This window comes from Diadema antillarum, unplaced genomic scaffold (assembly GCF_040938485.1).
Source record: "Diadema antillarum isolate AM-2024a unplaced genomic scaffold, OU_Dant_1.0 seq00000696_RagTag, whole genome shotgun sequence".
Taxonomy (NCBI): domain Eukaryota; kingdom Metazoa; phylum Echinodermata; class Echinoidea; order Diadematoida; family Diadematidae; genus Diadema; species Diadema antillarum.
The window spans coordinates 2,391,564-2,463,652 of record NW_027271601.1 but is presented as its reverse complement, the minus strand read 5'-3'; the positions used below and the strand labels follow the sequence as shown (position 1 = coordinate 2,463,652).

Sequence of the window (72,089 nt, the reverse complement as noted above, 5' to 3'; positions counted from 1 at the left end):
TACAGTGTGTTACAGATTCAACGGTACAAGAGTGTGGTAGATTTGACGTAAAATGCATTACTCAGTAAGCCAGTTCATGCTGTGCAGTGGGAGTGAGAGTATATTGCAGGTTGTGTCCATCATGATCATTGATGGGGACAGAAGTAGACAGAAAGATCCGTCTGTCCGGAGGACTCTTTTATATTTTGCCATTAACGCTGTCCTGACGGAGGGGATCCGTGAAGCCAGGAGCAGTCTCCGCGGAACATTCCCCGACGGACAGATACAGACCGATCTTTCGGTCAAGGACAGAAGCAGCAGCTGTTGATTGTAAGGCTGGTCTGACTGAGCATGCTGGGCTGGTCTGAACGAACTGGTGGTGATGCCTATATGGACTTCAAAATTTAAAAATCTAGCTCTCTCACTGGCTTAGAAGGGCATCGATGCTGAAGTGAAGAGTCCAGATGGACCATGTCAAGTCATAACCTCTAACATCAAAGAGAGTGCATATGAAGGCAAGCGTAGTAGAATCTATTCTGTGTATTCATCACAGTCTTCTCACTGTGAATTTGCCCAACCAATGAAACCATTGCACACACCAGGGCAGAGGTACATGTACATTTGTGTTTACGTCAATACATGTAACTATTACACCCATGCATCCGCTGCACCCATTTTATCTCGTGTGGTCATTGCTCAACATTGAAGCTTATCTTGTGCGATGATCTGGGATGACAATAACTTCGACCAGCAGCCCCATAGTTTGTGTAAAAACCAGTAGAGGAATAAATAAATCAGAAATTATGCAGGAAATTGGTATCGACATCCAACATGCAATTGCTCACATGACTATGATGTATGATTAGGGACATTTAAAAGCAATACTACTTCACGACTTTGTTAAAAAATGGTAAGAAGATATACCAGTAAGCATCTTTAACAACCACTTCCTGTATCAGACTTCATTGTTACAACAAGTGAAAATGATGATTCCATCAATTTCCAAACTTGTAGTTGTGTTTAACATTAAGAAGTGGAAATTACATTATGTATTTTCATAGTCTTTCTGATCATTTCTGTTTTCTGTGTTCAGACAGGAGATGGCATACTTTGACAGAATGACATCAACTGCCATGACGGAAGGAAAACAGAATGCAGTCATCATGGGAAGGAAGACATGGTTTTCAATACCAGAGAAATTCAGGCCCCTGAAAAACAGAATTAATGTTGTTCTCAGTAATTCCCTCCAGTAAGTATTTTTGTCAACCAAGGTCAGTGCTTCAGCCAGTCTCGGTTCCTCTATCCATCTCACCTTTTCTGCTTTTGTGTCATTTTTTTTCTCGTAACTGAACCTTATATTTTGCTGTGTTAACTGAGACAGTTGCAAACTCACTTGAGTGAACATGAGGCATCAGATATTAAATCTAGTTCCATACAATGTACAATTAACCCATTGAGGACAAGCTGATTTTGCTAAAGAATTTATTTCCCAATAGACACCTGCCTGAGTATACTCGGGACTAGTCTTTAACAGGTTAAATACAACTGTATGAAAAGCCTTGCCATATGCATCTTCTATGGTGTCCACAGTTCTACCAGATCACTGGGCTGTTCTCCTAGATGGAATGAAGCTTCTCTTCCTGAAAATACATATTATGATGTGACATGAAACAAAAATGATATAATCTTGGTCTCGAATATAATAGAAAATTATACATATTTAGAGTAAAATCTTTGATGAATGATAAGAAAGATGTGAAAATAGTCATACCGGTAACGGTAATTGTGGTGCTGTGCAATAGCATGCAGATGTATTTCCCATGGAGTGGCAGTTTGTGGTGAATTATACTCAGTGTTTAATTTTCCCTAGGTGCAGAAGATGAGGACTGATTTTAATTCAAGGCACCCTATCTATATGAGTGATACCAGTAAAGATCCAATTTTAGTTGGCAAGAGAAGATGTGCTGATTTTAAAAAAAGAATGACTGGCCCAGAATGAGCAGTTACATGTCAGTCATTGTAAAGCTCTTGAACTTAGGCATTGAGTGTTTTATGCAATCTTCTTTCAGGGAGTGTCCGACTGGTGCAGACCACCTGTGCCCTTCACTCTCTGAAGCTGTGAAGCTCCTCTCATCTCCTCCAGAAGTCGAGTCAGTTGACATGGTCTGGGTCATTGGAGGTTCGAGTGTCTACAAGGTAAAGGAGATCTTTATGCATTAAATTGGCAACTCTTGATTTCTCCGCACATCCTGTATTCAAGATACTACATGTAAGCACTCACCCAGTTGCCTGGGGCAAGTGAAAATCAAAGTCGGGCAAGTGTTTTAGAACAATGAGAAAAAATGCCCAAATTGGGCAGGGAATCAGGGAATCATATCAGGGAATGTTCTGCTGTCTGATAGATTTAATATTCTGTTGTAAAAAGTGTGAGAGTTAACCAAGATAAAGGATGAATTGCCCACTACCTATCTAAAGCAATCATTACCCTGATTTTGGCTGAACTTTATAGTTCAAACATGAAATGATGAAAGTAATTTACTAAGAACTTAGCAGTATTGATTTTCATTTTCATGAAGGTTGGCATTTCTGGTGAAATTTAAGATGCTACATGGGTCAATATTACCAAACCAAACATGGAACGTCACCTTAAGGTCAAAGGTCATAGGTCATAGGCGGGGTCAATGAACTTCCAGGAATTAGAAAAACAGCAATTTCTTCTACGCGAATGGACAAGACACACTTTGGCACTCGCCTTGTTTTTTTTGTTTGGGTTTTTTTTTTTTTCTTGCATATGATTGTGTTACATTGAATTAAATGACACATGACAGAATATTCTTCCAGAGTTTTAGTTTTGTAGTGCTTTGAAACAAACTCATTTTGGTTTGGTGTGACACCACATACACTTGTGGAACAGTATTGTTTACAGTGCACTCCCGTTATAACAAACAGGGTTACAATGAAAATCTTGTTACAACAACGTACAATTCCAGGTCCCACAATCATCAACTATATTCTTATATACTTGATTGTTCAGCTATAACAAAATTTCATTATGACAAAAGAAAACTGCCATTCCAGAGGACTTCATTATAACAGGAGTCACCTGTTTACTGTATATTACATCAAAAGATGAGGAGGAACAACTGTATATGCCACATATTTAGATAGGTTTTTATTTTCATGAAATTTGCGAGTCGGGTGCTATTCGCAAATTTAACAACGCATGGAATTATTAACTCTGATCTAGATATTTATATGACATTTTAACATTATAACAGGAGTCACCTGTTTACTGTATATTGCATCAAAAGATGAGATGGAACATACACTGTATGTTATACGTCATATATTTCATGAGGTTTTTATTTTTGCGAGTCTGGTGCTATTAGTGAATTTAGCAACACACAAAATTATTTACACTGATCTTGCAATGAATGCGACTTGCACAAATATTTTGCTCCAGTCATAACTGTACTCCATCATCACGAATTTGACCACTTGCAAAATTGCTGGGAAGTCCTGATTAGTGAAAAATTAGGCTCGCTAAATATGTGGCATACACAGTATGACATGATGACACACATTAATGATGACATTTGTTTTGATCCATGCAGGATGCGATGGAGTCCCCCCTCTGCCATCGGATCTACCTCACCAGGGTGATGAAAGAGATTGAGTGTGATACCTTCTTCCCCGAGTTCGACCTGAACAGATTCAAGCTAGTCACGTAAGTCTGTGTCTCTGAGCTACAGACATACAAGAGAAAAAGAGAGACATTGCTTTCTTGATGTTGCTGTTAGCAAATCTTGTACTCAATGTAATAAACATATGTTCCTTTGTACAGTTTGTTATTTTATTCATATCGTAGGAAGAGCATAATACTGTATACACCAAATATTTTGTGAGACTTAACCCTATTCTAACTGGGCTATTTGAGACCAAGTTTTTATGTCAGTTTGACCCCCTTCAGATCTCGGCCGCCAATCGCGCAATTGCCGCAAAATTTTGCTGAAACATAGAGCTGGATGTCAACAATAAGATTATATAGTGATGCAACAGAAAAATATTAATAATTTTTTGTCGAGCCCACCGGAGGTGAGGGGAGACTAAGGGATCGCCTGTGGCGTCTGTCCGTCCGTCGTCCATCTGTCCATCCGTCCGTCGTCTGTCCGCAACGCTACAAAAACTTCAATAACTCTTTACTCTGGGCTTTAATTGCAATCAAACTTCGAGGGAAGAGGGGTCATACAAAGTTTCACATTTTACCATATATGAAGGTCACCTCAAAGTCAAAGCTCACAGGCAGGGGTCAATGAACTTTAGGGCCCAATGTTAAGTTTTTATGGCGCGTTTCTATTATGGGTCATAACTTTTGATCCATAATTTCATTTGTGACCAAACTTGGATGGTAGATGTCCCTTGGGGAGTGGATGGTCACCACAAGGTCAATGGTCACAAGCATGGGTCAACAAACTTTTAGAGCCCAATGTTAAGTTTTTATGGCGCGTTTTTATTATAGGTCATAACTTTTGATCCATAGGTCCGTTTGTGACGAAACTTAGATGGTAGATGTCCCTTGGGGAGTGGATGATCACCACAAGGTCAAAGGTCACAAGCAGGGGTCAACAAACTTTTAGAACAGAATGTTAAGTTTTTATGGCGCGTTTCTATTATGGGTCATAACTTTTGATCCATAACTCCATTTGTGACTAAACTTGAATGGTAGATGTCCCTTGGGGAGTGGATGGTCACCACAAGGTCAATGGTCACAAGCATGGGTCAATGAACTGTTAGAGCCCAATGTTAATTTTTTATGGCACGTTTCTATTATGGGTCATAACTTTTGATCCATAGGTCCGGTCCGTTTGTGACCAATCTTGGATGGTAGATGTCCCTAGGGGAGTGAATGGTCACCACAAGGTCAAAGGTCACAGGCAGGGGTCAACAAACTTTAAGGGCCCAAAGTTAATTTTTTATGGCATGTTTCTTTTTTGCTATAAATTTTTACCCTTTTATATCTCTTTTTATCTGTTATATCTCTTTTTTTTTTATCTGTCATATCCATTCACGTACAATTTCTTGTACACGAGTGGGCAAGACACATTATGGCACTTGCCTTGTCTATTTTTAGCTCACCTGAGCCGAAGGCTCAAGTGAGCTATTGCGATCGCTCTTCGTCCGGCGTGCGTCGTCCGTCGTGTGTAAACTTTTACATTTTCATCTTCTTTTTGAGAACCCCTGGACCGATTTTCACCAAACTTGGCAGGTAGCATCCCTAGGGGAATAGGATCTCAATTTGTTTAAGTGGGCACCATACCCCACCTAGGGGGCCCCCAGAGGGGCCCAAACCCCCCAAAATTAAGGAATCTTAAAAAATCTTCTTCTCTAGAACCAGAAGTGATAGAGCTAAGTTAATACTATAAATTAGTACATTGATGACTGTAGTTTCAAGTTTGTTCATGGCGGAATCAGGGATGCCCCCCTTGGAACCCAGGGGAGGGGGATGGGGAGGGGTCCTAATGGGGCCCAAATTGTACATTTTCATCTTTTCTTTGAAAATGCCATTATGAATTTTCACCAAAGTTGGCATGTAGCATCCCTAGGGGGAAAGAATCTCATTCCCATCAAATGGGCACCATGCCCCACCTTAACCATAAGTTTAACCATAAGTTTCCAATGTTCTCAGGTAAGAGTCTGCAAGAATGCGTGGAAGGTGAACTTGCGATACTCAGGTGAGCGCGTGACCCCCGGGTCTCTTGTTAGTAAATTAATTATGCAACTTTATGCATTAATCAATTTTTTGCCAGTAACTCCATTAAAAAGGCTGAAGGATTGCTAAATTTTTGTATCAGAATTCCTGAAGACACATCAAACAATTTTCTTGCAAAAACAGAAGTACAATCAAATTTGCTATCTCTTGTTTTTTATTGTTTTTTTGAATTTCTAACGTATTTTATTTTTTTACGACCTTTTTGTTGTCTATTGTTTTTTGCCAAGGTTTGTTGCAAACACTTTTTCGCGCTTATTTACATAGGAATTGATTAATTACAATTGTTAAAAATTGAAATAATGTAATTTGTATCAATTGAAAAAAAAACACACAATTTGCATTGGATTTGCACACAATATCAAGAATTTGAACTGTTTTGGTGTTGACATGCATTGCAAAACACGATGTAACTTCATAACGGTGTACCTGGACGTTGCAAATTTGGTCTCAAAATATGTGGGAGACTTCAAGGGAAAAAGTCGTAAAATGGCGCAGCAAAATCTTTGCGTGTTGCAGAATTTTGGGGGGAAATGTGGGGGGGGGGGTTAATTTGACCAGTTACTGATTATTTGAAGAATTGTTGGCCATGGGGTCAAAGGGCAAGGATCAATGGTCCAGTGAAAATGCAAATATTCCCAAATACTTGCTCTCTTAAACAATTTAGCCATCAGTCCAAAGAAACCAAGTTCAAGGAAAGTAAACAGTTAAAACATTTGTTACAGACATATCATTTCCATTTTTTGCCAGTTATGTGAAACTGTCGTCTCACATTGTCAAGACATAGTCTGTATTAGGAGAACCATGCAATGTGACGGAGGCATACCGCCATAGTGACATTTCTAGTTAAAAGCTTGTAAGGCCTGTGAACAGGAAGAAGACCCCTGAAGTGTGAGTCTCACACCTAATACATGAGACTTGATAGGTGTACAACATCTCGTTACACCCAGTCTCAATATACTGAGCTTCCTCATGTATTACATAGAACACTGTGGTGCCATTGTTCTCTGTAACATACTTCCATTTATCCCCAGCTATTGTTAAATCCAGATTTGGGGAAACAGTCTTTTTTTCAATTCAATTCAATGTTTTATTTCATTTTTTGACAAGAACATATAAACATCACTTCTTTTTTTTTTAGAGTCTTAGCTCTAAGAAGGCAATCGTGACTTTAATGCTGAAGGGGGAAAAATCAGAAGAGAGAAGAATTATTTCATTCACTTTCATTTGATGACACAGCCTCCTCCAACCCTTTCCCACCCTGAAGAAAGAAAGAAAATTGTATTGTTGTGGTATTTATATCATGATGGAATTAATGTTTGCTGTAGGACTCAATTTGAAACTCATCAGATGAAAGGATGCACTGTCACATCAGGTTTTCAGAGGACCCATGAGTAAGATTAAAATTTTTCATTCCTCACTTTTATTTTTCCAGGGACCCTACCGTCACCACTGAAGAACAGGAAGAGAAGGGTATCAAATTCAAATATGAAATATATGAGAGTGCGTAAAAGGTATTACAATTGCGGGTTTACCTAATGCAGCAATTGCACAAAGATCACAAAATCTTAGCATGTTATCTTGTGTATTCTTTGAGCTGAGCATGAAGTGTTTTCTGTCCTACAGCTAAACAAGTAAACAAGACCGATAACAGAAAATTTTTTCCTTTTCTGAAGTACAATGCTCTTCTGGCATCCCACAAAGTTATGTAGCATTCAGAATGTAAAACTGCAGTGAGACATTACAGACTTAAAGACTTACAGCTACATTGCAAGTGTTCAAGGATGGAATGATGCAAAAAAGTTAAAAAAAAACCCAACAACAACCCAACAAGTCCTTTCCTGCAGAACATCTTAACATATAATGATGAGATCAGAGAGCAAGGGAACTAATCGCTTTTCAATTGTATGATTTAAAGGGGATGGCTAGTAACCGATCAGTGGGAATCAGTGGGAATGCTGAGGGATGATTGTTCCAATCCTTGTGGGATTCATTTAAGAGTACATTATATATCTACTGTAGTGTGAAAATTATTTGCTTCAGAACGGTCTCATATTCAAGTAATGTGCAGCTTAATGCCCCGTCACTGACCAGGGACGCTAACCTGGAAACATTAAACTGCACATTACTTGAATATGAGACCATTCTGAAGCAAATAATTTTCACTCAACAATAGATATATAACGTACTCTTAAATGAATCCCAAAAGGATTGCAACAATCGTCCTCCAGCATTCCCACTGATTCCCACTGATCAGTTACTAGCCATCCCCTTTAAGTCATAAGTGCGCAGAGAAGAGGGTGATTGATCTATTACTGCAATTTTATAAATTCGTATTGTAAGAGGCTGGTCACCCATTTCTATCTCTGCAGCATACAGACTTTAACACCCCACTAAAGCAGGTCTCCCCTTTTCCACAGAAGGCTCCATGAAAATAGACAGCATATGTACTGCCATGTTTTTATTTTTGTAAATTTCATGAGTCAGGTGCTGTTTTTAAATTCAAAACATGAAAATATTGATTCTGATCCTGACAGTGCCTGTGACGTGCATGTGTACATTCTCTGTCTACTGCTGTACGCCACAATCACATTCAACCACTGAATATGAATCTACACAAGCACATTCGTTAAACCAAATCTGTTATTTGAATCTAAAGCTACTGTAAAATCGTTTATTGTTAGCACAGATAATTAATTGCACTTTGTAGAGGACATTAACTCCTAGCTGTGAAAAAAAGGCAGCTCTCCAATTTGATCTGCACAAAGAACTGACCATTTACCATGCTGACCATTCAGATTTTGGGAGGGAAATAATGCATATGAGAGATATAATGTTATGTCTAGACCTTAATATTACCTAGAGGGCATGTTGTTCTTTGAGCATTTGAATTGACTGAGAAAATCATTGCACCTTGTTTTTTGTATTGAAAGTGACAAGCAATTGCCCCTGTTATGTGATGTAAGTACACAATTTATAACTTAATGGAAAATTTGCCAAAACAATGTTTCACTGTTCCTGTCTTTTATATAATGTATATATGTATTTCATATTGTTTCTATTACCACAACAGGCATTATTATGTTGTGCTGATCATACACTGTCCAAACTGACAGTCTAAAGTTGTCCTCCTTGTCAGGTTATTTAAGGAGACATGCGCTGTGATAATCAAAGAATGTGCATGAAATTCTTTTGTGAACATTTCAGAATGAGATCGGAAATCTGATTTGTGTTTTTGAGTGTTGTGGGAACGTTTTTGTGTCTGTTGTTGCCAGGAATAGTATGGCAGTGCTAGGCCATGCTAGGAGGGATTGCTCCCGATGAGTAGAATGATTTTCTGCACCTGTTTCAAGGAGAATGGATCTGAAATAGCTGATTTGAGGAGTAATAGGAATACCGTGGAACCTCATTATAGCAAGGTCAGATATATAGCGAGATACCTGATATAGTAAGGTAATTTTGCATGTTCCGTTCCCTTAATATTCCAATTTCATCCCTGATAAAATGAGATACCCATTATAATACAAAGACATTTCAGTATGAAAAACACACTACAATGTACCTGCTGCTTTGCAGTGATAGCTATAGTATCGACCAAATATATGAGCTTTGTCGTTGGCACTGGAGATAACAGAAGTTGGACTTGCAGTGCAAAGACTCTGTGCAATGGACTCCCAGCAAGGTGTAGTGTTGAAATGTCGTGTTACACAGTAGGTGTTTCTACAAAGCCCATTTCTTTTTTTTTTTTTTTGTGTAGTGATACATACTTTGTGTCATTAAGGTACCCTTTTTGAGGGACGATGAAAATCTGTAAAAGAAATTTGATATCAAAAGTTGTATTAACAGTTATTCTTATTTGCTAACACAAAAGCAGCATCCTTTCTTGTGTGTCATTTTCTGGAACATAACATGTATTTCTTTTTGTTTAGTATTTGTCCTATGTAATTGAGAGCATTTGAGAGTAATTGCCTGGGATTAAGTTCAGTTGAGTAGGGTATGTGTTCAGAGATTTGGTGTTCACATCATGCATATACACCTGTACGGGACCTTGTGCAGCAGTTTTCAATGTAAAAATTGCAAATACTGGTACAAGTGTATTTGTAGCCTCAGTGCAGTGTTGGTAGTGCAGGTTGATTTAGAGAATTACTGGCTGAATTCTGTGCATGTTGATTCAGTTCTGTAATTGCTGAGTTTAATCTTCATCTGCAGTGTGGTTGAGTTGAAACATACTTACAAGATTGCTGATGCAGGTGTCCATAAAAAGACTCTTGGATGTTAGGCATGTAACTCTTCTAGTATTTATTATATCAGTGCGGCAGTATTTTCCATGACCAATTGTATTTCCACTGCTCACCACATCATGTCTTTCAAGGTCTTGAAAGGAAAAGCATAGTATGACAACATTTTTCAGTGATAATCTCTTTGGTTGAGCATTAACAAATTCATGGTCTCAAAAAGGAATTCTACACTCAGCAAAAAAAGAAGAAAGTGAACACATTTTCAAGTTCATATTTCTCAGTCATAGAATATTTGACTAAACATTAGTGTATTATATTTTATATACCATATTGAAGGCAATTTAATTGGCTATCAATCTTGGAGGTCACTGAAAAGGGAAATTCTATGCATGAGTGAATATGTTCATTTTTCTCTTCCACGGCACAGAAGTAAAAATTGCAAAAAATAAACAAGTTGTAATTCTTGCATAAGTGCTCTTCCATATAACAATGAGAACAACAGTCAAAATTAACACAATAAGAAACATGAATTAATATGCAAAAGTAAACCTATGATCTCTATGTCTTTGTAATCCCAAAGATAAGGAAAGGCTAAAAATGATGGAGGGGAATGAAGAATCTTTTCTCAAATACATTGTATAAATTCAATGACATTAGAGAAGAAGCAATGGTATCAAAAATGGTAGAAATTTGAATTGTTATTTCAAATTAGAAAAATCAAAAATAACATTTGATTCTTGAATTTGTTTCATGAATTCTTATTTTCCTAAATTAAAAGAATGAAATAAAGAATTTCTGTCTATTTAATCACCTTTGTGACTTACTCCCAATGTCATTAGAAGTTGGAACTGATAGAACATTCTTATTTTCTCTCTCTAGTTTCCCACTTCGTTTTTGTTTGAGGCTATAAAGAGATACAAGAGAATGAAAGCTTATTTTTGCTATTTCATTCATGTCTCTCATTGTGTTAAATTGGTCTTTTGTTATCGTTATTATCTTGAAGGGCATTTGGAAATGAATGGCAACCTGTCAATTTTTGCAATATTTACTCCCGTGCCATGGAGGACAAAAACAAATGTGTTCACTCATGCATGAAGTTTTTCTTTGTATTGACCTACCAGGTTGATAGCAAATCAAGTTACCTTTGATGTGATCATAAAACATTGATTTCATCAAAATCCATAAAAATGTGAACTAGAAAAAGTGTTTATTTTCTCTCTTTTTTTTGACTGAGTATATTTGTAATGCATATTATGATAACTGCTTCCATTCCATGTGTAAAGGTTTAGCAGTGCCTGAAGCCTATTAGATTTTTGCTCTATGTATTCTTAATGAATAGATTTGCAACGAAAGGAAAGACAAATAAAATCAAAATGGTATGTTTACAGCATTTTTCATGTCATGTGGTCAGTTTCATGACTAATGAACCTAGAGGTAGCATACCAATAGGGGTTGTATGTATATGTGAGGGTTATTTTGTATTTTACTATAATACATATGTGCATGCATGCTGTTGTATTATCCACCTCTCGATTGTCTGTATGCCTCCGCCCCCCATATAATAGGGAGGTAGTAAGTAGGTAGCAGTAACTACAGCTCTGAATGTCCATGGGTAATATTCTCTGGTAAGAAGGATAGTAGTATATTGACAATTAATGGCCTTAAAGGGCAGGTAAATTGTCAAGGTAAAAGGTCACCAAAGTTTAGATGAAATGTCCTTTTTTTGTGGTCATGAGTTCCCGGCTTAGGGGTCAATCCTCGGTCAGTAGTCAAGATCAGTTAACTTCATCTACAGCCCTATGTTCTTATGACATGTGTGATTGCATGAGAAGCACTGTGCACAACATTCAATGTGTTTGTGATAAATGCCTACAGTGTCAAATCTCTAAGTGTAAACTTTTTTTTACTCACCCTGTATATATATATATATATATATATATATATATATATATATATATATATGTATATATATATATACAGGGTGAGTAAAAAAAAGTTTGCACTTAGATATATGTATACAGGGTGAGTAAAAAAAAAGTTTACACTGAGAGATTTGACATTTATTTTCAAAATCAGCCATGGACGAAAGGTTATCATGCATGTTTTGAAAGAGTGTTTTGTTCCAAATCATTTGGTATCATTTTTGTGTGATGTGAGTTCACGCGTGGATGAACAGGAGGAATTGTTTACATGAGTATAAAAATCGACTTGCACAAGAGAATGAATAGCATGTATCAAATGAGATGCATTGCTTGTGCTTTTTTTTTAGAAACAAAATCGCACACACATAATTATACACACACACACACACACACACACAAGGAACACAACTTCTGACACTCACGCACATCTAAAGTCCACGCTAACACACACGCACATTAAATTCGCTCACGCATCACGTAACAAATTCACGATGCAGACAGATCGAGTCGTCTGGAAGAAACGATTCTTGTATTAATGCAATACACTTCCGTCATAGCATTATGGTTGAATTTAAATGCCACATTTATATTAAATGGGAAAATCATCATTTTACAGAAATGTTTATTTCATAATGATGACTTGGTTTCAAACAACAGCTGTAGTAACCACAAGAATGATATGTAGTAGTGCACCATCTCAAAACAAGACAGTGAAAGAGGATAATCAATGGTTGTTCTACCTGCAATGTGATGTGAGTGTGATACTGTGTGTTGCGTACGGGTGTCAATGTGGGTGTTCCTTATCTGCGTTTGTTCGTGTGTCGTTCAGTCTTTGTGTTCCTTGTGTGCGTGTTTGTGTGTGCGACTTTATTTCTGAAAAAATCATGTGCAGTGTCTCTCATTGATTTGATAGATTCACATTCTCTCACTTATGCTATTGCGCAAGTCAAATTTTGTACTCTCTTAAACAGTGTCACATGTTTTTATCAATGCGTAAACATACACCACGCAAAAATGATACCAAATGAGTCAGAATGAAACACTTTCAAAACATGTAGGCCTATGATAACCTTTCGCTCATGGCTGATTTTTAAAAGTGAATGGCGATTTTTCTTAGTGTAAACTTTTTTTTATACACCCTGTAAGTTATATATATATATATATATATATATATATATTATACATACATACATACCACTGTAATGTTATCTGTCTTGTTGGCTAGTGTTAAATGTTTTCGGGTTATCCATCCGTCTGCCTTCCGTCCGTTCTGTCGTCCTTCCGTCTTTCGGTCCGTTCTTGATCGATTTCGTTGACGACCTAACTTAAGAACCATTTGAGATATCCATATGAAACTTAGTATTATGTATGAATTGATGAAGCTGAGTATATCAACTTTTAGGGTGCCCACGCTCAAGGTCAAGGGCAAGGTCAGATTCTTAAAATTTCATCATATCCCCGTATCTCTGCAGTGCCTGAAGGTATTATCATGAAACTTAGTGAAAAGATGTATTACCAGATAAAGATTCTCTTAAAATAGTTTTGGCTCATGCGGTCAAAGGTCAAGTGAAAATGCTAAAATTTCACTATTTTCTCTCCATATCTGGATGGCTCAAGGTATCTTCATGAAACTTAGTACTTATGCATGTACTTCTGCCTGACAATGATTCTCTTGGGAATTTTAGGGTTAAAAGCGTCGAAGGTCAGGTAAAACTGTTAAAATTCTACTATTGAATGCTGAATTTACACTATATTCTCCTTACCTTGTCTATTGGGTCAAAGGTCAAATGAGAATTGTCACTATCATTTCCCCATATTTTGAAAATAGCTCGAAGTATTGTGAAAAATTGGATAGTGCTGCATGATTAGTAATTATTTTAAGACAGTTGTGGGCCATGGGGTCAAAGGGCAAGGGCCAAAGGTCGAGTGAAAACACTCAAATTACCAAATACTTGCTCTCTGAAACAATATTGTTTCAGAGAGCAAGTGTTTGGTAATTTGAGTGTTTTCACTCGACCTCATAATTATGTCCAAATAAAATCTGGTTCAAGGAATGTATAAACACTAAACACATTTGGGGTTGTGCCATCAAATTTTCAAACATTCCATTTCAATTTTTTATCAATATTGTGAAACTGTCGTCTCGCATTGTCAAGATGTACTGCAGACCTATTGGAGAATAACGCGATATGACGGAGGCATTTCAGTCGCCATACATTTCCAGTTATGACTAACAGAATGCGCATAATACAGTCAGTCATACATTTATACAACACACACACGATCCCACCAGTGCACTTAGTAGTACATGTATTATACCAATTACACACTTATTGAGCTTAACTCTATCCAAAAGTTGAATGAAGTTTGTCTTCATCATTCAAAACATTAACCAATAAAGATGAAAAGTATTCATGCTATATACTTCTAACTATACATTGCCATTTAGTAGGCCTAAATGTGTTACTTTAGCACCTTGCGATAATGACAACTTGTTAAGGCCACCGCACACTACACGATCCGACTGGTCTTAAAGTCTTAAGCCAAGCTGGGTCTTAAGACCAGTCGTACGACCGCACACCGCACACTATACGACCCGACTGTAAAGCGCGCGCAGTGCGCACTGCGTGCGCTTGCATTTTACTGCATTGTGAATGGCTGAAAGCTCACGACTGGTCGTAGGAATTCAACATGTCAAATCTCTACGACTGGCGCTAAGACCCAGTCGTACGACTAGAAAATGGCTAGACTGTGACGTCACACTTCTAGTCTTAAGGTCTTAAGACCGGTGAATCGGGGCAAAATCGTGTAGTGTGCGGCGGGCTTAACTTGTATAGTCTTTGTGCATATTTTCATCCTCCTTTTCGTTTCTTATGTGCTTCGGAATCAAAACACACACATATTAACACATACACATGATATATCAACACATTCACATTGTCATGACTATTCCTCTTGCAATATCACATATTCATATTTATTATTAATAAGTGATACTTATATATATAGTTGATTATCCACTCTTTGTGCAATATTGCTGTTCCGAAGGCCAGACCTAAATTTCTTTTTTATTTTACTGTATTATAATTATACTTAAGTGTATTTAGATTTTTGTATTTCAATGTTCCGATTATGATTTTAATTGGTGTGTTATGTACTTCGGGGGTGGAGACAAGCATGAGTATTAGTACCTTTTTTGCACCCCTAGACATGTTTAATTTGTCTGAATAAATACAACACACACACACACACACACACACACACACACACAGTGGATACTGGTAGCTTTCTTCCACAAGTACAATGTATAGGTATCTCATTGACACGTTTAGGTGTCACTGTGCACAAAGATTGCAAATGATGAACAGAACATTCAAAACACCATTTTCGTTTATATTTTTATTGTGGTCAGCTGTCACATGTCGCTCATTGAAAATTTGCTCCACATTAATTTTGTTGTGCTGCCATAAATTGCCGGTGCATATTGCGTTGTATACTTTGTCGAAATTTAATTCAATTAGTTGTTGATATTTCGTGGTCAAAGTAATCATACGCATGTATGATCTATATATATCTGTCTATATATCTAAGTCACGGCGATGACCCGTGCCCTATTAACTTGAACAGATTTTGCTCTTCTCTAAAGTTCGACGTTGTTTTACTCCAGAAAGATTCGATTTGTAGTTTGTTAGCAGTTTACTTTGTTTTTATTATACTCTCAATTTAGGTATACATTTTTTTCGATTGAAAGTATATAAGCATTTTAGAGGGTTGCCACCCCGTCAGCAGGAAATCAATTTACGGATTTGACATTGCCAAATATAGCACAGTGGTTAGGTGTAACATAACCTGTATTGAAATTGGGAGTGAGATAACATGAATGATATTGCCTTGATGCTTTACCAACATGATTAAGGCCGAGATGCAACTACATATTGTATTGGTGACAGCTGCCAGAGATTCTGTAGAGTGAGCTGCTCTGTACTACAAGTTGTCAATCTGGCAGTCTCCGCTCCCGAAGGAAAATACGTTGAGGTAACCGCAGCGCGCGAAATGATTTCCGGAGGAATAGAGCTTCTCCCCTCCAGCTGAACCGCCGCATTGCGATGCTTGACTGATGTCACTCTCCCAGTTTCCATTCACCACACTCTTCAGCTCAAACCATCCTTGCTCCGTCTCGCTGCAGTCCATCTGTATGTCCAGCATCCAGTAGTGTTCTCCCCACTGATTGAGAGGCGTGTATCCATAGCCATGTGTGTCCACGGTGGCAAAGTAGTTGGCATCATTGGTGGTCCAGACCATCGGGGAGCCATTTGCTGCCTGTCCGTTGTACGTCCCCTGTTCATCCTCAGCACCGTACCAGTCGAGGTAGCGATCATTAATACTCCAGTAACTGAACTTTTCGTTGCTGCTTCCTTCGATCAGGTGATAGATAGGAATGGCACAGGCACTTGTTTCCGCGTTAGTCGTACAGCCACTTCGGCGCGCGTCGTCTATACCCCCACGCAGGAAAAGATCTTCACCGTTGACTGTTTGCTTTTGGATGAAGATGACAGTGCGCTCCAATTGGGGATTGGGGTTGGAAGTTTTGGGTTCGGATGTCGTGGTTGTGGATGTTACTCCCGGTTTCGGTGTGGTTGTCTGGATAGGGCCATTCTTTGTCGCACCGACGTGAATGAGCAACAAGGAATCCTCGTCATTATTGTCGACATAGATATCGGCATAGCCACTGCCATCTACGACGACTGTCTCATCTCCAGTGCAGGTGTTTTGATTTGGATCATAGTCTACACGGGCCAGGTTGCAGTACTCGCCAGTCGGTAAACCGGTTTGTAGTCTATTGTTTATGGGCGACCAGTCTCGATTGATTGCTATGAAGGCGCGATTCCCCCGAGAAAAGGCAGCCTTTTGGTAATCGCCCCACCAATTTTGTACTGGTTCATTGCCTGCCTGATTCCGCCACTCAACCATGTTCTTGATAGGTCTCCAGCGATGTTCACATACCCAGTCTCCATTGCAGTTTCCATCGGAGTCAAATGAGGGTCCCTGAATGCTCCAGTCGCTGTCACTGACGTGTGGTGGTCCTTCCCAGTCCTGATCAAAATAGTAGCTACTCATGATACGAGGGAATCCATGAGGCCAAGCCAACATGAAGGCAACGGCCAAGGTATAATACCTTCCATTTTTATGAGTGACCAGAAAACCACCGCCGCCGTGTCCACGTTGATTGTCATGATTATCGATGAATACCAGGCCATCATTGTCGCTGAGCTTGACGCCCCAGGTACCAAAGCTTTGGAAGTTACTGATCTGGTTACTCCCGCCGTCGCGGAAAGCTTCACTGACCGTCTTGCCATAGATGAAGTCGGTCACCCTAGCCACGCCACTGTATTCTCCCGCTGTCACGGCTTCTCCGCTATCCTGGTCAATCACCTCTTGGTAGAAGAAAGGGCGCGTGGAAGCAGGAAAGTATGCCGTGTTTAGATCGTTGGTCATGTCGAAGATTGCGATGAGGTCGTCTGGCCACATGTGCTTAGCAGCATCTATGCGGAATCCGGCAACCCCAATATCGATCAGGTCATTTAGGTACGCGGTTATTCTTCCCCGGACATGATCAAGGGAAGTATCCAAGTCCAACAGGCCAACCAAGTTGCAGTTGCGCACCTGCGAAATGCAGTGAAATTAGGGAACGTGATCAGATTGAAAAAAAAAAAAAATACTTCCAAATGAAATATTAAAAGTCGTGACAGCGTTCTTTTTTTTTTTAATCTTAATCTTTCGTGGACGGGGACGAATAAACTTAAGTATCATGTTCGTGACAGTATTTTTTTTTCAAAATGTCTCAATGAAACATAGGGAAGACATATTGACTCGTCTGTCTTAATTCCTATGATATACATGTGCAGTGCATGGTTGCCCTCTTACTATATATACGTAAAAGTCACGTAAGATGAAACAGTCATTAATTTTAGGCTAGGCCGTATACACGAAATTTTCTGTGTAGGAGCAAAAGTATCCCCCTTCCCACCCCCTTAATATTCCGATTGAATAAAGTTTTGAATTCAAAATAATTTTTGTTTTTAGAACATCCTTATGCCAAACTTATTTTATTTCTTTTTTAACGTGTATTTATCCCCAAATCATACAGAATTAGACTAACTTTAAGTTTGGAGCAACTGTTCCTGTTGCGTACTACCCTGAAGTAAGGAGAATTTAAAAAATATGGTGGTAAAAGATTTGAAGAGGGAGTGTGTGGTACTACCAGTGGGTGGCAACATTAAAACAGTGAGGAATAATGGGAACGAATAGGGATTCGTTCGGTGATTCTTGTGGGTTACAAACTCCCATTATTCGCATCATTACTAGCGTCACTTATACTCTAGAGAGGACAAATAACCAGTTCTTTAATTTGTACTCACTATTTCCGCGTCGTTGTAAGTGTTGATGTTGCCACCGGTCTTACAATTCCCACATGGAACGTTGAAATGTGCTGACGTGTAGGACGCGTCAGGGAAGTCGTAAGTATCGGTATCGAAAGGCGAGTTTGCACTGCCGTAATCTTGACCTGTGTACATCGGGTACGAAAAGCATTTATTCTTCAGCCACCGGCTTTCTCAATTTTTCATGGCCCCGTTATAAAACAGCGACCTCATCGTCCCTTGCCAAGAACTGTCTAGAAGTATTCTGGCCTGAGGTTTGATAGATAATATCTCATAATCGTATTATTATTTGAATTAAAAAAAAAAGGAAATGAACTCACTTGTTGCGACTTTTCATTTCCAGCTCTTATATTGAAAAAAATTAAAAAATTACATCAGTCTATAGTAACTCACACTCTACAATCAAAGAGTAACTTTACACGAACTTATGTGCGATGGAAACCATTCAATATCCTCAATCTGTAATAACTTTAGTGTAATGTTCATTTATTTCAAAAGTAAACTCTTTGTAAACTCAAGATCCATGCCGTTTTACGTATAAATTCTGTCACAAGCAATGACGAACTTTCTCCAACCTACGATAAAAAGAATACACGAAATGAATGGTTGGTTATAAATTATATTACAAATAGCAGGGGTAATCGTGTTTGTTCAATCTCCAAATTATATAGGTTTACTCTTAATCTTTGTTTCATTTCTTAAGCTGGCGTGCCCCTGCTAGAACGGCTTTGTGGAAAGTGTGTAATGGAGAATCGATCTGTTTGTTCCAAAGAATTGCACTAACACGAGTATGTCAACTATGTCTTGTTGTTTTTATGTGCGTTTATCTGTTTGTTGTGGGTTTTTTTTTTGTGGGGGCATAAGTTCTGACTGCTTGCACATTGAAACCAAGCTTAAAACTGTATTACTTTACCCATTCAAGGTTTAATGTTCACATGAGTCATTTCATTTCTGGAGTCTTAAAAAAATTCTTAAGTACTGAAATAATTCAAGTAAAAACATCAAATTTTCACATTAGATGTAAAAACTTAAAGCACAAGTTCACCTTGCTATGCATGTGGATTGAGTGAATGCAACAATGTCAGTAGAACATATCAGTGAAAATTTGACGAAAATCGGACAATCCGTTCAAAAACAAAATTGATTTTATAAGTTTCAGTGCAGTCACTGCTGGATGAGACAACCACAGTTTGTGATGTTTCATGCGTATAGAACGACATAAGAAAATATAAAGAGAATTCCACATTTTATTTTTATTTTTTTTTTTGGGGGGGGGGGAGGGGAGGAGTAGGACCTACACATTCCCTCGGCTTGTTACTGACATACAGATGTGAATGTATATGCTAAGGTTAATATCATTACCCAAAAGGAGCAAGTCAAGTGTTCTTGTATTGTGCGAAACTGAAGTAGCCTTCTCATCCAGCAATGGCAGCACTGAAACCCCGAAAATTCATAGCTTTTTAACATACAACGTGTATTGTTAGATTTTCCTCAAACTTTCACTGATATGTTCTAATAATATTGATGCATTAATGATTTGTTCACTCAATCCTTTTATATGTTAAGGTGAACTTGTCCTTTAATATGAGACATGAGAATGAATTTTAGATAACTTCATACACTGATGTATAAATGTAAGTACATACGTATTATGTGTGTAGGTCCTATCATGTTTATGAGCGCAATTAAAATCTATTCATTGTCATATTCTATAACACAAAGTATTCCAAACATCAAACCACCATGAAAAACTAAAAAAGCCAATATTGACGAGTTGCACTCTATGTATAATATACATTAATAGCGAACAAACTGCAGGCACAGCTGCAAACACATTGTTTCACTGAAATGACATGAAAGTTCTTCGTACAGAACGATTTATTCTTACCAGCATCTTCTCCGCACATGTGGTTGACTACCCCATCGACGTAGATCCGGACCTTGGCGGCGTTACATCGCTGCACCATGTCGATCAAATCTTCCCGCGAACCTCGTCGGCTACCTAGCTTGTAGCTCACCGGCTGATAGCTCTCATACCAGGGACGCTTGACGTTCGGGTCCCAAGAAGGTTCGTAGATAACCCGATGTTCATGGGGTGGTGAGATCTGGACCCCGCCGAATCCGTTAGGTCCCAAGAAACTGGAAGCATGATATAAATCCGAGAAAAAATATAAGCCCAATAGAGCACAGAGAGAATAATGTGAAAGGAAGAGGTAGATGGAGAGAGAGTGAGAGAGAAAGGGAGAGAAAGAAAGATAGAGAGGGGGAGAGCTGGACGCCATCCACATACACACAAAGTCATCTACGAACGTGGGATCTCGTATCATACTACAAAGTGGTTGGACTCGTTGAAAGTCCATTCGTTAGTAGGTCCATGGTGATACACACACTCAAAATGATTGAACAGGACAGTATCCAGGTATAACAGACTACACTCTTTCATACCACAAAATTTATGCAGGGGGCGGCGGTTCGACGGTGGGGGGGGGGGGGGGGCGGGGTGGGGGGGGGGGACTACTGCACTAAGAACTGCCTGATGGAAGTTCATTCTCATATACATGTACACAAAAACAAATCTGTGAAGATCTGAGCAAAATCAGAACGTTACGCTAATTTGAAGTGTTGGTATTATCTTTGGTACCTCGCTGATACCACATATATGCTGTTGTAGTTGTTGTTTTTACCAGCTTACTTCGTATAAAATGGTAAATTTGCTTATATATCGCATCAAGTATCACCTGAGGTATATGCATCAGTAACCCGATTGGTTTGTCTACAAATAATGAATGTATAGGACCCTGTGTCTTCACTGTGAAGGAGAGGCAAATTAGATACATTCTATCAAGGACAAGAACTTGATCATGGCGGATAGTGACACCCAGTGTTATTGACGCTTACCTGAACTGGCATTCTATAAATTTCCAGATTCTACCAGAGGTTCTCATTCAGCTGTCATTTTTTTTTTCCTTCACTACAGTCACGTGAAACTGCAAAATCTTGAAGTTAGCTCTATGAATATTATCCCCACATTCAGTCTCATCAAAATGTGCGTAATAGTCTCTCAGCACTCATAATCAGGGGCGGCGCAGCCGTGGGGGCCGTGGGGGCTTGGGCCCCCACACTTTTTGTGCACCATACAAAGGAATACATAAGGTGTCATCACTTTGGGCCCCCACACTTTAGTGGGCCCCCACACTTTTGAAAACACCGCGCCGGCCCTGATAATGACTGGTGAAGCTCGGCAACGTGAGTCTTAAAAGTCAAAGTCACTCTGGTGGTCCATTGTAAGACGACTGAGCAAACGGTCTCAGCATGTACAAACGATCTGTGAACTGCAAGGATTGTAACAAAATGCTTTAGCTCATAGTGTTGAGGCGAAGTAACTTTGATCGTGACTTATAGTAGAGCGGCATAGCTTGAAAAATTAGAGGAATTGTGCATTTTATGATAAAAGCACCAAATTTCGCACACATGTTGACAATTACATTTGAAATAAGTTCATATATTGGGCCATCGTAAATAGCGCCCTCAACGGCCATGGCAGCCATTTTTCAAAATGGCCGCCATAAATGCCAGTTTTCGTATAAATTTACAAATTTCAGAAGGGAAAATCAATGAGATTTTGCAAACGGGTGGGAAATAACATTCAAAATAAATTTGGATATTGGGCCACCGCAAATTGCGCCCTCAACGGCCTTGGCAGCCATTTTTCAAAATGGCCGCCATAAATGCCATTTTTCACCAAAAAATAAAAATTTCAGAAGGAAAATCAGTAAGATTTTGCAAGCGAGTGGTAAATAACATAAAAAAAAAATACAGATATTGACCCATCGTAAATAGCGCCCTCAACGCCCATAGCAGCCATTTTTCAAAATGGCCGCCATAAATGCCATTTTTCTAAAAAATTTACAAATATCAGAAGGGAAAATCAATAAAATTTTGCAAACGTGTCGGAAATAGCATTCAAAATAAATTCAGATATTGGGCCATCGCAAATTGCGCCCTCAACGGCCATGGCAGGGATTTTTCAAAATGGCCACCATAAATGCCAGTTTTCGTAAAATTTTACAAATTTCAGAAGGGAAAATCAATTAGATTTTGCAAACTAGTGGGAAATAACATTCAAAATAAATTTAGATATTGGGCCATCGCAAATTGCGCCCTCAACGGCCATGGCAGCCATTTTTTTTTTAAATGGTCGCCATAAATGCAATATTTCGCAAAAAATTTAAAATTTCAGAAGGGAAAATCAACAAGATTTTGCAAACGAGTGGGAAATAAAATTCAAAATTAATATAGATGTTGGGCCATCGCAAATTGCGCCCTCAACGCCAATGGTGGCCATGTTTAAAAATGGCTGCCATAAATATCACCTTTTTCTCTGAAATTACTTATTCCAGAAGGAAAAGTCAATAAACTCTTGCACTCAATTTAAAAATTTCGTTTGAAATTTATCTTGCGCTTATGTATTACATTATTGTAAATAGCGCCCTCAATGGCCATTGGAGCCATTTTTCGAAATGGCCACCATGGATTCCATTATTTTTTATTTCCTGATTTCATAAAAAGTCAATAAGATTTTGCACACAATTTTAAAATTATGTTTGAAATAAATATTTGTATTAGATTATTATAATACTGCCCTCAACGGCCATGGCCGCCATACTCCAAAGTGGCTGTCATTGTCATAATCATTTTGTTTTAAAAAAATGGTAATTTCAGAAAGAATAATCAACAAATGTTTATATAAATTGAAAGTCATGTTTAAAATCAAACAATATATCTAGATTGCATTAACTCTAGAAATTGTTCCTTCGCAAATTTTCAAGAAGAAAACGAAATTGCTAATAACGGTAATTGCAGCCATTTCCAAAATGGCTGTCATAGGTGCCATTTTTCTTTTATGAAGATGTCCTAATGCCGGAAGAAGACAATAAACATTTTTTTTTTTTTGCGCAAGTTCACAATTACATACAAAGAAGTTTAGACATTGAGCCATCATAAGCTGTGTTCTCAATTGCTATTTTAGCTATTTGTCAAAATGGCTACAATGCACTCTTCTTTTTTGTCTTGAAATTTACTTAACTTCAGAAGGAGAAGACAGTAGAATATCCACAGAGACATTAATCTGAAATATGGTGTTAAAGAAATCATTTGAGGAACACCTAAAATAAACAAGGCAAATGCTTAGCGATTATATCTCACCAATGATGAATGCATATTTTAGGTGGCAAACATGAAAAATTTCTGAAAAAGAATAATATGAATATCCAGGAATAATGGCGCCATGTATTAACTTTGAGAGTAACACCATATCATTGAATATATGGGACTATATGGCGTGTATCAATTCTAAAATGTAACTTCCTAAATATTCTTAAAGGGATGGTACAGTATTGGCGAAGATGAGAATTGGGCTTTTAACTTTTTTGCGAGATACGAAGAAAACACATATGATATAGTACAGAGCATACCATTTTAAGAGGAATTCAAAGTTTATTTGATGAAAATTTGGTTTGGAATGACAGAAACATCCAAAAACAAAGTAAAACAAAGCGATCGTCATAAAGTGTGGATCCCACACTTTTCAGAATCGCTCTTTTTTGGATATCTCAGCAATTTCAAAACCAACTTTCATGAAATAAACGTTCAATTCCTCAAAGAATTACATGCTCTTTCATATTTCATAAGAGGTTTCTCATATCTCACCATGTTAGAAACCTGAAATTAGGTCTCAACCAAAAGAGTACGATCCCTTTAAGACAGATACGAAAAAATGGGCATTCATTTTACGAAAAAAGTTAATTTACTTGCTGTGCTTCCATAAAAACATATACTTTTGATATCCATACTGTTAGCCGTCACACGCGAAATACTGCAATTAGAACTAAAATGAAAACATGAATTTAGAACTAACCCATCAATGAAACCTATTTTAAAATCTAAATTTCTTTGAACACCAGAGTGCATTTGTTTAGATATAATGGCTGTTTAGCAGTATTCTATTGCTTTCTCCTTCTGGAATAAGCAAATAAAAAAAGGAGTGTGTGGAAGCCATTTTGACAAAGAGCTACCGTAGCCGTTGGAGACGATGTTTAAATGGTGGCTCAATATCTTCATTTCAAATTCAAATTCAAATTCAAACTTGAATTTATTTGAATGTCTTTTGTCAATATGCACAAGAAATTGTATTGTCTTCATCTGGCATTATTATATTTTCAAGAAACAAATAGCATCTATAGTGGCCATTTGGAAAATGGCTGCCATGGTCGTTGATGGTGCCATTTGTAATGACCTCATATATTATTTTCTTTTGAATATGATTTCCAACATATGTACAAATTTCATTGATTTTCTCTCTGAAATTAGCAAATCTTTCAAAAAAACAAAAGAAAAAAGAACCAGACATCCATGTTGATCAGCATGGCCCTTAAGGGCGCCTTCTAAGAAGACCTTATACTTACATTTATTTTTTAGCATAATTTTCAACTTGTTTGCAACGTCTTATTGACTTTTCCTTCTGACATCAGCAAATTTATGCCAAAAAAGGGGGGCATTCATGGCAGCTGTTTTGAAACTTGGCTGCTATGGCTGTTGAGGGTGTACTTTTGGATGGCCTATTATCAAATTCAGTTTGAATGTAATTTTCCACCTTTGTGGAAATTCTGATTGACGTCTGCAACACGAAAAAAAAGACATTCATGGTGGCCATTTTGAAAAATGGCTTGAATGGCTATTGAGGGGGCAATTTGCAATGGCCCAATAAGTTTACTTTGGAATGTAATTTCCCACCTGTTTGCAAAATCTCATTGGCTTTCTCTTCTGATTTTAGTAAATCTTTTCGAAAATATAGCATTTATGGCGGCCATTTTGAAAAATGGCTGTCATGTCCGTTGAGGGCGCAATTTCAGATGGCCCAATATCGAGATTTATTTTAAATGTCATTTCCCATTTAGGCCTACTACCAAAATTTCATTGACTTTTCCTTTTGGAATTAGCATTCTTCTTAATGAAAAAGTGGCACCTATGGTGCCCATTTAAAAAAGAGATGTCTGCCATAGCCATTGAGAGCGCAATTTTCAATTGCCCAATATCTGGATTTATTTTGGATGTAATATCCCGCTTGTTTGCAAAAAAGGAAAAAAATAATTGGCTTTCCCTTCTGAAATTTGCATTTCTTAACAAAAAAATATGGCATTTATGGCGGCCAATTTGCAAAAATGGCTACCATGGCCGTTGAGGGCGCAATTTTTGATGGCCCAACATCTAGATATATTTTGAATGAATTACAATTTATGGGCAAAATCGTATCAACTTTTCCCTTCTGAAATTTGCAAAATCATCGAAGAAGTGGCACATTAGACAGCCATTTTGAAAAATGGCTGTCTTGGACGTTGAGGGCGCAATTAAGAATGGCCAAATATCTAAATTCATTTTGAATGTAATTTCCTACTTGTTTGCAATATCTTACTGGCTTTTCCTTCTGAAGTTAGCAAATATAAATGAAAAAATGGCATTTATGGCGGCCATTTTGAAAAATGGCTGCCATGGCCGTTGAGGGCGCTATTTCCGACGGCCCGATATCGAGATTTATTTTGAATGTAATTTCCCATTTGTAACCAAAATCTTATTGACTTTTCTCTCCTAGAATTAGCAACGTTTACGAAAACATGGCATTTATGGCAGCTATTTTTCAAAATGGCTGCCATGGACGTTGAGGGCGCTATTTACGATGGCCCAATATCTAAATTTAATCTGAACGTGATTGTCAACCTGTGTACGAAATTTGGTGCTTTTATCACAAAATGCACAATTGTTCGGCTATGCCGCTCCACTATTATAAGAAACATGAACTTAAAGCAAACACCCGTGTCCCCAGACAGAAGATTGCGTAAGATGGATTCAGACGGGTGTCCTTGCCATCGGTTCATTCTCTTTCCCTATTTGGACTACCTGAAATACTCTTGCATTATAAGTCTTCTTGTGTGTGTTTTCTTTGTTGTTGTTGTTGTTGTTGTTGCTTTTTATTAGACTTTTCCCCCTTATAGTGGCTATAGTATACTGGAGTAAATAATATTGTGAAGTATTACATGTATTAGAAGAAATGGAAATATACCGATACATAATAGCTTCATGGCTCATACAACTCAACATAGCACTACGCTGTTCCAGTCATTTACTTACATAATTGGTATAGAGCTATCTGTTCATTCTATGTCAATCAGATATGAATTCAACAGAAGAGCTTGACTTTAAGTAAGAAAAACAACAACACAAAATATGCTAAACCATACCGCTTTTATATGAATTTTGTTTAATGGCTCTACAAACAAATCCTTCGCATTTACTACGTGGCATTTACAAATACTCAGATATCTAAGATTAACTGTGCGATCATGTAGGGTCACAAAGGAGATAAAGTTGCCAAGTCAACAATATAATGCTTTGAGTGGTTCAAAGTTTATCAATCTGTATACTCTTCTATTCTGAAACTCAAACGCACGGTCGCACTTGCATTTGAACGGTCAAAATCATATCGTCGAAACATTTTGTTACCACGGTACATACTAATGATTCAGCGGGGCCTCGGGTGATTTAATGCGGGTATAAAGGTTGCCTCTCTTTCTTCTGATAATTTTCAGTCGATTGTCTCACTTCCCTGGGACTCGCCATTTCAATATTTCTTGGACCCACTAGGCAAGAACTCTCTTGCATAGCCACATTTACCTAAAAGCGCGTCATTACTTAATCTCGATTAACCTTTTCCTTTTTAAGTTGCAGAAAATAATCTTGAGATAATTTATAATTCAAGTTGCAGCATGAAGGAAGGGGATAGGAAATTTGACGACGTTCTTTACGAATTAGGTGAATTTGGTCGCTATCAGATAGTGATATTCAACTTGCTATGTCTTCTGATATTCATAGCACCATGGCAGACTCTTGGAGCAGTGTTCATTTCTAGCGACACGGATCACTGGTGTAAGGTAAGTTGGTTTTAGTGTGGTTTGTATTTGGTATAAAAGTACAGTTATCTACTAGTATTTGACAAGCAACTCATGTAGACATGGCATTAACAGTGTCAGTAGAAATATCTTACAGTTTATATGATCCTTTCTCATTAGTTTTCTTTGAAAAAAAATTCTCCACCGTACCTATCTATATACAAACATTAGACAAAACTTTCTATCCGATTTTTCTGGGTGACACTCTACACATGCACACACATTATTATGGTCTTTATCTCTATTCGGGATAGTCTCGTCAGCGTTGCCACAATTCTATCCTACCAGGGGGGCCTGTCTTTGTTATTAGCCGACATAGCATTGTCAGGTACCAATTTATACACCTGGGTCGACAGGGACGTGGTGGGTAAAAAAAAATCTTGCACTTGGCAGGATTCGAACTTGGGACCGCCGACTGAGAGTCAGGAATCTTACCACTATGCCACAGCGCCCCACACAATCAAGAAATCATTCTTTCCGAGAATAATCATTTAGATTATAGACCTTATCAAATTCAATGAGAGTCTTGGTCTTCGTTTTCAGCTATGTCCAACAATTACGATAAAAACCTAGAGTAAAAAGACAAACGGAAATCATCGATATTAATATCTCTAAATGATGAAGAATTATAAGCTTCAAGGAATCCCATGTCAGTAGCACAATGTTGCCTTGTGGTTGAAGAGTTAAATGCCATTATTCAAACTACTCAATGCTGTCAGTAAGATATCTGTATCGTCCTTTACCTACCAATAAAAGCCCATTATTCATCATGTAAAAATGCTTGATTTTTTTTAATGCTATCAAGTTATGTGCTCCTGCTCAAACAATCCGCTCAAGACTTTCAGATAAATGGATTGTTCTCAATAAATCTTTTTTTTTCATACAAAAAAATATCAATTTTCACTTATGGAGAGCGGGTTCTTTGTGTTTCAAGATGGAGATATCAACAACATTCGGGAGAACTTGACAATGGTGACTGGAGTTTGTCTACTCCGGCGTTTTGAAGATTTTTTTTTTTCTCAAATATTGAACATTCCTAATTAGCTAGAAAAAGCGCTTTGGGATGACTTAAAATGCAGTCCGTTGGTATACACTGTGAGTTTGCAAACAATTTCGACGAAAGCAAAATATGTAATAAGAGTATCAGAATCGTTTTGTGAACTCTTCTTTGCTTTAAAAATTTACCGCTTCACGGCATTCATTTTACAGCTTGAATGAAAAATGGTTGAGCACCTGGTGAGATTTAGTCACAATAAGAGATGGATTCGCAGTGAACCAATTTCTCGCCATCGCACAGATACCGGAATGGGATTCCGTGGACTGCGACGCTCACGGCTTCAACACCACATGGGAGTGCAGCCTGGCCAAGAGAGACGTGGGCATCCCGTGGAACTACAGCGCCAAAAATGAGAAGGTCTACGATCGCTGCCACAGATACAACGTCACGGGCATTGAGTTCTCGCCGGATCTCAATCCGAAGGGTCTTCAGACAATTGGCTGCAATGGCGGCTGGATGTACTACAACGAGGACCCCTTGACCACCACAATGAATCAAGATGTGAGTTCTGGAACGACATGCCCCCCCCCCCCCAAAAAAAAAAGTAAAACAAAGCAAACAAACAACAAACACAAAAATCCCACAAGCAAATTCTTAAGAACGGTTAAAAACGGTATTCGGTATTTGGTTTAATCAGAAGCCACGTTTTAACAGGGCCCTTCAAACATGTCAAACTAGAGTTACCGCGACAGCTTTTTTTTTCCTTCTTCTTTTTTACCCTGCCTACGGTCCCCGCAAAATGTTGTCAAACGTTGTCGCGGTAACTTTCACCAAATTCTACCCCAGCCAGCCAAGGTAATTACCTCGACGTTAAAAAGACTCTACTGTTAATAATGCTGCATGACAGCGCCTTTCCATTTCATTAGAGAGCCACGTACTGAGAGCCACAGGAGGGAAGGTATGTCTCTTCGTATTCAACTACAGTCATGTCCCTTGTCACTTGTCTTCGTTGTTTAGTAAAGATTGCCTTCATGTCTCATGAACTGAACCCAGTTTATTAAGATATCAATTAAAGCATGTTCCACTTCCATCAATTGGCCTATTTCGTATGTCGTGTCCCCAAACTCAGTTCGATCTGGTTTGCGGAGGAGAACACTTCATCACCTTACAACAATCCCTGTTCTTTGCTGGCAATGCAATCGGAGCGATAGTAGGAGGAACGCTATCTGACAAGTAAGATTTATATCTTGCAGGCATAGGTCTATGTTCTAGGTAAGGCTCGACACTTAGGCTACTTATTGTGGTTAAAAAAAAAACCAGGAAGAAAAACACTGAAAGAAAGTCATTTAATAAAACAATGAAATAATACAATAAACCATGATAACTATATGTAAAATTATCAGGTACGATTAAAGGAGATTTCCGGATGATTTTCAGACTTGAGCATTTGAACATCTATAAATTGCTTATACAGAAGTAGGTACAGAGTTTTAGAATTTATAGTGATTTGGATGAGGGATAGGAATGTTTCCAAAATTCATTACAAAATCACAAAAAAACGAGGATGATGATGCAGTAGCGTCACGGAAGAATGCATGTAAGTGATCAAGGAAGCAGAACAAAAGAAGAAAGTATGCATAAGTTCTATACATTTGAAGTCGTTGAGCAAGTGGCACTGTAATGGAATAACATTGCTACATTACTGTAGAATATGTAATATTCCTTTATCATCATCCTTGTTCAGTGTATTTTGTTTCTTTTTTTATGTATTGGTTTATCAGCTAAACCAATCCACGAATAATGTGTACATGGCAGTATCGATTTATGTATCACGTGATGTGAAATTACAACAATCGTCTGGAATGTCTCTGTTAGTGCTTCAAATACCACGCACTGCATTGTGACTGAGCTTATCTTATACAGCACACTACAGCTTTTTAACACGTTTCGAGTGCATTGGATGATCGTTTCAACTATAGTCCGTATCCAGAGGGTTAATAGAACTGATTTCTGAAGTATATTTTAGAGGGCCCTCTTCCGCTGTGTATTTGCACTGCAGTCTGATAGGCTCGAGTAGAGTTAGACTCAATTCCCCAAACTCGCATGTTACAATTCACATACTCATTTTACTCTTTTGGGCTACCTGAGAGCATTGACATTTGTACACGAAAATGGGTATACCGATAGGCCTACATTTTGTATGTTCAGATAGATAAAACTTGGCAGTGAAATTTGACTGAGAATATATATATACATATATATACACTGTTAGAAAAAAATCAACAAGGTTGTTTAAAATTTTAAACAACCACAAGTTAACCGGTGAATCGCTCAACTGTTGTTTAAAAATTAAACAACACGTAGTTGTTTAAACTTTTAACCCTTTGTTGTTTAAAAATTCTAAACAACTGTTGTTTAAAAGAAATTTAAACAACTGGGTTGTTTAAAAAAGTTGTTTAAAAATTTAAACAACTGTTGTTTAAAAGTCATTTTATACAACTGGGTTGTTTAAAAAAAGTTGTTTAAAAGTCTAAACAACTGTTGTTTAAATGTAATTTTATACAACTGAGTTGTTTAAAAAAAGTTGTTTAAAACTCTAAACAACTGTTGTTTAAAAGTCATTTTATACAACCGGGTTGTTTAAAAGTAAATTTATACAACTGGGTTGTTTAAAGCAAATATTGAATATTCATGTTTAGAATTTAAACAGTTCTTAATCCCATACTACTGTACAACTCACTTGTATATAAGCACAATAACACAAATGTTTATCTTTTTGGCCAATTATATATTTCAGCACATTTTCACTGTCTATATCACTGACAACGTATCATTAGAAAACCTTCAATTGGTCAATCTGTCCATCGATGTGCAAACTTATTACAAATAACAAATTGAGCCAATCAAGAATTGTCTCATCCATTTTCAGAATATATACAGAGTAACAATTCTTCTTACACAGGTAACCTTTGATAAGTCGAAGTTCTCGAGAACCGAGAAAAATGTGTCGACTTGCGCGGATTTAGTAAAAATATGCAGTTTGACTGCAGAGGAAAAATCACGAGCTTTTGTTATGCTTGAGTTAAGTGATTTCCCAGCTGAATTGACCTCGACTCATCTAAACCTTAGTGTATTGTCAAATGTACATTTTGATTCCACTTACATACAAATGGGGCGCTTAACGCCGTAAAAATCACATTTCACAATATTTCAACTAAACTGCAATGGCAAATTGAATTTGAAACATGCAATAATTAAAGAATTAATTATTATGCATAACATGGATGTGTTCAGCTTGAGATTATCTATACCTGTGCCACATTGAATATTTTGTTGCTTCATTTCTCATATTGTGTGGGTGCATGGGGACCATCAGTTGTCCTCAGATGGGTCCAAAAGGGCTAACTGAATGAACAGTACACAGAGAATGTAATTTTTTAGAATGCTTTTACAGTCCAATGCACACCGTACAGACACATTATCCAGTTTTATAGTGATCATACCCTGACAAGACAAGATAAATCTTGAATGAGTCTTATTTCCTGGAATAATTATCTGATTTTCTTAGAACCACTGACTTTGTTCTTGAAGTGTTTGTCACTATAACATGCGCTTGGAAATCTCATAAGCGAAGCATACGGGAATGGCCCTCTAAGGATTTGCTTTTCTGTCCCAATACTGTACTTTGTTGCCCCACTAAGAAAAAATTACTGAAGGTATTGCACTACACAGCTTCTCTATTAACTAGATCATTTTTAACAATGTTCAATTTGATGTAACAACATTTTGAATCATTTCAGTTGCAATGCTTTTGGGGAACATTTGCAATAGTAAGTCAGGGGTTATTAGATTATATTTCCTTGACAGTACAATGATGACTATAAATATACTGCAGATGGAGAAACCATTCACATTAAGAAATAAGTTTTATCTCTTGTGAAAATTCTACTCCATACCTACAATATTCAGCATATCTCAACAGACCAAATAACATATACAGTACATTGTAATTATAATGAAACTTACTCCTGTTTAGTCATACCTGCTACCATGAACACATACAGTTTTTTTTTCCATAACTGGGATGTGCCAAGTACAGCACATCTGTCCAGCAAAGATCATCTCTGTCACTCCTGTGATAGAGATGGCAGTAATGAAGATTACTCTATATACAATGCAATAAATTCATAATGGAAATATACATTCTACGAAACAGTTCATCTTGAATTTTATGAAGGCCACATTCAGTACAGAGTGTCACCTCCATTATGCTCAACAGATATGAGGTTTTAATTTCGCAATTGCTATATTTCTGAAAATTGACTGTCATGCTTCAGTATAAACCTGTGAAGATCTTGCCCAATATTTCATTAAGTCACTACTATGCAAAATACCCTTTTAAATTCATTTCTAGCCCATCTTTATCACAAGTTTTCAAGGGCCAACATTACCCACTAATAGAACAATCTTCTCATGACCTTTGATCTTTCCATGTGACATGTATCCATTACTAATTGAGTTATAAACAAATAAAACATAGATACCAAACCTTTGCTTTGACGAATGACCTAAAAGTCAACTTTGTCAATTAAACTTCTGATGACCATGAAAATCTCATTCTACGCATCTAATCTTCCTGATTTGAAGAGTTCAGGTATGTCCTGATCTCTCTCACAGAATTGGACGTCACTTTACCAGGCATTTTGTACACAACTGTCTCCAAGAACTGCCAGGCAGCAAAACATTGAGCCTGGTACTCTACATCTAGGACATAATGCACTTTGAATGCACAGTCCACAGCCTTTGTCAAAGTTGGAAACAAGAATCCCTGTCTCTCTACAATAGGGAGTTTTCGCAAGCACAACGCGGCCTGGAGTTAAGCGTGTCGTGTGCGAAATTTGCTTCTGCACATGATCAAGTCCGAGGAACGTCCTGTCCGGGAGAAAACGAGTACGGTACTTGGCCAAAATAGCGTTCGGTCCCGATGCTGGGCAGGAGTGAGCCAGCCAGTCAGCCAACCAATCAGCGATCTTGTCCCCACGCCTCCGTCCTGCACAGGAAAGCGAAACTGCATAGATATGGGGACGGGAGTCAGAGTACGGGGACTGTCACAAGTGATCGCTTCCTCATATTCTCGGTCTTCGCGTCGTGTAGCCAAAACTTCCCAATGACAAAGGTTTGCAGTGGCTTCTTCCAGGATCCTCCCATCAGCAAGATGAAGGACTGTGGTCTCTGCTTCCTGTCAATTTGTCCAATGTAGAAAGCCAGGTCTGTGCCCTCCTGTAAAATGAAATGGAATTGGAAAAGAAACATGCATAACTATACATCTCGATAAAATCTTGAAATAATCTACGCAGAAGTGTTGGGTTGAGGCATTGGTATAATGAGGTCCATCAGAACAGATATATTTCCCACACCTCTCCAATGTTCAAGGTAGAGTTCATAATAAAGTGCCTGGCCAAATTCTGCAACATTTCATTTGCAAACATATACCCTAAATTGGGTATTTTATGTAGTATATAACATCCATGTATTACATAAAATTCTATTCTTGCAAGGGCTAACCATGACCTCGCTGAATGAATTTTCAACTGTGTGGCCTATGGGAACTTCTGAAAGGCAATTAATTTTATTGCTGGCAAGCCCAGGCAAAAAGTATTATCAAACAAAAACTACTTCTGAATTGCATTTCATTACTTTGGGTAAGTTACTCTTTCCAATACTAGTAGTATAACAATTTTGTCCACTTACATTGTAGGAACATTAAGGAGTATGCGAGGTCTTTTTTCTTTTTGGTATGGGGGGGGGGGGGGAAGACACCCTGTATCACATTGGATGTATATGAGTGGTACATGATATATTTCCAGCATCTTCCTGAATATAATGATACCATAGGTCAAGTGCAATATTTATTGATGAATGGAATATTCCTTACTGGCGACATTTGGGACCAATTTTGCATTTCATGCGAATTTTTTCCCCTTTTCATCAAAATGAAAAGGACATATTGATATTGGACAAGTGTGTGATTGAGCAGTCAGGCACAAAATAAAGTAAATATGTATGTTGACTATGTAATATAAGATTTTTTTTTTCATTAAAAAAAATTATTGTGATTCACAGCATACATTAGCAACATAGTAAATTTGCATAAATATGTAGAATCCATGGACTAAACTAACAAATGAAACAGCATAAACTGGGAATTTCTGTAACTATGGACCACAGCTTGATGATTTTTATATTTTGTATTGCAATGTCAAAGTCCATCTCATCATTTTAATAAGAGGGCAACACATCACTTGTTTTAGAAGATTAGCCTCCGAACAGTTAGGTACTTACAGGTTGAAAGTCGTAGAATAACTCCAACGACTCCTGAAAGGAGCACTTGCCCCACACCCTCGCAGTCCAGCCTCGGCAAACTAGTGGCAGCATGCTGAATGCAAGCGTCTCTTTTTCCTCTGTGGAGCAAAATGTATGACACAGGGGGAGTATTTTTAATGATAAGTACAAATATACCCTTTAAAAATATTAACACAATCAAGGCTGATAAAGAGAAATGCTGACAAGTATCAGCTCATATTCAGATGCTGGCTTATGTACTTATATTGTACTTGATTGCAACCGGGATTACTAACTGTGGGGGGGGGGGGGGGGCTGTTTTAAAGTTGTTTGGAGGGTATTGTAGAAAATACTACACATTTTGAATGAGGGACTGATTCTGGCAACGGCATTTACTACCAAGACGGGCAAGTAATTGTGGATGAGTAGAGCCAAACTTGTAAGGCCAAGCATTAGAATTACAATGCTGTAATAACCATCATGCTATTCTACAAAGCAGAAATCAGAGTTACCATGAACTTGGATGAAAGAAAGTTGAATGGTGTTGACAGCCAGTGCCTTAATAAGAATAATCTTGCACTACTGTTAAGTGCTTAACAAAGACTATTGCAATATGAATGACATTTGGGCTTTTGCAGGAGGTTCATGCCATATTCTGGCATTGCATAAAGCAAGATCAGTTAATATGCATATATCTTAATTAGATTAGCAAGAGCAAGGGATGTTCAAGGTCCAGTGATTTTTATTCCAAGTAGTAGGAAAAAGAATGCAAAAACTTTAATAGTTCATAAAAGACTTCTCTGTTAATGTTATCCTATAATGACAAAAGCTTGATTATCATGTGAGTTGATCAGGCAGTGGAGAAGAAAAGGGGAATGGTAGATGAAGGAGGCAAGGACAAACCGTCCAGAAGTTTCAGTGTACATGAACTGTGTGGCCGTGGGGTGCTATAATGTGAGAGAGAGGCAGGAGACAGCCTCTCCCAAATAATTATTCGAGCTGTAGTTACAGTCATTAAAGCTGCACTACCGCATGTGATACAAGAAGCGAAAGAAGCTTGTATGAGCACAATTAAAGATGTTCTGAATCCACATGTCATCTCTTGAGGATTCAGTTCCAGCAGGACGAGGTCCAGCATGAGCTAAGGAGGGACAATCTCTGCCTGACTGGCCTGCCAGAGGGGGCTGAGGAGACAGAGGAAGATCTTACTGAGAGCGAGTCAAATGTTGCCAAGGAAGTTGGCTTAGACATTTGGAAAGAGGACATCTCATCTTCATGATCTTGTCATCATCGTGGGGAAAAGGCAAGAAGGAAAGAGCAGGCAGATCAAAGTCCACTTTATTGCAAACAAAAGGAACAAACTGTATTCTGGGCATTCTAGTCTGAAAGGAAAAGAGAACATGAAAAGTGTGTACATCAATGGAGATCTAAAGGCATGCAATGTGTCACTCGATCAGTGCATGATAAATGCCAAGGAAGCTCATGATGTCGAATCGGCAACAAAACCAAATACGGGAACATGACATGCAAGTTGAATGATGGACAAAGCAGAGTCATCAAGAGCCCAGATGATCTCTTTGATATTGGCTTTGAAATTACAGATCCACTTCAGTTTTTGCAGGTTTTTGCGAAAGTCTTAGAAATTAATTAACAAGCATTGAATGAATTTCTCGGTCTAACAATTTTTTTTTTTTTTAATAGTCATGTACATACTGTAAGTATTTTGTTAATGTTGTTAATAAATTCACCTCCACTCAAATGCAAAAAAGGAAAGGGTGGTACTGGGGCTGTAGATTAGAATCTCTACACAGAGCAATACTATTTAAAATGTACCTTGGCAAAGGCCATCGGTGTCACCCATGTGACAAATAAGCAGCGTTTGCTACGATGGACATCTTGATTCCCCATACTAGAGTACTTTGTCAGCATACATGGCCATGCTGCAAACATCCTGTCTTCAGCCATGATCTCCTGGCTGAAGTCTTGCTTGATCTGTACAAATTAGGGAACAAGATTGCATTTGAAATCATATTAAGGGTGGCCCAGAAAGAATGCTATAAACCAAATGGAAAAAAAAATATAATACTCAAGTTGATAACAAAAACATAAATGATGGAGTGAATTATGCATGATCATTAGCTTCTGCAAAAATGTTCATTCTATAAACATTTTTCTCACAAGTTTGTGTGAATTTGCACAATGTGCTTCGTTTGGCATGGAAATCTTGACAGACTGAGAAGAAAGCTCCTAATCTTTGCATAGAAACTTATTCGAAAGTGACAAAAGTGCCAAAAATTGGTTCCAAACCACCTACCTACACTAAACAAATAGAACTCTACTATTAAAGGTGGTATATTATTACTACAGGCATTAAGTTTACTTGTGGTGCATAGACTATATTGTGCGTTAAAAACACCACAATCTGTTTTCTGTCTTCATCTTCATTTTCTATCGGGGTTCTAGGCCTTTTTTTCTACTGGAAGCTTACGTAGACCTTAATTCATCGAGCATCATTGACGGCAATGATGCTCAGTAAAGAATGAATTGCTCCATGTAGCAAAAGTAGCAGAACTTAACTTGCACTTTAGTATTGGATTTTAGGGGGTTCATTATGTTTACAGTAGATTTTGGTTGTACGGTTGGACCTACTACTCATCGACCGCCTAATGTTTATTTGCTTGATAAGAATATTTAACACTGAAATTCATGCAAAAAACTTGACCTACGTGATCGAGAAAATCGAGAGCTAGGCTATCAAATGCCTTTGTTCCCTTTTCGATTTGAAGTTTCAGTGCAAAAATATCGCCGTCGAACTTGCGTGGCCTCGTTTCAGCTCCCCGCGGTAACGCTCCTTTATTGAGATCGACCGCTGTTTTTGCATTGACAATGCACGCAAACCAAATTGTATTGAACACCGTGTTGTAAGAAACTTTTTAGAAACTTCCATAGACATTACATTACGATTCGGTGAAAATATTCATTCGAAATTTTGTCCTTGATTAAAACCATTAACTTTATAATGAACGGTGAATTTTCGCGTTTTCCCACACCATCCTCATCAACAGTCAAAGCCAAATCCATTTTTATGTGCTTTGCGTGCAGTGAAGTGCGTACTAAGCGTTCAGTGCGCCAATTAATACACGGTCGGTTTATTACATACAAGAGGGTGGTCGATGTAGTAGGGCTATCATACAGCCGACCATAAGTTCTAAATTATAAGGTAGGAAGTGATCGAGACAGGTCATTGTGTAATTGAACTTAGCACTAGCACAGCAGTCTAAAATATAGGCCCTAGCCCTTGACTAGGCCCTAGCATTGCCTAGCTAGGCCCTAACCGTCACGTTATACCCTATGCCTAACAACTTGTTAGATTTCTACATCATCGAACTTGGACACTGCGCCTATAATTTTGCATGATGTGATACGGTGCCAGCTGTTACTGTTCAGATAGAACTACAACGAATAGGCTACTGTACTGACTACTGTGTCAACAATGGGAATATTCCGTACGCTGATTTAGATGATTAGTTTTTGTAAAAGAAATTCGTATTTTATGTGAAGTCTTGAAAATGTATGTAAGGATTGAATTATGCAAGTGTTTATACAAGCACGAATTGGTTGAAAAACATAATGTACGTACCGGTACAGACGACCTAACTTAACGTTAACGTTAACATTACAGTTTGTTAGATCTAACGTTACATGCATGATGAAGGCGAGGCGTAGCGCAGCCCGGTCAAGAACCCAAAGCGTTAGCCGTGACTAGCTTCATATATCATGCAAATTACAGATCTAGATGGGGCATGAAGCGATGTAACAATCAGTTAAATAAATAAATAAATACCTTGGAATGACTGGCAAAGTTCTTCTATAGCTAGACCCCATTTGCTGAGAATGTTCGTGACTCCATATAGCTGCATTGCAGTCATCGTCACCGCCGTCCATCATGATGAATAGCCGCGCTACAGTATAGCAGACGTACAAACGTGTGATGTACGTGTACGTGTTAGTGTGTGTGAGGCGCGGTGGCCGCGCCGCCCGGCGGCGATCGATTGCGACGAAGGATACATGCAGGCCCGCTGATTGGTTCATGACTATCACATGACTCTTGCCCATCAATTTCTAAACAACTATGTTTAATTGTTTGGACAATCATTCCGAATTGTTTTTAAACAACCGCTGTTTAAGGCATTCAAGCTCCAATTTTCTGTATTTAAACAACATTGTTTAGAATTTTAAACAACAATATTTTAAACAACGAAATTTTACACAGCGTTCTAACAGTGTACATATATGTATATATATATATATATATATATATATATATATATATATATATATATATATATTATAAAAAATAGTTCAGTCGAATTTAGCCGTGAACACCGTCTGCGATCTGACAGCCTGGTCGCGGAATCGAGCTATAAATATGTGTAGTTTTTATGTGTTGAGTCCCAAATTATTCTCCTTTTTTGATGAGAAAAATATAAACACTTGCAATTTTTCAGGCCCGATCAGGCTACCAAAACATATAATTTCTAAAATGATAGTGGCCGGCATCTATTTCGGGTGGCCCTGCTGGGCCACTGGACAACCGCTACTGTAAAGACTTGTATGTTCTATGTATTCCATATCGAGCTTCTTTGAATGTGCGTTTTGTTGTTTCGTTATTCGTCCTATATTAATCAATAGACATACGGTGCGTGTCATTATTCGAGGGAATTGGACTATATACTGCCTATTATAATCCATGTATTCACTTGTTGCACTCATGGAGTTTTGATTTCATATCACCTATAAAACTGTAAAAGTACGTTTGTTATATAGACCTATAGTAAATAAAAGGCGAGTACATTAACCTCATGCCTCGAAAAGAAAGATAAGCAAGATCTCTCAACGAGCGGCATTGCGCCATAAAAAGTCTTTGTGTACCGAATCAATCTTCGACGACGTTTACAATGCTAAAATACAAAAACAAACTGGCCTGGTTTTAAAAGAGGGAAAGCATTACAGCAAGGGCGGAGAGAGAGAGAGATAAAATTAAATAACACATCATCAAGGTATTTTCTTTTTAAGATGGGACATGACTCTAATGTCAAACGTTAAGTAACGGAAAATAATATATATATATATATATATATATATATATATATGATTATCCCCTATTGATTTCTATGCAGAGTTGGCCGCCACAGGGTCGTCTTTACCGCCTTATCAATAGTCAGTTTGGCTGGAATTGTGGTGGCTTTGGCGCCCAACGTGTGGGTTATGCTTGGCGGAAGATTCATTGCTGGAGCCGCGTCTAATGCCATGGTTGCTGCCACCTTCGTCCTGGGTATACCCATTTCTCTCACCTATATCATTAGTTTTGAGGGAAATTTCCTTCATAGATGCATTTACATTCACTCAAGACGATTTTACCGCGGTCGTTAAAGCTAGTCTTGCACCAAATCATGATAACCGTTACCATCAGTTTTATCGCACTTTTCAAAACTGAGATTGCTATCATTATCATTAATGGCAGTATAGTAGTAGTAGGCCTAGTAGTCGTCGTCATCGAACTAGTGGTAGCAGTGGTAGTAAAAGTATGAGTAGTATTAGTAATAGTGGTGGTGGTGGTGTAGTGATCGTGGTAGAAGTAGTGATAGTAGTAGTAGTGATAGTAATATAGTAGTAGTTAGTAGTAGTAGTAGTAGTAGTAGTAGTAGTAGTAATCCTACTAGTTAGTAGTAGTAGTATAGTAGTAGTAGTAGTAGTAGTAGTAGTACATGTAGTAGTAGTAGGTTTAGTAGTTAGAATAGTATAGTAGTATTTGTAGTAGTCGTAGTAGTATTGGTCTTTGTCAATCTGGAAGTTATTTCATGTCATTGAACTGATTATATAGATATGGGTATTCTTGTAAATGCAATACTTATGAGCTAGTATACATAGCGTATATCACGATAACTTTTTTTTTTTTGGGGGGGGGGGGCGTAATGTTTAAAAAATAGTAACTATTACTGCTATCATTATTATTGTTGAGAACATTTATCTCACCCTCTGTCTTCGTCTCTTTCTATCTTCTAATCAATATTCTAAACAATTTCCCTGTCATGTGGGGTATTTCTCTTATTCTCATCAACAGCCAACGAATTTGTTGGCCCGTCCAAGCGCAGCATTTCGGGTAATGCGATTTGGGTCTACTGCTCACTCGGCTACATGTTATTAGCCCTTATCGCCTTCTTTATCCGAAATTGGCGGCATTTCTACCTCATCATCTCTGCTGTACCAGCCATCCTTTTGCCGCTGTCTGTGTAAGTACTTTTTTTCAGAGACAAAATATTCCTTAGCTGTTTTAACATAAGACCATCCAAACTCAGTTTCAGAATTTTCCAAACTTTTTTTTTTTTTTTGGGGGGGGGGGGGGGGGGGGTCTATCAGCAACCCGAAGACATTACCATGCACAATGCATCAATATGCCACAACTAAGTGTCCTTTAGAACTGTAATTTTGCATGGCCCTGCAGGAGGAGAACATATATTAAAAATGCACAAAAAGCAAGTTCTCTCTCACACTGTATTGCTGTATACTGAATAAAGCATTTGCTTCAATTTAGAACGCCAAGATTAACGCAAAAGAAAGAAAGTGCAAATGTTCTCAATTTAGAAACAAACATAGCATGGCTGAATTTCAGAACAGCGTAATTTCTAAGGAATACTATAGCTATATAGTCAAGTCTACAGTAAAAGATTTTGCGATGTTATATCTGCATATAAAAAAGAGTGTGGGTACGTTTGACGTTTAAGAGGATTATTTCAATTTCAATTTCAATTTCAATTTCAATTTCGATTTATTTTCATATTTCTCGATGAAAAAATACATCAAATATAACAAAATTAAATGAAGTACATGATATCAAGCTGGAGACATACATAAAATATTGCAAATATATAAAACATATAGTGGTCGATCTCTGAAGTTTTGAATCTGAAGAATGCTGAAGAAATATGAAGGAACCTACTTAAAAGCGAGCTTGTTGAGCGTAAGTCCCAGTTAAAGTCGAGTTAAAGATTGAGATGGGGAGCACGGGTACAACAATGACCGAAACATAGAGAAAAAAAGCACAATTATACAGTTATATAGCAAATTCTTCTCTAATGCAGATTTGGGGTCGGATAAGCCACATGCTGTAGGCGGGATTATGACTGGGAAGGATTCGTTTTAGGTATTAAAGTATACAAATGGATAGTATTCTTCACATGAATCGAAGGAGAAGAAAGGACATGTGTCATAGAATAAATTAAAGTTGTCGATATGTGCAATTTATTATTTTTATTTCAATTTCATGTATTTCATGTATTTAAAGAGTGAAAGGAAAAAAACATGCATTACACAATCATATTGTTTGATCAATTTGGAAAAGTACATTACACAATGTAGGTCGTAACGTCTATAATACGATTATGTTCAATTAAGTAGAGAAACTAAGAACACCAATGCATACGTTGAACGGTGGACAGAGTGGGTGGTCGACTAAACAGCAAGGCTTGTAATACGTGGATCACTCAAAATGTAATACATGTGTATGCAACCTGGCATCATCATTATAAGCTATATTTATTTTAAGGTACAAAAAGTACAATTTCGCACCGTAAAAATTGATGACGAGAGATGCTTTCCCCTCTCCCTCTCTCGTTCTCTCCCTTTCTTATTTCTTTGAATCAGAGTTGTGCCTGAATCTCCGAGATGGCTACTGTCCAGGGACCGTGAAACAGAAGCTCGCAAAATAGTGAGGAAACTGGCCAAGGTCAACAAAGTCACAATTACAGAGACATTTACCCTCACTGATGTCACTGAGAAGGTTGGTTGAAGTTGATTCATTCTTATTTTTTCACTATTTGTGCTGAAAATGAACTTCAACTCCTCGTTCAAGTAATGACTATGAATTTGGACACCCGGTTCTATAGTCGGTTTCTGCGCGAAAAAGAATCACATCAATGCACGGGTAAATGCATAAATTATCGTCTAGATACATGTAATACTTCGGTAAGATTTGTATCATGCAATGTGTATGTGTACGTATACTATGCTTGTACCGTAGAGACGCACAGAAACTGCAGACACACACACACACACACATATATATATATATATATATATACATTATACAGAGTTCGTATATAATGTACATTATAATAAATTGTACACATTTTCCACACAGAAAAACATATAACTATACAATAATTTACACGTACGTACGTATGTTATGTTTATGATCATTCATTACAGGATGTTAAGAAAGAGGATGAGAAAAAATTTATGGATCTACTGCGCAAGCCTCGTTTAAGGATGTATACCCTGAACATAATGTTCAATCTGTAAGTATAATTATTTCTATGGTTGATTTCTACTAAACTTAGTAGACTGCTATCATTCCTCTTACCTGTCATCTTTATCTTTATCACCACCTTCGGGGTTTTTTTTTTAGAATTATTCTCATAATTATATTAACGGCGTAGTTATGATGATGATTACTATTAATGTTATCAATAACATAATCATCACTTTTATCAATATCATTATCGATATCATATATTGTCATTACCAGCATCATCAGAATAAGTCATGGATCCATAAGTATGAGTTGATTTAAAAATATTGTATCCCTAGGAAAACGTCTACATTACGAAGATCGCTGAAATAGGTACACTTGTGGTGGTATGCTTGCCCCCAAATAGCAATAATCATAATACCCAATATTGTACCAATGTTATGTTTATTTTTAGTCATTTGGATAATAATAATGGTTTGCTCATTGGAGTTCCAGACTCTCACCTGAAAGGACTCCAACGGATACAAAATTCAGCCGCAAGGCTTGTGACACGCAAAAGGAAATTTGATCATATAACTCCCATTCTTCGTAGTCTTCATTGGTTGCCCATAAGAGCTCGTATCAGGTTTAAGATTTTGACCCTTGTATTCAAATGTTTTCACGGAAATGCCCCTGCATATCTCAGTGAACTCATCAAGCCATATCATCCTGGTCGTAATCTGCGCTCAAAATCAAAAAATCTCCTCTCTGAAATAAGTGTCAAATCTAAGACATATGGTGATAGGTCTTTTGGAAAAATGGCACCCTCATTATAGAATAATCTCCCTCTCAGTGTTAGATGCATTACAGATTTTGATAAATTCAAATCTGTGTTAAAAACTCACCTTTTGGGCAATTGTTGATTACATGTTTGAATAGAGAAATATGTGAAAGATTTTGTTTGTTTGTTCCATTAATTTTGTACACACGCACAGAGACTATCTTATGGTATTATGCGTTTCTAAGAACTGACTATTATTATTATTATTATTATTTGGTTGCATGACGCTGTGTAGACCAAGAACTGAACAAGTCTCATTAATGCGGAAGACAATATGTGATATAAAAGCTGTTATTATTGATTGCCATAAGGACAATTTAAGGGACTCACTATGTTTCTTTGTTTGTTTGTTCCTTCGAAGCATCGTTAACACGCTAGTCTACTTCGGAGTCTCGCTTAGCACCGGCAGTCTCGGTGTCAATGTCTACATCGCCTTCGCCATAGCAGGTGCCGTTGAAATTCCCGCCTGTTTCGGCGTGATTCATCCCATCGACTACTTTGGCAGACGACCATCGTACATGGCCTGCATGTTTATTGCAGGGATCGCTCTCCTGGCAACAATATTCATTCGTGAGAATGTTCAATTAATGGCTTAGTTAAATCAGTAAATAGATAAACAAACAAAATGTATCGACATGTGTGTGTGTGTGTGTGTCTAGTGATCCACTAATTCATCGCTTATGTTTCATTAATCAAATGCAAATTACTGAAACAATTATCACCTTTTTTGCGTCGGTATATCGAAGTGGGACCATACGTGTCTACAATATGTAATATACTTATGTTTGCACTGTGTAAACAAAACTCACAAAACATCGCTCATTTCATTCAGAAAATTATATCATGTCCATTGTTTTCTATTACACGTCACAAAATACAGTACGTATCTGTTGTAGCCATCTTCTTTTTTTTTCTCTCTCTCTCCCTTGTTCCTATTTTCTCTCTCTTTCTTTCACATGACAAAAGCGTTGGGTGTTGGTCGTGCCTGTGTAGCCATGGTTGGCAAGTTTGCAATCACGTCGTCTTTTAGCATCGTCTATCTACATGCCGTGGAGATTGTCCCAACCCCAGTCAGGTGAGCGATATATAGCAGTTTCTCTGTCTATCTATCTATCTATCTATCTATCTATCTATCTATCTATCTATCATCTATCTATCTATCTATCTATCTTTCATCTATCTATCTATCTATCTATCTATCTATCTATCTATCTATATCTCTCTTGCCAGTACAGACAGTCTCAGTACAGATTAAGTGTACAAAGTCATGATCTGAGTAAAAATTCCTGTTCAATTTGACATAAGTCGATCATGGCAGAAACAAAATAGTTTTTCTTTTTCACTGTTATGACGTCATAATACTGTGCAAACGAGAGGTAGTACACGTCGCATGTTTTCCAATCTGCTTAATATATCGATATAAACTGAGTATTTTATGAATGCTAATAAAGCCTAAACATCTTCTCTCTTTTGTTGACATAGGTCATGTAAAATTGCGAAACTCAGATATTGAGTGTTGTGGTCATTCATTGTCTTTCTCTGGAAACTAAAGAAATGAGGCATTGGGTGCCTGCACTCTCTTCTCTAACATGGCGAACATCCTGGGACCGCAGATAATAGCTCTACGGTCAGTCTGGGATCCGTTACCTCTGGTAATCTTCGGCTCACTGTCCATCATCGCCGGCATTGTGTCTGTCTTCCTACCCGAAACGCGTGGCAAGAAGATTCCAGAAACCATCGAAGAAGGGGAAAATATTGGTTGGTAAGTTTTTAAAAATCTATGTATACTATACCTAGATAGTGAAAACTTTGAGCAAAGAAAATGGGATTTCATCCGTTTTCTATGCTCAAAGTTTTCACTATTTTGTTTCTGGTCAGTTTTCCCTTTCTTTCTTTCAATATATATATGATATATATATATATATATATATATATATATATATATATATATACATATAGTATATATATATATTTTATATGTAATATATATTATATATTTGTATATACAAATTTAAAAAACTCGCAAAAGAAAGAGATTTGCATAGATAAGATGCGCCCCACGCAACACAGTCGCGATGCTTGATTTGAAATTTTGAATCTCTCTGATAAGATTAACAACATGACAGAGAAAGGAACTTTAAGTTTGTCTTTTTTTCTCTTTGACATTGAAAATTTGTACAGCTTATATTCTGAATGTGTATTTTCTTCCACGATGTTTTTGCAGGAGAGCCGGTCCGAGACAGAGGAAAGGAATACAGGCTGTACAAGGAAGTGAATACGCTAATATCAAATATCAGGAAGCAAATGGAATGGCGAATGGTGATCCTGTTTGAGGCTTGAGGATGCTTGACAACAGCAACTCAAGCAGGTGTCACGACAATGATATATAGTCAACTTGTAAATAATCGGAAAATAAACCGGTGAATTATTCTCCACTGAGACTACAGACGCACACGCTTTAAAGGGTGTGTACAGTTCTGGTCGAGGTGAGGATTTAGCTTTTAACGTTTTGCGAGATATTCAGAAACCACTCTATGAGATGTCAAAGAGCATGCAATTTTAAGGGGTATCAAATTAAAAGTTTATTTGATGAAAATCGGTTTTGAAGTGGCCGAGATATCCAAAAACAAGGTGAAACAAAGAGATCCTAATAAAGTTGTGGCCTGTAGTCTTTATCATCATCACTTTTTTGGATATCTCAGCCATTTAAAAATCAATTTTCATCAAATAAACGTTGAATCCTTCTTAAAATTACATGCTCTTTCATATACACGTAAGAGGTTTCTCATTACCTCACATAGGAATGTAAAAAACACGAATCCCCACCTCAACCAGTACTGCGGACAGCCCCTTTAATGCGTCATATCATAATGATGTTAAATTACTACATTCTAACTCCATTTTTATTTTCGGGTTTATTTTGGGTTAACGTATAAAGTTAACAAATGTTCGGAATGTAACTTTTAGTACAGCTGTAGTATCATCGACGTGGTCATCACTCATGAACTCGGCAGATAGTGATGACACATTCTGCTTATGGTCTGTGCATCAATGGCGTCGGTCAATACAATCACAGTGTAATAGCATATCCGATTTGGAAGAACCTTTTCAAGTTTCTCGTCACAGTAATAAGTAAATTTTCACATAAGTTCATTTACTTAGTATCTACCATAATCAAAGTTCACTTGCATATCCCCTTCAAACTTAAAGGCAGGGAGAAATATGTTTCTCTTTGCATAACTCGAGTGAATATGCTAATTTATGATGAATGAAACTTCTGTATTTCTATTTCAATTATTTGTTTTATATCGTTTCAGTACTTGTGACTTCAAAAATTGGAGTATAGTCTTTTAATCCAGCAATGGCAATTAAACGTGTAAAGCTGTATGAAATGGCTAATATAATGTCCAATGTACAATCACAATGCATGCAAACTGACTTGAAAGTACACGTTGTAATAATATACGCATAATACTCTTGGATGAGTTTTGTTTAGTCTTCCTTTAGCCTCCTTCCAAAAATTATAGACATAAATGCAGATGTGTGTGTGTGTGTGTGTGTGTCACATACATTTAGGTTGTGATGGCAGTGACAGAAAGCGATGAACAAGTAAACCGCAAGTTAGCATTGAAGGAAAAACATACGGTCAAACACACACACGCGCAAGCCTTGCGATTATTCTTTAACTAAAAAGGGCGCTCCGGAGCAAGTACAAAGCTCAAGTTTGCGAGCGCATCAGGATCACTCCTTTGTTCGCGCGTGCTCTCACGACAGAAACCAAAGACTTTCAAAATGAGAAGGTACGGATGTGGGAAAATTGAGACACACTTTATCGAGCTAGTGCTTGTTTTCTACTCTTACCAAACTGTCACGATAACATCTGCAGCAACTCGTTCTTCCTCTTATCGCTACTCTGTACAACCCTCGAATGACGCTTACGGTAAGTTTGTGCATGTGTACGATGCGTATAATATGTATATTCATCTTTGTTCTTTATTTCAACCACTGTAATGGAGCGAAGAGCACATTGTATGTTATGTATTCAAGATTTATGCTGTTGAAATCAACTTGAACCATGCTAATAACTCCCTGTACTGTATTTGATATGAATATTCACGAACAATAAAAAAAGAATCGTTCGACTTGAATTTCCAATTCGTGTTTCGTTTTCATCGTTTGACGCATGGACAAGATGTGACAAAATTTAAAAATAGTAGGTTTCAACTTCCAACTCACTGGCGCAGTATATCCCTACGGACAAGCGCCTTTTGGAAGCAAGCTCTTCTGTGTGAATATGTATGCGTGCTGGCTAATAGAAAAAGATTGAAAAATACTTCACAACTGCTAAGTATATACATCAATCACTAACATGGCAAATAAACCAACACAATAAACACAATTGTTAAGAATTTGATTGTAATCTTAATTTCTGAATTGCTTAACCTTCAATGTCATTCGTATCTATTGAGACAAATAAAGAATTTGAAAGAAAAATGTATATGTTTTTTATGTAAAGGTTTTGTGACACGGACCTCACTATTTGACACCAAGTTCTGCTGTCTTTTCATCCCTTTCCTTGTACATGTAATAGCAACGAGATGCACTAGTCAATATTTTAGGCCATTTTCTCTGCTAAATAAGCAACAAGCATTTTGCCTCATTTCATCTCGATATTGTATTCGGGAGCAAGTTTACTTTCAACGAAAACTCCCTAGATCTACTATCATTGACTCGAGCTACGCAAAATAAAAACAAAAGTTTAAACGATCAAGAAAGTTTGGCATACTACCATCTAGCTGACGACATTCTGGTATCTTAAAATCGCAGTGGGCTATCTATTATCACTGTCAATTCTAGCTGCAGCAATTACTGAATAGGTCATACAATGACATATGAATGAATAGATAGATTCGGTGTTTCATATTCACCTTTGAATTAAAGTAAATTTTGTCCAACTTTTAACAGGTCCATACCAGGTTCGTAAAGATATCTTAAAGGCGTATCCCTTGCTGTCACAAGGACAAATTTTGGCAGGCGTATGAGCATGAGTTCGCTCGGAAAACTCTCACTCTTGATCGCTGTAACGGTGCTCATCATATTCCATGAAAGCACCGCCAGTGATGGAATCTGCAGAGTCCCACGAACGTAAGTTTGGTCGTAAAGGAAACTCGTAACCCAAGTTCATGCTGAACTTGATAAAATATGAATAATTTCAACGCAACGTATCAGTGAAAAAAATCATAACACAAACAAACAGAGAAATTATTTAATTTTCTCTGTGAGAATTACTTATACCCTCTGTTGATTGGAGACAATTAAAACTTTGTCATTTAAGCAACTATGAATAATATATTACGGAATTAAAAATACAACATTTTGTAAATTCCCCTGCTGCTGGGGTGAGTTGTTACAGCACGTGGGGTACTTTGTTACAATCTAGAAAGTATGCATAAATCGGGTAAAAGCAGATCTGATAGTGAATATAATCATTATGATAATGAATAATATATTGTGTAAATATACCTGTGTGCACATCTTCGTGCATTCGTGTGTGTGCCTGTCTGTGAATGTGCATGCACGCTTGTGCATTTATATCTACTCCGAGGGTATGCTACACATTATTCCTCACTTAAATGCACCTAACTTGGAAAAGTGTGTCAACGACGGTCTGAAGTCAATTTCAAAATGGTTCCAATGTAATGTGTTTATCACTTAATGAGGAAATTAGTGTACTTCGATGATAATCGTGCAAATGCGGTAAAGACATCAACTTAACAGCATTTAAATCAAGATAGAAATGATTATCTTGTGAGTGAAGCTGACACATGCAAGTATTTGGGTGTGACCCTGAATGAAACGTTAACGTGAAACAGTAATGTAGCTTAATATATCTGAGGTAAATTGTCCGCCGCAATTTACTGTCTGAAAAGAAATGAATAAAAAAACAACAACAGAAAAAGCACTCGTAGAGCGCAGACCTCCACCAAGCAGCTTATTTCCATCCATAATACACGCATGCAGAAATCGCCCAATTTCCCAAAATAGAAGCCTTTTTTGTGTAATGTCATCAGCTTTCAACTATGTACGCGGCTACTCGGAGTTGTAAGGATGTCGTTATGATGACACAATCAAGGGGAAGGGGTTGTTATGTCTGAATTGCAGAGAATTGCAGTGACTTGAACACAAAATTTCATGTAGGCTATAATATCCGTTAAAGAGATGTGTAGATGACACCGTCACATTGTGCAAACTGCATATAGGTTCCTAATTATTGCGAATGATTGATCTTTTTCTCCAAAATATTTTACATTATAACAGAAACGATAACTGCCATTCTTTCACCGTTAGGAAACTTTTATATACCTCAATTATTTGACAGACTTACCTCCATAGAATATCAACTTTACCAAACAAAGTAGAATTATTCTTCAAACTTGAGTTTCTGAAATTGTTAACAGTATCACCGTATCACGAACAAAAAAAGGCTTTGAAATACACTGATTTTTGTGTTTGTTTGCCCGCTTTCTTCTTGGTTATGATGGATTTAATCTTATAGATGTAACTTGATAGTAACGCGCCCTTTCCCTTTCAAGTTTGACAGCTTGGAATGCTGGTCGACGTTTCGTGTTCAACAAACCAATAACTGCACCCAAAATATACCAAAGTAAAAATAGCTGAACAGCAATTAAAGCAACAACAAAAGTAGATATATTGTTGTATTCTGTTTTTATGCCTGAATAATTTCTCAGTCATTCGTCGTGTTTAGATTCATGTTATGACTTATTTCTTTAAGATGATGGTCGTTCGTTGATTTGTAAATGAAATATGATTCGTTATTCCAAAGGTTCGTTTATCCCAAAATGAAATAAGATTTTTCTTTTAATCCGAAAACAAAAGAAGACGCAATCTGTAAATGAACACTCGGAATTGAAATTCTTTTTTTCCATTTTCGGATCAACACCTTCAGAAATTACAAACCTTTATCTCAATTTAACCGCCCTTTGGAAGAGAGAATCTTCGAAATAATGAACTGCTACTATTTCTGTGTATATGGTGCAAACTAAAATAGGATACGTATATTTCGAAGGAACTTCAAAGTCATTCTTGAACGAGGATTAATGCATTTTCTTACTCTGCTTGAAGTGTTCAAGAAGTTCTGTAAAATGTGCATCAATCAGGGACCTAATATACTGAAATAAAACATCCAAAGTCAGGGACTTTTAGTGAGCAAAGGGTCTAGGACTTTCCGCTTCTTTATGTACTTCTGATAATTCGAGGCGTTTCTGTGTTTATTATGCTCTGTATATACAGTAACAATACTTTTTATGTAGTTGCCTCTTTTAGGGTTTTCTTTTTAGAACCACGTTGTAAAATATTTATGTCAAGTCATTCAAGTTTTGATCAAAGTCTTTCATCATAGCTTTTCATTAAAGTTTCAAAGTTATTTGAAATCGAAATTCTTCCTTTGTATTACAGATATGTTGTCTCCATCACCTACACATGGTCATACACGAGAATCGTTGAAGCCTACAGGACATGTCATTGGTTTGGGAAATGCACGAAATACCGGTGTGTGGTCTGTACAAAAGAATTATGATATTCAGTAACTTATCTCACAGAGATCAACCTTGGATTCCACACGCTCCCCTTGGCATCCATTCTCTAAACGCACAAAAATAAAATTAAAAGCAGCATATACGTGTAAAGAATTTGCAATCACTTATGGTATAGCCCATTATAAAATCCAAGCCATGAATTTCTTGAGCATTAAGCATTAGGAGCCATATTGCTCCATAAATTGCCCATAGAATCTCTTACAATATCAAACATTGCGGACAAATGTCATCAATTTTATTTGCTCAAAGGTTCAGCAGTCTCTTTTATAATGTTCTTCATGACTTTTGTTAATGTATACTATGACAAAACGCTGCATGAGTGTAGGACTTATAGTGCTTCAAGAAGTGCGGTATGAAAAAAAAAACGCTATCGTGAAGTCATGGCAAAGCAGAAAGAAACAAAATCTTAGCTGATTAAGCATAAAATGTGACACAATCAGGGCCCATACTCGCCCAACGTAATGGCGTAAGCTGCATGAACATGGAGCCAAGGAACTGTACAACTTAGTATTTTACTGGGGAGGATTTAAATAGGTCAAAATTCGATTCTGGTACATAATGATATGCATGTGACGAAAGAGAAAAATAACTGGTGATCTTCGTGATGGAGGGTATGGTTTTTCTTCAGTCTTGAGAGACAATGGAGATGTCTCATCTATAAATCATGTTTCCTTTCTATTAAACCTTGCCATGTTGTAGCTGTATGTATATTACCATGTTGTTGTACATATTATGTAGGCCTACTTCTCGATCTCGGCTGGCTGGCCCAGGGATCTGCTTATTCTTGGGACTCTGCGCGGTGGTTGGATTTATATATATATATATATATATATATATATATATATATATATATATATATACATACATGTTTACGTGTTGTGGGTCTCTTTGATGGAAAGCTGTCATGAAAGTTGTCAGTCATGTGTATGTACTTTTCCGTATTCAAATGACAACAAACGACAATCCAACACGATAAAAAAAAAATACAAATCAGTCTGCAAAAACCATCCCATGATAATTATAATGACTTTGTAGCCCCCAAAGATGAAAATTTCGGGAGAAATAATAGAGAAATTGAAGAATCTTCTGTCAAATGTAAATTCAAATGGCATTAAAGACGCAATATTAAAAAAAAATGTAGAAATTTCAAATGTTATTTAAAATTAAGAAAATTGAAAATTATATTTGGTTATGAATTTGTTTCATGAATTTTCAAATTCTTAAATCAAAAGAATAGAATAAAGAAATTCTGTCCATTTTATCACCTTTGAGGCTTACTCCCTGTGACATTTCAAGCTTGATTAAGACAGAAAACACTTATTTTTCCCCTTTAGTTTCCTACTTTGGTTTGTTTGAGGATATAAAGCGATACAAGGGAACGAAAACGTATCTTTGCTATTTCATTGATGCGTATCATTGTGTTAAATTGGTCTTTTGATTCATTTCTATCTTGAAGGGCATTTGCAAGTGAATAACAAAATGTCAAGGTTTGCTATTTTACTTTGGGTCTTGGAGGACAAAAATCAATGTGTTCATTCATGCATAAAATTTATCTTTATCTACTATATAGGTTGATAGCAAATTCAATAATCTTTAATGTGGTTTACAACACAATTATTCTCATCAAAACCTTCTCTAAGAATATGTACTGATTTTTTTTTTGTTTTTTCTTCTTTTTTTTCCGGGTGTATAAGCCCATTTTGTGTTTGTGTGTGTGTGTTAAAACTTCAGTAACATTTATATTTTGCTCAAGGTTTCACCAATCTCTTTCATTAGGTTTTTGAGTTCTTTTTGCAGTTTCTACATCAGTGATGATCCAGGGAGGTGGGCGCACCGGGCACCCCCTTTATTTTTCTCAAAATAAAAAAAAAGAAAAAGAAAAAATGAAAGGTGCCGCATGCACCCCCTTTTCATTTTCGATTTTAGTGGCATCAGAAAATTGCACTGAAGTCTATCAGCTGATGAAACCCAGAAGTGGCACGAGAAATATTCCCCTCCTCCTTTCACGGAATTCCTGGATCCGCCCTTGTATATAATGTGTGTTTTTCTGTGTTTATTAACAATCTTTACTTTGCGACCGGAAGACCAAGAATTTAACGTGATTTCACTTGAAAAACCAGGACAAATATAGCTTACAAGACTGCAACGAAATACGAGTATGGGGCCCGATTTGGGAATACAGCGGTATAGAGGGCTACGCAATCACGGAGCAACATAAACGTGTGACGGACGTATGTCTGCATCACTAATCACAGCATTTTCACAAAATCATGTATTTTTTTCCGAATAATCTTGGGTAGATAATCGCAACGTAAAATGGTTTTACAAATATGTTCACAACAACTTTAATTGTACAAGATTTTGAAAGAAAAATATGATTTTAAAGGATTCACACAAAAAAGCCTTGGTTTGTAGATGTATTTTCAAAGCGCCTCTATTAGTCCAGGCGCAGCGACCCAGAAAAAAATGACTTCGTTCAACCCACCCCGCAGAAAAGGTTTGACTGCATGGGGTGGTCGGTTGGACCCTCTGGAACACCCCAAGGTAGTATGTGATATCAAATTGTGGTATCAATAAAAATTTTCAGGCCATTTTAGTTGCGACATCACCATATTCTTCGAGGAAGCGTCTGCGCACACTAAGACTACTACACGTACCACTAGCACTGCTACAGGCGCCAATGCCAGTGGTGCGTGTTATAGTCTTAGCGTACAAAGACTTTTTCCGCGACAAACATCGGTTTTTGCCTGCAAACTAACTTTTTCACGCTAAGCTGGGGGTCGGTGTAGTGTAGTTTCCAGACGTTTTTATTTCGTCTTTATTTCTCCGAGTTGAAGCAAGCCAAGTGAGAGTGCATACCCAGCGATTGTGACGCCCGAACCGTTTTTTGTGGCAATCATTGAGCATGCACCCTCACTCGGCTTAGCGCAATACAGCGGGCTTCTGCACAATACACAAGCTGTAACTCAGAGAAATAAAGGCGAAATAAAAACAGCTAGAAATTAAGACTAGGGTCGGTAACGCTTGTCGCTATCGGGGCACTGAAAATGACAAAATTATCACAGTTTTTGCATTTATTTCACGAAGGATTCATCGAAACGCCTTAAAACTATATGTGCATGTTGCTAGATGTCAGCAATACAATGGGATACATTGTAAGGTATAATATTGTGCATGGTTACCATGGTAACCGGATGCCTACAGGTGATTGGTAACTCCCAAAAATATCTGGAATTTAGACAGGTTTGTTTCGTGCACATCACTCATTGTAGATGAGCTCTACACTGTAAAATTAGTCTGGATAAAAAGGGAAAAGACGCCCAAGATTTTTCCCTCATTCTCTCCTCAGCATTAATTCATTACTGCACGTTTTGAATAACATTTACATATCATGATATTTCATTTTATTCTATATATATATATATATATATATATATATATATTACAATAGTTAACGAACACAAAAGTATGCTTAATTCTTTGATGGATAATCCAGCGCACGTGTATATTCCTTCTTTAGAAAGGAATTTATCGGTATTCTTGAATAAACTTCCTTTAAGAACATAAACAATCAATTGCTTTCCTCTGCTCTTTTCCAGGATTGTTCTGAATAACCATCGCTCTGTAAATACTCGAAAGAGCTACTATAGAATATTGGCTTTGCTTTCTGTATTCATCTTATTTTTAAGGGAAATTTGTGTCCATACATTATTAAAAACTATATACATTTGCCTATGCTTTGAAGTCAAATTTGTGTTGAAAGTACGACGGATGCAACTTTTTCATGCATTTTACTATTCGAAAATGATATCTTTCTTTCAATGGCCGTTTATTATGCCTTTGCTTACAAATTTTGCTGTAACTTGAGAATACTTCAAAATATTCTTCACATATACCTGATGTCGTACACTTTATGCAGAGGGAAGGACATGCTTATTGAGCTTTTTGAAATTATGGGCTTTAGTTTTCGAGTTATTGACAACTAAATTCTGATTGGATAATACTGGTTGCCATGGCAACAGGGAAAACTTCTTTAACAAAATCAATAAAGAATTGTGTGCTTGTTTTATTGCATCTATAAGATTAAAAAAACAATGTTTGCAGCAGCAGGAGGCATTTTGGGGGTTACCAGTCACCTTTAGGCATCCGGTTACCATGGTAACCATGCACAATATTATAACTTACAATGAATCCCACTGTATGGATGACATCTCTAGCAACATATACATATATAGTTTTATGCAGTTTTGATGAATTCTTCATGAAATAAATGCAAAAACTGTGTGAGTTTGTCGTTTTCAGTGCCCCAAATAGCGACAAGCGTTTACCGACCCTAATCTTAATTTCTAGCCGTTTTTTCGTCTTTATTTCTCTGAGTTGCAGCTTGTGTTTTATGCAGAAGCCCGCTGTATATATTGCGCTAACTGGAGTGAGAGCACACACCCAGTGATTGCGATTCGGTCGTCACAATCACCGGGTATGCGCTCTCACCCGGCTTGCTTGAACTCTTGAAATAAAGACGAAATAAAAACGGCTAGAAACTACACTACACCGAACCCAGCTTGGCGTGAAAAGTTAGTTTGCAGGCAAAACCCTTGTTTATCGAAGAAAAAGTATATGCACGCTAAGACTACTACACGCAGCACTGGCACTGGCGCCTGTAGCAGTGCTAGTGGTGCGTGTAATAGTCTTGGCGTGCGCAGACTCTTTTACGTTTGTTCCAACAAATCATGATGAAAAGTGGCCAGTAAAATTTTACTGACACCACATAGAGGTCCCATCTACCACCTTGTCTGGTCAAACCTTTTCTGCGGGGTGGGTTGAACGACCTCCTTTTAAGCCTCTTACAGGAATTAGCGCCTTGACTATATGAAAGTGTATAACCCATGAAAAACGATCTGTTCTCCATTTCGGTATTGCTGCTAATATTGAAGTTTAGGAAATCGAAACATAATGCACATTGTGCTGAAGTGGCATCCTATTGAGAATCTGAAAAGCTATAGCTTTCAAATGACGTCACTGCTCTCACAATGCCTCGAAACTTTAGTACTTTATCACTACAACATGAAAGGAACAAAGAGAAAGTAATACATGGCCACGTTCTGTCCATCGCTAACGACTGTATTTCAAGTGCCTCTAAGAAATTCTGGTCTCGCGTTAGTCAGTGGGCTACGGCAGTGCTGTTATAAAGTAGAATTACAAAACTGAAAAGGTAATTTCCATGTACTGTTGTGGTAACCCTGTGAGTAACTTGAAATCCATATATAGCAAACACTGTTTTGAGAATAATCAGTAACTGAAGTAATTTGTGACGATAACACAAAGAGAAAATAGAGAAAGTAATATCAGGGACAGGATAAGAAAGAAACGTGTAAATGATCTCAGTTACACTTGAAGTAATTATAAAAATATCTGTTATATATATGCAAATGTACACCCTTCTCCAGAACCTCCTGAATCTTTGACAACCACCCCACCAGAGACGACAACGTTCTTAAACTCCAACACTAAGTCGTCAAGGTAAAGATCTCTCCCAGTTATTTCCTGTCCTTTAATCATTCAAAAATGACATCTCCATACAGATGGCGTTGACGTCAACAATTCCACGCAGCAGCAGAGCATCGTACATAGGCGTCACAAAATGTGGACGACCGTCTCACCAGAGACGACAACTTCATTGAACGCTGGACAGCCGTCAACAAATGAGACGGTGAAACAATATCACTCGCCTAATCAAGCACGTACGTGTGCGGCAATGCTGACATTTCTTGCCATAGTAGTTCCATGCTATGTAATCGCTGGATGTCTGGGATACGGATATATACGACACAAAAGACGGTTGAGGAAGAACAGTAGGCCGACGAACAAGTAAGTATGATGACCTGCAACACTAGCCGCTGTCCTTCATAGCATTCTCAACGAAGAGCTTCGATACTCTTGGTTCTCGAGAGATTGAGTTTTAACATCTAATCTTCTTTTTTTCACTTGAAGTAATCAAAAGTGCATTGTCTCTTTACAGAATTGCGGAGGCAACGGGATAAAGCGGAATCGGGTGTAGTCCTATCAAGTCCAAAAAAGTATTAAATGATTCATTTTAGGAATGTTTGGCAGCTGATGTGAATGATAGTGAACATGTACATGTAGGCCCCATACTGTTTTGGAAGCGGAGGGGGAGGGGCTAGTTGTGCAAAAAGATATATTGAATGATTTAAGAATGAAATTATTATTATTTTTTTTTACTTCTGGTATAAGTCATTTCTTTTACCAAGAATTCTCACGGGTCCTCTTCGCAACGTTACTCTTCTCTTAACTATACACAGCCCAGTCGCTGTACATGGTACGTCGCGACGTACCTAATATGTACAGCGACTGGGCTGTGTATAGTTACTCTTCTCTAAGTCTAGCAACTCTAATTTTGGTTTCTTGGTTAAGGCAGAAGAAGAAGGAGGGGCTGTCATTTAAAAATTGCCTTTTCGTCTTCTTTCTACAGTTAGAAAATAACCGGTCAGCAGCGAAAAAAATAACCACGGATTGAAGCAATGTGATATATTCACTACATGCCTAGTACATATTGTCCTTGTAGCAGAACTAATTAGCTAAGTTACTATTTTTTTTTTCACTCTAAATGTACAAATGATAACATCAACATTGGTTTTTCTTTTTTCGTAATGCCACAGTTTGGTTCATATATAGCTATATATCATATCTCCCCAGCGAGAGAGGCTACTATGCAAGATATCGTACGACATTGTTCATGTTTATCTACAGTTTTACTTATATAGTAGCAAAGTGCATAAGCCATGAAAATAAAAGCGAAAAAATAATAACTTAATTGTTAGGTGGTCATACTAACTTTGACATTAGATTATTAATGAACAGATGAACAAGTATGAAATTATAGAATGCGTACAACAGATGCAGCTTATACTGTAACGACATCTTATCTTGTCATTCGCCATTCAGCAGCGAAGAGCATCCCACGCTTCCGGCCCACCTTCTCCCTAATGACGAACAAGCCGAACCGCAAGTGATCGTCCAAGAACGTTCGGTAATCTGCGAGAATACTAGCGTCAACCAGGTTATGGTCAATGGTCCTTCCGAGTGTCCCAAGCAAGCACCTAGTAAGGAATCACTTACTGTGAATAACAATGGTGAAGACGGCTCCGGGGAATCAAATACAGAAGGTTGCTACGCTGAGGTTGGTGACAGCAGCCTTGTTGGAGGAACCGGTCCTGAGTACGGTCGGACCAGTGATATGACTAAAGGAAAGAAGGAATCACTCTTGACCGTACTCATGAATAAAGTGAAGCCGAAAAGACTAAACAGACTCAGGCACACATACATGGAGGGTCTTTTTCCTCAGAAGAACTGCGACCGACAACAGGCAGGGGAGGTTGCTGAAATAGACGATTGCTACACGGAGGTCGAAAAAGTCGTTCATGGAGGGGCCGGCAACCAAGATGAGTATGCGGTTATTGATGATGTGCAAACGGATGTGTAGTACGTTCCCATCATCGATAGCGAAACACTGGAAGATGGAATGGGAGAGTTGGTGTAGCCAACGACTGTAGATTATTCAAACAAGGGGCAGTGCCAACTGATGCAATCATATTGGATTAATCGAGGAGGATGAGAACACTGACAATGAATCTCCCAGAGGATAGGGCGATCAAAGCAGCGAAACACTCTACATAAACCAAAACGTTTAAAAAGAATTATAAATTGGGCTTTAGCATGTCTTCAATCTGATTGATTAACTTTCGTGCATTCACTTTTACTGACCCACACTAAGCCATACGTCAGGTAAATTCAAAAGGCATAGCTCAAGCCTAGGTGTACCGGACGCATGAAGGAGAAAAAGATTGAATTTCATGAATTTACGGGCCCGCATAGAAAGCCAGCTCTCAATTGAAAATTGTTATTGATTTGTAAACAAATTAAGTCGTCTATTCACTGGAAAGATGGCGGCCTCTGCTAGTAAGCGATTTGATCAGTTTACTGATTTTGTATAATTTCACAACTGCAACAGGCAGTGAAAACACCCAAAACAACTCAAATATGGACTGTCAGTTCTCCGGAAATTTGTTCAGAGGAGGAAGTGAAATAGGCCTTAAAGGCCTAGAGGAAATCTTGTCATATCTCTGTACCTGTAAACGAAACAACAAGCATAAAGGAGGCTGTACACACAAAAAAGTCAAAGCGTTTTGCTCTTTAAAAATGGAATTTCTTGAAAACTAGAAGAGTGAACAATGATAAGGCTTTCCTTGTAAAAATGAAGAAAAGCGACAGGACCAATGTAAAGCAGCATCCTTTATCAGTAATGTCTCGAGTTAGATGCTGCTCAATTTAGATACCGTATGAGAAAGGTGTGTCTGAACACAGCAGTATACTTTGCAAACCGTATGATGTAGAAAATACCAGATGAAAGGCCATCAAAGTGATGAAAAGAAAAGTCAAAGGGATTTAATGCATGGTCTCAAAGGAAACGATAGATGCCCCGTTATGGACATGGATAAAAAAATCTTATCCAAACCAAATCCTCTAGGCTGATGTGAATGGTTATGAGAGAGGCAAAAGTAGGGGATTCCTGATGAAGATGGAGACAAATAAGTGATGTGGTTTGCTAATTTACCTCGGGGAAATGGACTCTCTCCAAGATGGCCATTGACATCTGTGAAGCTACTGGTTATGCAAAGCATATCACACTTATCATTCATTGCAAGAAACTAGACCATCACTTGTGTATATAGACCATGCTGGGTATTTATCTATAGGGATATCATGTCTGTGTCAGGTCACCACAACCTGGGAGACATCCATACAAAATTTTGCATGATGACATAGTGAGCATACCAATTAAAGCGTCAAATGTCTGAGATTCTTTCTGAAAATCGTCCTGATCAACCATCAACATCTGTAACATCAGATGACTAATACAAAAAATGTCGACGTTGATGGTAATACATGTAGCATAAATTATAGATATTGCACTCGGTCATTTCCAACAGTCAACTGGAAATGATTTTGAGCTCTGAAGAGATTGTCGACCAACAACCACAACTACTACCATAACCACCGTCACCACAACCACAATAGAACCGATTTTTTTAAAACTTTTTTTTTAGAACAATGAACATGAACCAAGAAAATATGTGGCCCCAGCAGAATCATTTCCATGGCTGTATCAAAATGAAATCATGTAAATAATGTAAATGTGTTTCGACAAAAATTGTTAGACTTTTTAAGACGTTTGTATTGACTGTTCAAACTCGGATTTTTTTTCAAAATTTGGATATGAAAATATGAGCACAAGACTACAAGACAAAATAAATGATAAGCCATTAAATTTCCCCCTTGCTCTTGTTTAAGCTCTTTTATCCAAAATATAAAACATAATGATTTATACTCTGAATGTCAAGTGTTTTTTTTTTGTGTGTGTGTGTGTGTGTGTGTGTGTGTGTTAAAACTACGGGCCTCAGTACCTCCGATAGTACTTGTCATTGATGGGCACAGCCCCTTCGTGAATAGCATGCATCATTTTGTATGGAATCACATATGCCCGAAATTTTAACCAGAAACTCAGGGCAAAGTATATTTGTTTATTATATTTTGCATCAGAGCTTTGTCCTCTAAAGGGATCGTATAGTTTTGGTTGAGACCTAATTTCAGGTTTCTAACATTTTTTTGGTGAGATAATGAGAAACCTCCCATAAAATATGAAAGAGCATGTAATTCTATGAGGAATTCAACGTTTATTAGATAAAAATTGGTTTTGAAATGGCTGAGATATCCAAAAAGAGCGATTCTAATAAAGTTTGGGACCCACACTCCTATTACGATTGCTTTGTTTTACTTTGCTTTTGAATGTTTCAGTCATTTCAAACCCGATTTTCATCAAATAAACTTTGAATTCCTCTTAAAATGGTATGTTCTGTACTATATCATTAGTGTTTTCTTGGTATCTCGCAAAAGTTAAAAGCCAAAATTCTCATCTCCACCAATACTGTACCATCCCTTTAACCAGAATCTCAGAGCAAAGTACTTTGTATATCAGTTATTGGTTGAAAAAGCTTCACGTGATTGCTTGTATATTTGCAAGTATTTTCGAATGTTGGCATGTTTTGAACATGGTATACTATATGTATTAGGAAACTGACGCCATCATTTTCACGGTGATATTTTCCAAGCACTATGACAACATTTCCAATTGATACATTATTTGTCGAAAAGACTGTGATATTATTTGTAATGAACAATCGACTCCCAGAATACAGCGGCTATACGAGAGCTCGACGGCTGGCCGGCGTGTGCAAATCTTACGGTGTCACCTGGGACCTGTATTTTATATACGTTTTTTAATTTCCAATCAATGGCTCTGTGGCCGGTGACCAGATGCCGATGGAGCACCAGCTGCCTTTCCCCCTTCTGTTGTTTGAATGTTTTATCCAAAATATAAAACACATTACATATCCCTCTCTAACTTCGAGTTTCTACTTTAAACTATGGACCTCAATGCCTCAATGGTACTATTCACTTCGATGCTGCCCGGGCCTGAGTGAATAGTACTATTTTTAGTCATCTCTGTCCATAGTTTCAACCAGAAGATTTCAAGGCAAAGCACGCAAGTACTCGTATATCTTATTTTCAGAGAAGGGTGGAGTTACGTATAAATTGTAGAGAAAAAAATTCGCCATTTTCCAACCATAAAATTCACGTGCAAAATAAAGCAATTTACAACGTATATAGTTAAGTTGCTAATTATCTGTTGGGATAGTATTCTAAAAGGGTATTGTGCCATATAATAGCGACTTCATAGAACCGCTCTGTATGAAAATCTTTATAGCGTTGAATATGATAAAATTGTAGTCCTGATAATAAATCAATGAATATGAATATGACAAACCTTTTACATACAGCGTAAAGCCCAGTACATTTAAAAATTTAAGAATATATGTTTTCATAAGACTCTTAAAAATCACATACTACTTGAGATCCGTGGGTAACTTGGTCCACAACCCTACTACTGCTAGTTGTAAAAAATCTTGGACAGTAAAAAAATGGTTGAAAATTTGACTGAGAGCGAAGGTTTCTTGCCGGATGATAGTTGTTATTAACTGCGGCAGATATACGTGGGACCTAGTTCTTGCAAACACATTACCTCAGTTAAAATGCTCATTGGGAGCACGAGTAGCCAATGATTGAATTGAATTGAATTGAATTGAATTGAATTGAATCTGTAATCAATTGTAAGAAATTGTTTTGTTTTATTTTATATCGGTTTGTAGCTTAATTCATTATGCGCTGTCTTATGTATTTCCTGAGGGTCCCATATCGTACAAGCTTTGCTTTTTTGTTGGACCCTCCATTTCCATTCCCATCATTGTATTGTATTGTATTATATGCAAATGTAGACTTTTACATTGAAAAAAATCATTTTTTTTTCTTTATTTGTTACTCATTTTCACATGCACTTTGTTAAATCACGTTTTTTGCAATTATTACAAACACGTTCTGCTTATACATTGTATATAATTTTCCTGTTTATTTGATGGAAAAGAAAATAAATTTGAATTTTGAAATCTAGCCACAGAGTTTTGTATTGGTTGCAACTTTTCAATTTTAGTAGCAGGCCTAAGTACGCGAATTATTCAAGTTCATGAAGACCAATTCTTTGAAAACAACATTTTCAAGAAAGTTTACTGAGTGAAGAACGGTCTCATGAATGTATGTATGTTGTTGATGTGTGTATGTGTGTGTGTGTGTTTTGTGTGTGTGTGTGTGTGTGTGTGTGTGTGTGTGTGTGTGAGTGTATACATATATGATATTGTGAAGGGGGATGCACGAAGAAAGATGCAGACCAAAACCAAAACTTGTCCCAGAGTTATCAAACGAGAGCTAAATTTTCTCGATCCCGCCACCTCTTACTTTTCGCATTCCTCCGCGATGGACTTCCACGGCCATTCAAAGAGGTGCACCATAGCTGAGCGACCGTCCACCGTGTTGGGATTCTTGTAATTCGCCTGAGCCACAGCGGCCAGGCAGAGTACGAACAGCGCAACGTACATATTGCTGTTTCAAAGAAATTGAAAAAAAAAATCACAGTAACGGGACAATTTCATTTCAGTAATTCTTTTCATCAGTATCACGACGGGACCCTCCACAACAATAACTTTAAAAATAGTGAATCGGTCCATATACAATTTCAGGGTATGAAACTATAACTTATTACCCACATCTTACAGAAAACCCCATCTGATTATTTGCTTCAATGGTCAAAGAGAAATGAGGATTTTTGTTGAGCATTCCCATTGTGTTCAGACATTAATATGCAGTTCCAAGATCATCCAAGTGCTAAACTTCGAAGAATCAGACCCATGACATCCTTGTGACAACAATGCACATTTCTCTGTGACCACTTAACCAAATTTAATGGGGTTTTCTGCAAACTGTAGGTAAGATGTTACATTTCAAGACTCTGAAATACTATTCAGACGGTTTAGTCATATTGGAAGTTATCAATGCAAAAATCCTAATGTTTTTTTTTTTTGAGGGGGGACATTCTGTATGATAAAAAAAGTCACGGAATTAAAAACTGTCGTATTCTTTCATGAAATAATGTCGCAGAAACAATCACACTAAAACAAATTTAACATGAAGTGATGTCAATGCCTTTCCTAATTTCAGTTTCTGACATGAAATCAGAAGGAAAAACTTGAACTTGTATCCCTTCTAAAAATCCATAATTTTCTGTGTGCATTATTATATGCATGTGTAGGGTTAATTTTTTTTATAACTTAGACAGCAATAGTCTAGCAATAACGACTTTTCAAACGACGAGGAATGCCAATATATAGATCTATTCGGTTTAAAAACACTGTAATACTAGTATATGTCGGCAATAACTCGGGACAAAATAGGAAGAAATACGCTTAATGGGTTATGCAATAAGTCATACAGATGCATTGCTTTGTGTGTACATATACATCAACAGATAGGCATACTGAAGGGGGCCCAGTTTTGGCTGAAATAGGGTATAACATTAAAAAAAAATCCAAACCGAACAGGTCTACACGAAACAGGATCTGTTAAAGATTCTTTTGTGAACTGACCAATGAGATAGTTGTTATGAACGAATGTCATACCATCACCTCTTTTACTTTTTCATGATCATGTGCTTTAATTGAGGCCAATATCGCTAATCTATTGATGAAGACATACAAAACTTTGCGATTCAAAATCTGTTTTACCGTGCACTCCCGTTACAACGAACCACGGTCAAAACGAAATTCTCGTTAAGTCAAAATTCAGGTCCAAAAATTGTTATCGGTGTAATTATCTTTGCACACTATACTGCTCAGCGTTAGCGAAATTTCGATATCGCGGAAAAAAACAAACAAACAAACAAACAAAACACACGCACACCGGTCCCGAGGACTTTGTTATATCGGGAGCGTGCGGTAATTCAATATTGATGAAACCGAAGAGTCCTCCACGGTCGATATTACTTCTTCTGAGCTAAAAGAAAAAAACAACAACGAAAAGTCGCTTAGAATTGGGATGTAGTGATGAGTATCAGCATTCTAAACGATTTGAATATAAGAACAACCAAAGAGGGACGAGACCTTCTCTGAATTGTTGAATATCAACAAAGTCCGATTTTCAACTTACACTTTTCTCAGCATCAGAGCCACACTGCCTCAGTCGTTTACTTTGTCAGTCTGTACTCGGGCTTCAAGCAGTAATTGAGAATCTTCAGACAGCGCGAGTAATATATAATCGTATTTATTCTTAGCCGGATAATCATTCTTCATCCAAACAGATTGCAATTTTCACATGCTATCTGAGGATTCTGGGTTGAGTAAATATTTCTGATGTGTAGTCGCCATAACCGTTAAGACAAGGGAATAATCGTGGTCTGATAACGAGAATTATGCAACCTCTTATCACGGTTCACCTGTTTTTAATATTTATAACCCTTGACTGAGGTTACAGTCGGACGATGTCGAGGTTGTATCCCCCTGGAATGATTCAAACATCAAACAGTCATGATATTGATTCTTCATAGTGGCCAAATTAAAAACGTATTAAAGGAATATTTCGGTTAAGGTGATAATGATAACATGTGCTCTGCAGTTTATATCATAGAGTTCCGAGACAACCGACAAATATGTATATTTATATACTTCGAAACCTGGTGAACACGCCACCAGACAGCTTTAATAGCACTATAGTGATTTTTGAAGTGTCACAGAGTTATTATTATTTTTTTTTTTTGCAGGCGTGTTTAGGCTAATAACTGGTATTTAGCTCACAGTAGAAAAAAAAGTAGTTCGGTTATTGCACCGCATGTCTCCGACTCGTGGATCTAATCAGTTAAGATAAGACGCATAATCGTTTTGTAACAATTTCGTATGCAATGTAGGGCCTAACTTTATATCCTTATTTGCCCCTTTCTAGTCCTATTCACGTTGCGTATGATAGGGCAGTTGTACTGTTTTGGACTGCACTTGCTTCTTCAGCAGTACTTCAGATGAGAAGTCATAAATTTCATTCCCCCATGCTCTTCAAAACGAATTTCGTACGTGATAAGCAGCGTGGTTTTTAAATGAACACGTCATGATATTTTCCTATAGATAAAGATCTTATGAGTTCACTGGCACGGCCAACATGTGGTGCCTTTCTCTGCCCGGGTATCTTTCTTGCACGTGGCAAACTAATTTAGAAACAAAGGGTGAATGCAGTCAACAACCCCTGGATGATAATTACTAATTAACCAGTTAGAAGTACTAGGTAAATGAATGTTATTCGCTATATTACAAACCATAAAATTGCCACATCAAAACGATTAATTTCCTCTCGCAAACACATCAACTTTCTTTCTTTCGAGCGAAATCTGTGAATCGCAAATTAATTGCCATGCATGACAATGTATTCTTGGCAGGACATATACCATGCCATGTTTAAGTCCTCGTTTACAGTGGATACACGCAAGATACATAACAGTAAAAGGTTAATCAAAATTAGACGAATGAAAGAATTTTATCTGAATGCAAACTTTCGCAGCTTGACTCATGCAGAACAGCAATCATCAGTCACAGTCGTATGTTATTCATATGCAAATTAGATGAGGTTCATATGCAAATGATATGAGGCAATGTCGTGGTGTCACAAATTACCCACTTTATACTTTAACTGAACACAATTTTGACGAAATTCACTCTTTAGCATTAATTCCAGGAAAAACTATATTCTGATATTTTCTTAGGGGTGAATGATTTAGCAACGCTTACTTTGTAAAGAAGTGAATTAATGATACAAGTGATATAGAATGATATTTTAGGTACAATCCAAGGAGTAAAGACGATATTGACTTTATGTAAGTAGCATGCGTAATGCTGACTGAGGTATCATTGTTTTGTGGGAAAAACATTCAAAGACTTCAATATTAACAGAAAACTGTTCGATTTTATTGAAACGTTATTGTATTGTTTGTGACATTTGACTCTTGCTATATAGCAAAGAAAACTGGCACAAACTGGAATCCCCCTACAGCCTTTGTAAAAAAAAAAGTCACAGTAAAGAGTTAATCATTTCAATATCTCTTGATATGAGCGTGTATTTTCTTTCGAGAGGGATTATGTAAACCAGTGGAACCGAAGACATGAATGTTACATCGGTTTTAACATGAGAATGTTATGATTCACAACATGATTCTGATTCGAATGTTAACGACTGTAATCTTGAAAAAGAGAACAATGTTTTTGCAAGATTTACATTGTATATTGCCGAATTAAAGAGTGACTATGTCATCCCTGGGAAACCGCAGTACGACGATCTACAGAGTTTTCTCTTCCAATTTGTATCACGTCATGGTAAGAGCCACTGGTGTTTGTGGGGCATATATATTGTGTGATACGTTATGATGAAGTCACAAAAGTTTGGAGTTGGTTCATGTCCACATGAGTACAAAATAATGACCTTTCTTCTTTTTTCCCCCTCTCTCTGTCTCTCTCTCTTGGTTAGCACTTTACTCGTTTACAAAGAGACTTGCCTAAGGTTACATTATATGGAATTCATCAGTCTTGTTCAAACAAAGAATGAATTTGCGTTGACCAGATGGCCAGAACGGTCCGTCGACTCACACTTGGAAAAGGACCCATTTCATTATTTTGCATTGCATGTATTATTAACATTTTTCCAAATACAGACTGTACAACTTCCGTTGTCAGGTGGATGTGCTGGCAAACACCATTTATAAAGATTACTTGAATAATCACTACATCCCAGATGCTTATCTCAGTGAATTGGCAGTTTTCGTAATGTATTCACATTCATGGATGTTTCATTCCCGGGAACAAAGAGACGAATTATCCTTTCAACCTCTTTTTCTTAAATGAAAATTCAATTGCAGGAATCCAGTTATAACACACTGTTAGCGTAAACTGTCTATTCAAAAACAATACATGTACATGTACTAGTATGCCCTGTTAGTACAAATGATTCTTTTTCTGCTCATGCGCAGAATGGATCCCCGAACTCATCCTTCTGCAGGCGTTGTATGGCTAGCAATCATCTAGCAATTACAATTACTTTATAATGAAAGGGGTGTGTCGTTGGTAGGAAAACCTGATGATGTACGTTCAGCATCATGATGATGTTGTGTCTTGGGAGTGCATGGGGATAGTATTTGGATGCGAGGGTCGTGTCGTTCGAGTTTTCAGGTGCATGTGTGTGTGTTGTGTGTTGTGTGTGTGTGTGTGTGTGTGTGTGTGTGTGTGTGAGTGTGTGTGTGTGTTTGTGTGTGTATGTGTGTATGTTGGTGAATGTGGGTGTGGGGTGGTTTATGTTTTGGTTAATCGGGGGTTGGTGGGATTAGGATTTGATTTGAAGAAGGATAGTTATAAATGGTATGACAGATATTGGTAGGATTTAATATTTAGGATAGATGTAGTTGTATCGATTGGGAGGGGAAGGGTTGGTCGTTTTTTTTTTCTTATAAATGATTTCATTCTAGATTTGTATAATGTTTTTTGTTTTTTATGTATATGACTTTGTAAATGATAAGGAGTTACATGATTTAATATATTCATGGGATATAGGTTTGGTACATTCAAAACTTTCTCGTGAAGAAATTGTTAGTAGGGTTTATTTATAATGGAGTTATCTATGTTGAAGAGAGATTATTTTGCAGTATAAATTGACAAATGGATTGGTTTGTGTTTTGAATTGCATTTGTACCGTTTTTTGTTCATGTTACACCCAGAATGGGTTGATTTATGAATGATTTGAATGAAATCAATAAATATCAAGGAAAAAAAGTGTGTGTGTGTGTGTGTGTGTGTGTGTGTGTGTCTTGTCGTGGAAAGGGATCAGCATTGTGTTCGTGTTATAGTTTGGGAGTGCCTGGGGATAGAATATTCAAATGGAAGGTGCGTGTCGTTGGAGTTTTTATGGGTGTGAGTAGCGAACAGTGGGAGCACATCAGGATTATGCACATCATTGCGTGTTTTCTAGGAGTTGAACATAAGATCTTGATATGCGTTCTTTTTACGAGATAGGTTACTCCAACCGGCCCTCTAGATTTCTAGGTGTGATATTTCGTGTCAGAGAAGTTCAGTGATAAGAACTTTACATTATTAAGAGCAGCTGCATTTTAAAATGTTCTGTGTTCCTACGAAATTATATGGGGACAGTCCTCCAGCTTCGACGTTTTTGTTAGCTGAAATTTCACACACGTTTATCATTTTGATGGTTTTCTGTTTTGTAGTGGATTTTTTTTTTTTTTTTTTTGCTTATTGAAGAGGTTATATTTGTTAATTTTTTGTTACCACTCATATGCCAGTTAAGAATCATTACTACTTGTACAGTTGCAATAATTTGAAAGATTCAGTCCCCCTCCCCGTCCCGAAAAAAGACCGCCTATCTCATCCTGCTTACTTGCCATTTCTGTAGTACATTAATTGTTAATGACCTCCTGTTTTTCCCAGTCCTCGATCATTGTCCGAACTTCGTAATCGGAGTTGTGGGTCCATGATTAATTATTCAAAACTGATAGAGGTATGTGTCTCAGCGAACTATACGTGACATCTTTCTGTTTCTCACCATTCATTTTGGGTGAAGACAAAGTTATGTAGAAACAAAGGTTAAACGTTACCTACAATGGTGCCTGACTGATAAGTCGTATTTGAAGACTGAAGTGCACTTTATTTCATGATATTCCACTATCAGTTTACGACAGCTGTACAGCATCACAACACAGTGCGCGAATCACATGTGTTTAGTCTGACGATCCCTCACTTCTGATTCCGTTCATTGATCCTGTTGTGTCATCAATTAAGAAAAATTGATCGATCGATTGATTGATTGATTGATTGATTTTATTTCTGCAAAATAAGATATTCACATATTTTCTTATTGAATAATACAAAGAAATTATCACAAAAGTACATGAAACTGCGGCTGGATGGCCATACTCAGCTCCACCCTCATGGTGGAGCTGTTCTACCGAGGGGTCCAGAAGAAAACACACTCGGTATATCTGAAACTAACATACAAACTTGTAAATGTATCAACAAAAACTACAACACACAAAATTAAAATTACATCCGCTACTACACTTCAAGTATGTGAACACTATTACCATGATGGCAATAAGCCAAGTCAATTAATTCAACAAACATATACATCTACGCTTCAAAGAAAAAAGAAAGAGAGAGAGAGAAAAAAAAAAGAGTTAAACCTAAAATGTCACACCACAACCTCCGGGGTCTGCACACTCTTGTCACAATACAACCCCCCCCCCCCGCATCTGACACACTCTTGTCACCCCACACCCCCCCCCCCCGGGTCTGGCACACTCTTGTATTACCACAACGACCCCCCCCCCCCCCCCGGGTCTAGCACCCTCTTGTCACACCACCCCCCCCCCCCCCCCCGGGTCTAGCACACTCTTGTCACACCACTACCCCCTGGGGTTCCCAATTTGTTGAGCGATCTGCTATATGCACTACATGTTTGACAGCCGCGTTCGTTGAATTTTTTATGTCCATCACGATTTGCGCCATAGGCGTGATAGGGTTGGGTCAGGAGAGGTTCTACTGTAAAACACGTCCAGGGAGTAATTGTCCTAGAACCGTATTCATGAAAATGTAATAATAATTCTATTTTAATTTCAATTTTAATTATTTTCACAAATCATTCACTTGTAACACATAGGCCTAGGCCTACATTGTTTTGTGTAATTACAAAAATTGAAGCAGGTAATGTATACATGAAATGCTGTGTTGGACCTTGAAAAAGCAGATCTTGTTAAACAAGTTCCCCTCCCCCCCCCCAAAAAAAAAATAATAAATAAATAAATAAATAAATAAAAAGAAACTACATGCAGATGAATGAAAATGATATACAATGCACTGCAAAATGAACGGCTGAGAGGAGAAACAAAAATAAGAGGGAGATGAGAAGGAAGAGAAGAGAAAAAATGGAGGGAATTAGATCATAGGAAGTAAGTAGGCATAAATGCACACTTATGACCATTATTTTTAAAGTATAAAAGTGTTCCGCATGCATGTCATGCAAGTACTATATATCTCTGCATATTGTCTCCACAACATCATGTGCACCATTGCTCTACATGCTGTTGCGGTTATTCATTCGGTTACATCTCCTTATTCCGAAGGTTCGTTATTCCGAAGGCTCTTTAGTCCGAAGATTCGTTATTCCGGAGGTTCATTGTTCCGAATTTAATTTTCAGATTAACGAATCTTCGGAATAACAAACCTTCGGAATAACTCCACAAATGTTCGGATTAACGAACCCTTTTTCATTTTCGGATTAACGAACCTCTAGGTATAGGGAATTTGTGCGTTTCGGATTAACGACCCTTCGGAATAACGAACCTTCGGAATAGCGAACCTTCGGAATAACGAGCAGCACCCATTCATTCAGCGTGCATGGTCTAGCGACGTGAAGGACTTTGAAATATCTTTCGATATGATACGTGTTCCAGAAATTTAAATATGTTTATGAGAATAAAAACGCTTGTTGACATCAGGGTAGAACAAACATATACATACACTTTTTTTTCCAAATTCAAATGAATTCATTAGGAATTTTCTGCATCGAATATATTACAAATGAAATACAGTCATTTCTTTTAGTTAATCAGACAATAGAACATATACAGTGTGTACATCCGAATATAAAACTGAGGTGTACATACTAAAGAAAAGAATAAGATAACACGTCAATTGGGAACCAGTCGGGATACAAAGTGAATCAAATGATCAGACTGAATTATTGGTACATGTGGGGGGGTTTTTTTTTGGTTTTTTTTTTTTGGTTTTTTTTTTTGGTTTTTTTTTTTTTTTTGGGGGGGGGGGGTGGGTGTGAACATGTAGATAACATATGTTTTCTTCTTCTTCTTCTTCTTCTTCTTGTCAATTCTTCCCGTCGTGTATGTGTGTGTATACGTAATTATTGTATCAATCTTATTCACACTGTTAGTATCAGTGCATTCCGACTCCAAGTTACATGTTTGTGTACACAACCGTGCAGTTCTCGGGACATGCCCTCCTTATCAGATCACCCTATTATGTGATTGCTCCATCCCTGTATTTGTGATTGACCTAACTGAAATAAATGTAGGGCCTATTT

General features: G+C 37.5%; 3 protein-coding genes across 4 annotated transcripts; 2 read left to right on the top strand and 1 right to left on the bottom strand.

The window, feature by feature from the left end:
* The first annotated feature begins 971 nt into the window (after positions 1–971).
* LOC139737609 (dihydrofolate reductase-like) lies at positions 972–7,659 on the top strand. The gene is made up of 4 exons (XM_071648290.1): positions 972–1,228; positions 2,049–2,175; positions 3,594–3,706; positions 7,182–7,659. Exons 1-4 carry the CDS (start codon positions 1,080–1,082, stop codon positions 7,255–7,257), a joined length of 465 nt encoding a protein of 154 aa, XP_071504391.1. The 5' UTR covers positions 972–1,079; the 3' UTR covers positions 7,258–7,659.
* Positions 7,660–15,890: 8,231 nt separating this feature from the next.
* On the bottom strand, positions 15,891–63,499 carry LOC139737550 (alpha-amylase B-like). The gene is made up of 4 exons (XM_071648228.1): positions 63,360–63,499; positions 20,235–20,485; positions 18,326–18,471; positions 15,891–17,570 (listed from the first exon to the last, which is right to left on the bottom strand). Exons 1-4 carry the CDS (start codon positions 63,497–63,499, stop codon positions 15,891–15,893), a joined length of 2,217 nt encoding a protein of 738 aa, XP_071504329.1.
* LOC139737551 (organic cation transporter protein-like) lies at positions 26,906–46,725 on the top strand. 2 transcript variants are annotated; one of them, XM_071648229.1, is made up of 11 exons: positions 26,906–27,330; positions 28,646–28,906; positions 29,475–29,578; positions 39,868–40,022; positions 40,812–40,980; positions 42,392–42,527; positions 42,956–43,044; positions 44,180–44,388; positions 44,785–44,893; positions 45,371–45,580; positions 46,043–46,725. In XM_071648229.1, exons 1-11 carry the CDS (start codon positions 27,166–27,168, stop codon positions 46,149–46,151), a joined length of 1,716 nt encoding a protein of 571 aa, XP_071504330.1. In that variant the 5' UTR covers positions 26,906–27,165; the 3' UTR covers positions 46,152–46,725. The 2 variants fall into 2 exon arrangements, with proteins under 2 accessions (XP_071504330.1, XP_071504331.1); XM_071648230.1 differs by lacking the exon at positions 46,043–46,725 and having other exon boundaries at positions 45,301–45,411.
* Positions 63,500–72,089: the final 8,590 nt, after the last annotated feature.

Coding starts and splice junctions, on each gene's coding strand:
- LOC139737551 (XM_071648229.1), top strand. CDS start 27,166: ATGAAGGAAGGGGATAGGAAATTTGACGACGTTCTTTACGAATTAGGT. Junction 43,045..44,179: donor CTGAACATAATGTTCAATCT/GTAAGTATAATT, acceptor GTTCCTTCGAAG/CATCGTTAACACGCTAGTCT. Junction 45,581..46,042: donor GAAGGGGAAAATATTGGTTG/GTAAGTTTTTAA, acceptor ATGTTTTTGCAG/GAGAGCCGGTCCGAGACAGA.
- LOC139737550 (XM_071648228.1), bottom strand. CDS start 63,499: ATGTACGTTGCGCTGTTCGTACTCTGCCTGGCCGCTGTGGCTCAGGCG. Junction 20,486..63,359: donor ATCGCGGAGGAATGCGAAAA/GTAAGAGGTGGC, acceptor TCATGCTTCCAG/TTTCTTGGGACCTAACGGAT. Junction 18,472..20,234: donor CATGTGCGGAGAAGATGCTG/GTAAGAATAAAT, acceptor CGATGTACACAG/GTCAAGATTACGGCAGTGCA.
- LOC139737609 (XM_071648290.1), top strand. CDS start 1,080: ATGGCATACTTTGACAGAATGACATCAACTGCCATGACGGAAGGAAAA. Junction 2,176..3,593: donor GAGGTTCGAGTGTCTACAAG/GTAAAGGAGATC, acceptor TGATCCATGCAG/GATGCGATGGAGTCCCCCCT. Junction 3,707..7,181: donor AACAGATTCAAGCTAGTCAC/GTAAGTCTGTGT, acceptor TTATTTTTCCAG/GGACCCTACCGTCACCACTG.